Source organism: Stegostoma tigrinum, chromosome 35 (genome assembly GCF_030684315.1).
Source record: "Stegostoma tigrinum isolate sSteTig4 chromosome 35, sSteTig4.hap1, whole genome shotgun sequence".
In the NCBI taxonomy this organism is placed as follows: Eukaryota; Metazoa; Chordata; class Chondrichthyes; order Orectolobiformes; family Stegostomatidae; genus Stegostoma; species Stegostoma tigrinum.
Genome location: NC_081388.1, coordinates 2211917 through 2284005, shown reverse-complemented (window position 1 = coordinate 2284005; position 72089 = coordinate 2211917). Strand labels below are relative to the sequence as shown.

General features: G+C 48.8%; 1 protein-coding gene across 1 annotated transcript; it reads right to left on the bottom strand.

Moving 5' to 3' along the window:
• Positions 1-22765: 22765 nt before the first annotated feature.
• On the bottom strand, positions 22766-50395 carry LOC132206300 (zona pellucida sperm-binding protein 3-like). Its single transcript, XM_059639893.1, has 9 exons — positions 50171-50395; positions 24223-24338; positions 24030-24133; positions 23759-23936; positions 23558-23684; positions 23389-23477; positions 23180-23301; positions 22980-23114; positions 22766-22893 (listed from the first exon to the last, which is right to left on the bottom strand). Exons 1-9 carry the CDS (start codon positions 50393-50395, stop codon positions 22766-22768), a joined length of 1224 nt encoding a protein of 407 aa, XP_059495876.1.
• Positions 50396-72089: the final 21694 nt, after the last annotated feature.

Below are 72089 nucleotides of genomic sequence, written 5' to 3'. Positions count from 1 at the left end.
ATGGACAGCAAGAAGCTTTCTTTCCCCCTTACCCACACCTCCAGAGTGGGGACTCAGTTACTCAGGGTCACGATTTCAAGGTGGAAGGGGAAAAGTTTAAAGGGAGATATACCTTGGAAGTTCTTTACGCAGAGGGTGGTGGGTGCCTGGAACACGTTGCCAGCGGAGGTGGTAGCAGCAGGCACGTTAACGTCATTTAAGATGTATCTAAGCAGATTGATGAATGGGCAGGGAGCAGAGGGATACAGATTCTTGCAAAATGGGGAAGTGGTTTGGATAGAGGACCTGGATCGGCAGAGGCTTCGAAGGCTGAAGGGCCTGTTCCTGTGCTGTAATTTTCTTTGTTATTTTTGAACTGACTTTACTGTTTATTTACCCACTCACTCAATTGGTCCAAATCACAGCAAAGAAAATTATCCTCCACAACAGTGCACCCTCTGGAACTGTGATTCAGAGAAAGTGCAAACTCCCAATGCTGGAGAATCTGAGATAACAAGGTGTACAGCTGGATTAACACAGCACACCAAGCACCATTGGATGTTTTCTGAAGAGGGGGTCGAGAACTGAAACACCAGCTTTCCTGCTCCCCTGCTGCTCACCCTTTAACTGTACCAGGTTTCGGAGTGGTAATGAGGAGATCTAGGGAGCATTGAATTTAAAAAGGGCATTACACCATATCTAACATGTAGTAACTGCTCTTGGAACAGTCATCTGCAGTGCACAGAGAACTTTACCCTGTACCTAACCTTGTAACTTGGCATTGCCTGGGAATGTTTGAATGGCACACTGTAGATGGAGCATTATCATAGAACAGCACAGTACAGGCCATACAGTACATACTGTCATCCATATACCTAACTAATAGCTGCTCAAATGACCCTAATGAGGCCCACTCCACTGCCCTCTCTGGCAATGCATTCCACGCTCCGACCACTGAGTAAAGAGCCTTCCTCTAACGTCTCCCCTCTTTCTACCTCCACTCACTTTAAAACTGCCCTCTCCTAATAGCTACCTCCAACTGAGGAGGGTGTCTTTGGCTATCTATTCTCTCTACCTCTGATCATTTTGTACACCTCTATCAAGTCACTTCTCTTTAGAATGAAGGAGGAGAGAAGCCCTAGCTCCCAACTTTTCCACACAAGTCCTTCCCTCCATTCCAGGCAACATCCTGCTAAATCTCCTCTGTACCTTTTCCAATGCTTGCACATCTTTCCTGTAATGAGGTGACCGGAACAACATTCCAGATGTGGCCAAACCAGGCTTTTGTACAGCTGGGGCTTAACTTCATGGCGATTGAATTCAAACCCTCTGTTAATGAAAGCTAATACCATACACCTCCTTAACAACTCTATCCACCAGGGTGGCAGCTTTCAGGGAATTGTGAACATGAACCCCAAGATCCTTCTGCTCCTCCACACAACCAAGAATCTTTCTGTTAACCCTGTATTCTGCTTTCAAGTTTGCCCTTCCAAAATGAATCACCTCACTTTTCAGGGTTAAACTCCATCTGCCAATTCTCAGCCCACCTCTGCATCCTATCAATGTCCCTTTGCAAACGCGAATATCCCTCCACACTGATCACCACGCAACCCACCTTCGTATCATCCATGAACTTGCTAATCCACCCTTCTACTTCATTGTCAAAATCATTTGCAAAAAATTACAAATAGAAGAAGACCCACAACAGAACCTTGTGGTACACCACCTGTAATTGAGCACCATGTTGAATATTTTCCTTTCACTACCACACTTGGCATTCAGAATGTCTCCCCAGGGTCAGCCCAATCTGCCACATTTCCCCCTATCCCATGCCTCCTTACTTCTGCAGACCCATGGGGAACCTTCTCAAAACGCCTTACTTAAATCCATGCATACAACATCCACTGCTCCATCTTCATCCATGTGTTTGGTCACCGCTTCAAAGAGGTCAATAAAGGTTTGTGAGGCATGATCTACCCCTCAAATCCATGCTGACTACCACAAATCAAACTGCACCTTTCCAAGTGATCATAAAGCCCTTTCCAATAATTTGCCCACCACTGATGTAAGACTAACTAGTCTGTAATTTCCAGGGTTATCCCTATTCCCTTTTTTGAAAAAAGGGAATGACGTTTGCCTCTCTCCAAAGTCCCAGCACTATACTCATGGGCAGTGAGCACGAGAAGATCACCAAAGGCCCAGTGATCTCTTCCCTCACTTCATACTGCAATCCTTGGATAAATCCCTTCAGGCACTGTCCTCCTCTGCAACTGGGTCCCTCAGTTGTGAGCATTGAAGCAAAGTATTCATTAAAAGGGCCTCTCCTATATCTCTAGGCTCCATGCACAAATTCCCTTTACAATCCTTGATCGGCCCTACCCTTTCTCTCGTCATTCTCTTATTCCTCATATCGTGTGTAGAAAACCTTGGAGTTTTCCTTGAACTTGTCTGCCGAGGTTTTCTCATGACCCTTGCAGCTCTCCTAAGCCCTTTCTTCAGCTCCTTTCTGGATAAACTGTATCCCGCTAGAGCCTTTTCCATTCCTGGTTTCTTAAACCTTAGGGAAGCCTCCTCCTTCCTCTTGACCAGTCGATCGACCTCTCGAGAACCGAGGCTCCCTCACTTGACCGCATCTTCCCTTGCCAGGGTAAGGTTTTTTTTGCCAGGGACAAACATATCGAGCACATGCAGTATGCATTCCTTCAACAATCTCCACATTTCAGTAGTGCTCTTTCTTGACAGCATCTGTTCCCAGACAAGGTGTAGAGCTGGATGAACACAGCAGGCCAAGCAGCAACGCTGATGTTTCGGGCCTCGACCTCCAAGCTCAAAACGTCAGCATTCCTGATCCGATGATGCTGCTTGACCAGCTGTGTTCATCCAGCTCTATACCTTATCTCAGAGTCTTCAGCATCTGCAGTTCCTACTACTCTGAAGCATCTGATCCCAGTTTGAGACCCAGTTCTTGCCAAACAGAATTATAATTACCCTTCCCCCGATTATAACCTTACCCTGCTATGGACAGATCCTTTTCCATGACTATTGGAGAAGTAATAGAGTTGTGCTCGCTACCGCCAAAATGCTCTCCGACCAACAGGTCTAACACTTGGCCCAGTTCATTGCCAAGCAGCAGATCCAAAAAGTGATCACTCCTCATGTTGGTCTATCCACGTACTCTGTCAGGAATCCTTCCTGAACGCACTGGACAAAACCCACTCCGTCTAAACTATTAGAACTACAATGTTTACAACCAATATTTGGAAAGTTGAAGCTTCCCATGACTACAATCCTGTGACTTCTGCACCTTTCCAGTATCTGCCTCCCAATCCGCCACTCTAGTTCTCTGCAACTATTAGGGGGTCTGAAAAAAAAAACCTAACTGACTGCTCCTTTCTTGTTTCTGACCTCAACCCAAACTGACTCTGTCGATATACTCTCAAACTACCTTGCAGTAGCCGCTATACTTGCCCTGACTAGCAATGCCATTCCCCTTTCACCACCCTCCCTCTTTCTTTTAAAGCATCTAAACCCCAGAAATTCCAACAGCCATTCCTCTCCGAGATTCCCAAGTTTCTGTAGTGGCCACAATATCATCGTTCCAAGTATTGACCCTTGCTTGAAGTTCATCTGCCGTATTTCTGATACTTCTTGCATTGAAGTATGCACACCTCAAACCATCTGTGGCCACAATTACGCTCCATCAGCCACATGTCTTTATCAACAACCTCACGCCCGGTTGTCTGTTGGAAGGCTGAATACCTCATCCTCAATTACAAATCCAGTTACCTACTCCCTGCCAATTTAGTTTAAACCATCCCATACAGCTCGAGCAAACTTCCCTCCCAGGATATTTGTGCCCTTCTGGTTAAGGTGCAACCCCTCCTGACTGTACAGGTCACACCTTCCCCAAAATATGCTCTAATTATCCACATAATGGAAGTCCTCCGTCCTACACCAGCCCTGTAGTCACGTGTTTAGCTGCACTCTCTCCCTGTTTCTTACAAGATTATCACTTGGCACTGGTAGTAATCCAGAGATAACTACCCTGTTTGTCCTGGGCTTCAGCTTCCAACCTAACTCCCTGTCCTCGTTTTTCACAATCAGTCCTTTTTCTACCTACGTCATTGGTACCGATGTGTACCATGACTGCTGGTTGCTCACCTTCCCCCTTAAGGATCTTGTCTCAGATTGTGCCTTCATCATTGGCCCTGGCAGGCAACATACCATCCACTCATCTCATTCCCATCCATGGAACATCTGTCTGTGCCTCTTACGGACGCATCCCCCACTACAACTGCTCTCCTATTTTCCCCCCTTCCCTTCCGTGCCACAGGCCAGCCTCAGTGCCAGAGACCAGTCCGCTACAGCCTTCCCCTGTTAGGGGATAGCCCCCACCCCCAAACAATATCCAAAACTGTTTACTTATTATTGAAGTAAACAGCCACAGGGGATGCCTGCACTGTCTGCCTATCCCCCTTCCCGACAGTCACCCAGCTACCTTTTCCCTGTACCTTGGGTGTGACCACCTCCTTATAACTCCTCTGTATCACCCCCTCAGACTCCCAAATCATCCAGAGTTCATCCGGCTCCAGAACACTAACACTGGTTATGAGGAGCTGGAGTTGAGTGCACCTCTCGCAGGTGAGGTCAGAGCGGACACGAGCAGACACCCTTACCTCCCACATCCTGCAAGAGGAGTATGCAATTTCCCTAGCTTCCATTCCCTCTACTCTAGATTTCCAGAAGAATTTTAAAAAAGCCTAACCTTACCCACCCTCCACACAGACACTTTTGGTTCGAGGAGGTTGGGTAGGAGACACTACATGTGGTGTTTTGGGTTCAGCCAATGCCCGAATATAATCGCAGATAATGGGAACTGCAGATGCTGGAGAATCCAAGATAATAAGCCCGAATATATCGGTTTGTTCCTGGCTCGCAGTTTCTCCACACACCCACCGCTGAAAACAAGAGGGCTGCTGCTGCACAAGGTAAGTTTTCATACTCCAGAGTGGGGGAAAAACATGCAAAAAAAAAACTTACCTTCCCGTCAGTGCTCTGGCTCACGCTGCTGCTGAAAACTGCTGGGAAGTTAACAATGTAGCTTTACAATCAGTTTGAAGAATTAGAGGGAGGATAACTCTGGAGCTAACAGCGCTGTCTTCGTGCTTACATCATTTTTAGTGTGGTTCTAATTAAAAAGATCCCTGATATCCCATGAACTTCCATCACCCGCTCCATCCCAGGCCTGCTCCCAGCTTATTTCGCCCAAGCCTTGCACCCACTCTCCCTTCATCTTGTGGGCACTAAACAGCTGGCCGCACACCTTCCCTTCCTGGCTTCCGCATTCATTACATTTTCTCTCATCTCAGATATTGTTCTCCAATGTCCCCAACACCATCAAGCCTGAGCCTCCAATTCAACTCGTGATCCTTCCCTCCTAACTACCTTTCCACAGCAGTGAAATGTTTCATCAAGACAATGGAATTGGGAACCTCTTTCCCTGGAATTTGAACTGCTTTGTCAGATTTGTCTCCCTGAACCACGAACTGCACAACCACCGTCAGCAACATGGGACAAACACTTCCCTCCCACATGCCCTGACCACACTCAGCTCGGCCCCTGTCTCAGGCATCAGGCTGTACAGCTGATGTCCTGCACTGATAACACTATTGAGATGATTGCAGACATTTAACTAAAGGGATTGAAGACAAAGCATTATCCAACCCAACAAGTTGTGCAAAAAACAAAAGGGGAATCTGATATGGACAAAACCCGCCAAATGTCAACTCCCTTTTCCAAAGGGAGTATATTGGCACTAAAAAGGTGGCTCAGTCAACACAGTTATATTGAGCAGCATGGCTTTTTGGCCCTTGATTAACTGGATAATTAAGGACCATTTGAGGTGCTAAAGCTAGCACCCAATGTCATGGACACAGGGACACATGGCAAAAACCATTCAGTCACGCAGTGAGGACAAGCTTTCACTCCAGTGACCATACACAGCCCTCAAAATGGGAGGAATATGCATTTGGCCAGAAGGCATTTTCCACTGATGCACCTGTTGGTTTGAAGAGCATCAGATATCTGTATGCTCAATTACACATTACACGATGGCATTCATGAGAACAAACTGACTCTCAGCATTTCCTAATAAAGTTTGGATCACTCATGTCATGGAATTCCAACTCATGTTGGCCAACTCAACTACACCCTTCGTTACCACAAGATGCATTGCAGACAGTTCCAGACAAGCACAACACAGATGTGGCAGGGACCTCTCAACCACATCCCATTTTCAACGTCACGGTGGAATGGAGAAGCAGCAAGGGAGCCGGTCAGGCCCTGCTCAACAAGTCTTGGGATTAGGAAGCCTCATGGCAAACTCACGGTTCACCAAGAATTTCAGGAGTTAACATTGACAGATTGGCATTCCTTATGGAATTGTTTATTCATGTAATTATGGGGGCTAGTGCCATGTGCCCTTCTCATATTTGGGCACACCAGTCACAACGGTTCACACAAGCTTTCCCAAAATACTGAACTGGTGCAAATAACAGGTGGTTTACAAATTTGTTTGCAGTTGGATATAAAACTTGAAGCTTCACACAAAGGTGAAAGAAAGCATGATCACCAGGGGATATATTAGACTGAACTGTGTGAGTCAATACAACGCCACAATCAGAAATTGAAAATCATCCATAATGATAGACACTAATAAATTCCATGAAGATTGAAAGACAAAAACAAAAACCAGGTCTGAACAGACGATTCAAAGCATTAATGCTTGACTGGTCATTTTGTTAGTTGACTGGAGTTTGCTTGTGTTTCCTGTACAGGAACAAGGCCATCAAGGAAGCAGAGATCAGGGAGACAGCCGTCACTGTCAAGGACACCATCAGGACCAGCTCAGACTGCACACCTACACAACGAGGAGAAACCAATGGTTACTGAGAGAAACTGGGACAAAGAGAGAAACTAGCAGTCAGGCAACTCACCGCCTGGAGACATATCCTGCATCCTTTGCTCACCCTCAGTCAGGGGCTCAGTTGCCAGGCTGGTCAGCTCAGGATCCAGAATGAGCAGGGGGCCAAGTGAGGCCTCACCCTCCCACTTCACTCTGTAGGATCAAGCATTCTGGTCAGGGTCCAGAAAAAAAAATACAGCCCCAGCAGATAGGGTCAGTGACCTACCAGCTTCAGGTCCCAGGTCCCTCCTTCCTCTGGAGGGAAAGACGATCTCCCCTGTGTGACCACAGTTCCCCACATGGCAACAGGCACAGGTGTCACTGGTTGATTCCTCCCGAGGGGTCCAGCTAAACAGGAGAAACAGCCCATTAACAACATGGTGCATCACCTGTTCCCCAACAACATTACCAAGGGACAGGGAGTGGAGGTGGAAAAACACGCAGATCTTGTGAAGCTTCTGGAAAGTACAAGCTTTGTTCCTGGAATCTGCTTGATCCACTGCAGCAGGTGACAGGTGATGAAAATCTGAGGGACACATTCAGCACAAGTCAGTGTTTAGTCACTCCCACCCTGTGGGGAGAAGCCAATCAGCAGCTTCCTCTTACCAAGGAACACTCAGCTCCATAGAAGCGGAAGGCATCCAGGTCAAACCTGAGCTTATCCAGCTCCCGCTGGTCTCTCGGCATTACAAAGGTTGAAAAGGAGTCCTCAGCTTTGCTGTCCACGAGGCAACCCCAAGTGAACAAAGAGCCATGAAGTGAATCCATTGAGATGGGAGCAGCTGGAGAAAGCAGAGATCTCCTTACCCATGGTAGTCAATGATGCTGTATCTGGGGCTGGAGTCCTTGTCTGGGCTCAGTGTAGCTACACAGCGGTCAATGCACAGCTTCAGGGGCACGTGGTTGTCCATTGAAACAGATGCCTCAATGTGAATGAGGTCTCCCAGTGAGTAGACAATGGAAGTTAACTCAAACCCAGTCACCTGAAGCACAAGAGGACAAGGGTTGGAGACAGGGGGTGCAACCCCCAGTGAGTGACACCAAGATATCCCTCCCCAGCCAGCCATCACATACCATTCATTCGACGCAGGGAGAATGACAGATGCCCTTCTGCAGACGTGGTGGAGCTGAATGGGATCCAGATCGGCTTGATGGGGTTACTGCTCACATTGCCCTTCCTGGGGAGAGACAGGGCAATCATTTCAGGACAATGTCATAACAGCTGTGGTCAGGGAATAATTTTGACAAAATCAAATGAAGACTCACTTGAAATAACAACACGCAATGGGAATAACAGCTCCATTGGTTCTCAATGACAGACCCAGGATATCTTGGGATGTGCATTAGGTGGGTGGTGTAGATTAGGAAATCTCCAGTTATCGGAAAGACACCATATCAAACAGATGAGGAATTGATCTGAAATTAGAAGGGTCAACAAAGGGCTCACAATAACTTCATCACATTGGACACATTCTTTTGTGACACTGACAGTGTCATAGCCAAGATATTGTTTCCTCCCTGCAATGCTGGGATAACTTAGGTCACAGGTCAAGGGTCACTCACAGAGGATGAATGTAACAAGGAACTCCAACTCATTGGAATGGAGTTGGAAACATTAAACAATGTGGGTCAAACACCAAATGGTTAGAGAGCTCAAGTTGAGAGATAGGAAAGTGTCCATTCAAGAGAGGAATGAGGATAAGAATGAAAGAGATCATGGAGACACGGGCATCGGGTTCCCAGTGACAGTAAGAAATGCAGCAGTGAAAGTGAACAGTGGTAGTTTAGAATAGTGAACGCAAACAGTTTCCATTTCACAAGTAGGGCAGGAATACCCAAAACAGGGACAGTCCACACTATGAAGCAAACCAATAATCAACAAGTTGATCCACTATCAGGTGCTGGAAAGGACGGTTGAGGACCAGAATGAAAGAGAACGCCACATTCAAAAACATCTGAGCAAGGGGAATGAGCTCAAAGCAGACATAACAGGAATCAGAGAAGGCTCTAAAATATTTGGTGTAGACAGCCATAAAACTAAAGCCTCAATCATAATCTAGGACTAGCTCGTGGGTAGGTAAAGCCAGAGAGCATTCCTAATATCAATGATATCTCAGACAGCATTAGATAGAAACAGTGCACAGCCCAAGCTTCCAGCAGTTATGGAGGACTCTATCTGCAGCCTGCTGCCACACTCATACAGCCTACAGTCAAAGAGAACAGTGTAGTTCTCACGGTAGATCCAGGTTGACCGACAACCTGCTGCCCCGAGGGTCGGGTCAGCAGCTTTAATCAGGTGCCTGGTTCCAAATAAATCCAACTGGGCCCCGACCAGCAGCTTGTGCTCTCCACACTGCACCATCACAGTCTGCAGTGGAGACACACTCCCACCCTCAGACATTCTGAAACTGGAACCAATGGGACTCCCATGAGGAGGGACTCTCTCAGGTACAGGGGTGGCTCTCACTATTCTCCATGGATACCTCTGGCTCAGAAACTCCTGCCAAGTTTCAAAGTGACAAACAGCTCCAACTAACACTAGCACAGGAAACAAACCCCTCACTACAAAATCCCCCATGATCACAAACAACACAAGCATCCCTTCCAGCCCCCACCCAGCTCCTTTTATACACACAACCTGCACTCACCTGACACCAATCAGACCAGAAGCAGAAACGTTAAGCCAATGAACCAGACCCAGTCTCTACAATTTTCACCAATAACTGCTCATGGACTTCTTACCAGGAGGGCCTGTTCCATTTGGACCATTAGGAATGGCCGTGAGTTGCTATGCTGTCACCTGACTACATTCAGCTCCACATGTTCTCACAGTGAATGTGCTCCTGAGGACAATCATCAAACATGGATCATTGATTCAGGAGGGTGATTGGTGAGTCTGACAGTGAGCCATACAGAGAGATCGTCTCTGGAAGAGGCTTCGACTGGACAACTGAATCTGATGAAGAGTCTAGGCCCGAAACGTCAGCTTTTGTGCTCCTGAGATGCTGCTGGGCCTGCTGTGTTCATCCAGCCTCACATTTTATTATCGAGGATTGTGCCTGTTCTGGGAATATTTGACAGGGACAGTGAAGCGGGAGCTGTACTGTTAATTTAAAGAAGCGGAGTTGTACTTGTCCTGGGAGTGTTTGGTGAAGATACTGTGGAAGGCACTTTACATTTTATTTAACCCCACGTTGTTCAGGGAGGGTTTGACACAGCACAAGGGAACATTACTCTGTATCTAATCACTCACTGTACATGCCCTAAGACTATTTTCCGTGGAGAGTGTAGAACGAGCATGACTCTGCAGCTAAATCTTAGCTTTCTCTGGGGATTTGATTGGGATAAAATCAAGTGATTTGGCACACTCTTTAGATGTTGTGAATCCTTCAAATGTAGTTTCCTTTTGGTTTCAATTTTGGATGGAATGTGCTCCTCGTCACTCCATTCACTCCCCTCAAAGCTGCACTGTTGTTCTGTTACTTGCCTGTTTAGTTTTATTGGATACGGTGTGGTTATGTGGAGTCCTGGAAAGGCCAACATTTTAATAGCCATCTCCCAGCTTTCCTTGAGAAGGTGGGGATCCTCTTCTTAACACTGTCAGCCAAGGGCAGGAGAGAAAGGGAAGGGTCAAGGGGACAAGCTGCTGACATTGCTGCCTGGGAGATGCTGGCCATAATCTGCAGAAATGTGGAGACGGGGGGGTACCAGTCACTAAGACTAGATTGCTGGTGTTAACACAACGCTGAATGATTGGAATGCTGACAATAAGTTAAGGCAGAGAAGGTAGAGAGGGAAAGATTGTGAGGAGGGGGACTGCCTCAGTGACAGAGTAATCAAGCTGCAGGGACAGAAGAACATGGGACTTGGTCCGGACGAACCACGACCAGGTGCAGTGTGAGAAACTGCTCACAAGAAGAATAAGTGAGAGGGAAAAGGCTCAAACAGTTAAAGCTGAAATGGAAAAATGGAAAGAAAACATAATGATTTAAAAGCTGCAATGAACTTGGTCCAGAGAGATGTTCAGGAAATGAGAAGTGCTGCAGATCACACTAAGTGTCAGAGACAGAGAGAAAGGCTGCAGGGTCAGCTTGCTGCACACAGAGACATAATGTGTGTCTTTGTGTCTGTGAGAAGTGGGGGAGGCAGTGAAGGGGATGTGGGTTGGGATGATTTAACAGACGGAGCTGCTGGACATGGTCATGATGAAGGGGAGCCTCCTCCAGAGCATCCACTGCCAGCTTATGACCCAGTTTGAGAGATTCCATTGGTTCCCGTCGTAATGGGCCACCCCACCGCCCCCCCGACCAGCCCAGAAACCACTAGAAGGGGATTGGAGGACGATGGTCAGGTGGCAGAGGTAGGAGGGCTGTTTATTATACCCCATTGGGGGTGCAGCAGTTGAGGGACATTGTGAACGATATTTGGAAGTGAGCGCCTCGGGCAGTCTTAGGGATCTGTTCCGAACGGTCAGGATAACACTGAGGAAAGGATATCATGAATAATATGCCGGCACCCACATCTACACTCTGTCTTACCATAAGAGCAGAAAGTTAGTCGAGGCACAACTCAGGCTTTAAAAGACCAGGAGTTAAATATCACAGGCACTAACAGAGGGGACCCAGTGGAGACGCTGACAAACAGTTAGCAAAGGAAAGGCGAACAGCCCACTGCATTTACTGCACGCCTTTGGGCAGTGTTTCAGCGGGTATATGGTACAGCCTTGGATAGGAACAATCTCGAGGCAGTGGGTGGGAATCTGAGGGAGTGAATGTTGGTGTTACATGGCACTGAGGAGACCAGGAAGGCATTGGTGCAGTTTGATCCGACTGAGGAACTGCACACAGAGGCCTGGGTCATGAGGAAGATTGTTCGAGCATGGGAAAAAGAAAGGACAGAACTTTTCAAGGCCTTTGGGGTACAGGATGACACCTGTTAAAGATCAGGCAACAATAGACAGTAGACAATAGGTGCAGGAGTAGGCCATTCAGCCCTTCAAGCCAGCACCACCATTCATTATGATCATGGCTGATCATCCACAATCAGTTACCTGTTCCTGCCTTATCCCCGTAACCCTCGGTTCCGCTATCTTTAAGAGCTCGATCTATCTCTTTCTTGAAACTATCCAGAGACTTGGCCTCCACTGCCTTCTGGGGCAGAGCATTCCATATATCCACCACTCTCTGGGTGAAGAGGTTTTTCCTGAACTCTGTTCTAATTGGCCTACCCCTTATTTTTAAACAGTGTCCTCTGGTTCTGGACGCCCCCATCAACGGAAACATGCTTCCTGCCTCCAGAGTGTCCAATCCCTTAATAATCTTGTACGTCTCAATCAGATCCCCTCACATCCTTCTAAACTCAAGTGTATACAAGCCAAGTTGCTCCAATCTTTCATCATATGATAGTCCCGCCATTCCGGGAATTGACCTCGTGAACCTACGCTGCACTCCCTCAATAGCCAGAATGTCCTTCCTCAAATTTGGAGACCAAAACTGCACACAATACTCGAGGTCTCACCAGAGCCCTGTACAGCTGCAGAAGGACCTCTTTGCTCCTACACTCAATTCCTCTTGTTACGAAGGCCAGCATGCCATTAGCTTTCTTCACTGCCTGCTGTACCTGCATGCTTGCTTTCATTGACTGATGTACAAGAACACCTAGATCTCGTTGTGCTTCCCCTTTACCTAACTTGACTCCATTTAGATAGTAATCTGCCTTCCTGTTCTTGCCACCAAAGTGGATAACCACACATTTATCTACATTAAACTGCATCTGCCATGCATCTGTCCACTCACCTAGCCTGTCCAAGTCACCCTGTATTCTCATGACATCTTCCTCACATTTCACCCTGCCACCCAGCTTTGTGTCATCAGCAAATTTGCTAATATTACTGTTAATACCTTTACCTATATCATTAATGTATATTGTAAACAGCTGTGGTCACAGCACCGAAGCTCGTGGAACGCCACTGGTCACTGCCTGCCATTCCAAAAGGGACCCGTTCATCATTACTCTTTGCTTCCTGTCAGCCAGCCAATTTTCATTCCAAGCCAGTATTATTCTGCCAATACCATGTGCCCTAATTTTGCTCACTAATCTCTGACGTGGGACTTTATGAAAGCCTTTCTGAAAGCCCAAGTATACGACATCCACTGGCTCTCCCTTGTCCATCTTCATAGTTACATCCTCAAAAAATTCCAGAACATTAGTCAAGCGCGATTACCCCTTTGTAAATCGATGCTGGCTCTGACCTATCCTGTTACTGCTATCCAAATGATTTGTAATTTCATCTTTTATAATTGACTCCAGCATCTTTCCCACCACTGACGTCAGGCTAACCGGTCTATAATTCCCTGTTTTTTCTCTCCCTCCTTTCTTGAAAAGTGGGACAACATTAGCCACCCTCCAATCCGTAGGAACTGATCCTGAATCTATGGAACATTGGAAAATAATGACCAATGCGTCCACGATTTGTAGAGCCACCTCCTTAAGTACCCTCGGATGCAGACCATCAGCTCCCGGGGACTTATCAGCCTTCAGACCTAACAATCTATCCAACACCATTTCCTGCTTAATATAAATTCCTTTCAGTTCATCCATTACCCTTGGTCCTTCAGCCACTATAACATCTGGGAGATTGCTTGTGTCTTCCCTGGTGAAGACAGATCCAAAGTACATATTCAACTCTTCTGCCATTTCCTTGTTCCCCATCATAAATTCACCCGTTTCTGTCTTCAAGGGCCCAATTTTAGTCTTAACCAGTTTTTTTGCTTTTCACATCCCTAAAAAAGCTTTTATTATCCTCCTTTGTACTTTTTTGGCCAGTGTGCCTTCGTACCTCATTTTTTTCTCTGTGCATTGCCTTTTTAGTTATCCTCTGTTGCTCTTTAAAACTTTCCCAGTCCTCCGGCTTCCCGTTCAGCTTTGCTATGTTATACTTCTTTTCTATCCTTATACAGTCCTTAACTTCCCTCGTCAGCCACGGCCGGCCCTGCCTCCCCTTAGGATCTTTCTTCCTCTTTGGAATGAACTGATCCTGCACCTTCTGCATTATATCCAGAAATAACTGCCATTGTTGTTCCACTGCCATCCCTGCTGGGGTAGTGAGCCATTGAACTTTGGCCAGCTCCTCCCTCATAGCTCCATAGTTCCCTTGATTCAACTGCAATACTGACACTTCTGATTCTCCCTTCTCCCTCTCAAACTGCAGATTAAAACTTATCATATTATGCTCACTACCTCCTAATGGCTCCTTTACTTTCAGGTCCCTGATCAAATCCGGTTCATTGCACAACACCAGATCCAGAATTGCCTCCTCCCTGGTAGCTGTTCCAAGAATCCATCTCTGAGGCACTCCACAAACTCCCTTCCTTGGGGTCCAGTACCATCCTGATTTTCCCAGTGTACCTGCATGTTGAAATCCCCCATTACAACTGTAGTGATACCTTTGAGACAGGCTAATTACAACTCCTGATTCAACTTACACCCTACATCCAGGCTACAGTTTGGGGGCCTGTGGATAACTCCCATTAGGGTCTTTCTACCCTTAGAATTCCTCAGCTCTATCCAACTGACTCTACATCTCCTGATTCTATGTCCCCCCTCGCAAGGGACTGAATATCATTCCTCACCAACAGGGCAACCCCACCCCCTCTGTCCGTCAGTCTGTCCTTTCGAGAGCACGTATCGCCTTGAATATTCATTTCCCAGGCCCTGTCCACTTGAAGCCACGTCTCAGTTATCCCCACAACATCGCACCTGCCAATTTCCAACTGAGCCTCAAGCTCATCCACCTTATTTCTTATGCTTCGTGCATTCAGATGTAATATTTTTAATTTGTTACTCCCCTCACCCTTCTTATCAATCCCAACAACCTGGAGATCGGAAGGGGGAGGATCTATTGGGAGGACTCACCCTCCAGACTATTCAGTGTGGGAAGAGGGAGAGGTGGAGGGAATGTCTCGGGGACTGGGAGAACTGACGGCGGGGTGTCTAGGTGCTACAATTGTGGCCAGGAGGGGCATTTTGTTGGAAAATGCCTGAATATGAGACGTGAAAATGTGGGTTCAGGGTGTTGGTCCCGACCTGTAGACGGACCTAGTGGACCTAACCCTCAATGTGATGTCACGGAGACACTACTGTCTTTGGGGATGGACTCTGAACTGCAAGGAGAGTCACAGGCCTCTCTGTTATGGATGTGATGTGCGGTGGGCCAAAACAGGGAGACCCAGAGTGAACAGAGGGGTCGGAGGCTGCTGTATTACATTCCTTTGGGACACTGAGTGATCCCGAACCACCGTCAATACCATGCAGTTCAATGACCCACGTTGGCAAATTCAAACTTCAACCATTTTAAATAGATTTACGGGACATTTACAAGAGGGACATGTTGGTGCTCAGTGTGGGAGATGTAGCATTCGATCATTCAGTGTTTCTTCTTAATTAGCCCAGTGAACAAGAACATGTTTTGGGGAGCGATTCCATGGTAAAAGCAGGACACTGTTTCGATCCTGCAGTTCCCAGTATCACTGTTTCGATACTGTTTACTGCATGATTTGGTAAATACCTGTCGGTACGAGCAGCGTAAACAGCACACTTATTGCTGATGGGGAATTTCAGCACAGGATTGTACAGAGATAACAAAGTGTGGATAAAGCCAGAAGAGGTGAATGACGATCATGAAGTGTCACTGCTCATTGTCCCGCAATCTGCAGTATGAGCCCGACATAAACATGACTGTGGGAAGATGGCTGGGAGTGCGTGTACACAGGGCCCAGACCCCAATCCACAGGAGCAGTATGGTATTCCAAAACAGGCACAGGAAGAGGTAGGGAAGGTGATACTGAGTCTGACACAAGGGATAGTTTGACCGGGAGCTTCTGCTAATACCTCACCGACTTGGCTGATGATGAAACCGTATGGAAGCTGGTGAGATTACTGAGCATGAAACAACACACCATTAACCACCCCCACGATCGCGATTACCGAGAAGCAGGTGTCAAGGACTGGTTCACGCTTTTGGACATAAGCAACAGGTTTTGGTCCATGCCACTGGAAAAGGGGTAACCATACCAGGTCTCTGATAAGGGTCTAGGCCCGAAACGTCAGCTTTTGTGCTCCTGAGATGCTGCTTGGCCTGCAACGTTCATCCAGCTCCACACTTTGTTATCTTGGAGTCTCTAGCATCTGCAGTTCCCCTCATCTCTGACCCCAGTACCAATACAAATATGTGTTTATTCTCCAAGGCCAGAAATATATATGGACCGCCCTGACACAGGGATTTCATCATTCTTCATTCACATTCCACCAGCATCCAAACGAAGTGGTAAAGGGATTTCAAAACCTCACTGTTTAGTTCAGTCAGTCAGAATAGAATCGCAAGGAGGACATGTTGTTACATGGAAGGGATATCACTGTGAATGGAGTAAAAGCCATTACTGTGTCAGCAGATAACTTAGTGTACCAGGGTGAGAAACAGATGTCAAATGTTGATAGAAATGCAGCTTTGGGAGCATTACCCATCAAAACAAAAAGAAGGGTGTAAGAGAGGATCTGAAAGCAGGCAGGTACAGGAAAGGAAGATTCCCATGTGAAAATTTTGTGGATGGCTCTTCATCAGTACAGGACGAGAAGAGGAGAGCTGGGGTTGGGACATACGTCGAAGATGGGAACAGACAGGAAAGATACAGTGCGGCTCTTCAATTACCTCAGACCATGAGTGCACAGGCAGCAGAGTTCGTGGCCGTAACATATGTGGTTGGTCACCAGGAACTCCTTCCACCCGGATCAGTGATGTACTCTGACAGCCTGTCAGTTTGTAACATCCTCACGGAATATTTGCTCCCATGGAAGATGGCAGGGTCAGTCTCAGCAGATGGGAAGCCCCTTTGCTCAGCTGCACTGTTACAATATATCCTTGAGGAAGCACAAGGGACAGAATGTGGGATCAGGAAGGTAAAAGCTCATTCCCAGGGGCAACCAGAAGGTGATGATTTAGCGAAACAAGGTGCTGTAAATGGGCAGGAACGGTGACCACCAACTGAAGAAATCGGGGACCGGGAAGAGAAACCGGTCGAGGTAATGGGTTTAACAGAGAAACAAAAGAAGCTGCAGGAAGGTTGTTCACCCTTATGTAACAGCCTAATCACAGAGAACATACGCTCAGCAACAAAGAAACACAGAACCTTAGCAAATAGGGGAAGGGACAGTCGTTTTGGACCTTTGAACTTGCTCTGCCATTCACTATGATTGTGGCTGATCATCCAATTCATCCCTGTACCCATTTTCTCTCTGTACTGTTCAACTTAAGGGAATTACAGTGAAATGGGGAGTGATTGAGGAAATTGGAACTTGTCTGACACAACATCAGGAATGACAGTAAGGAAGCAGAGGCAGAGATTTCAGGATGTAATTCATGACCCGCAATAATAATACATCCCAGTAAAGAGGAAGAAATTCTCAGATAACAAGGTGTAGAGCTGGATGAACACAGCAGACCATGCAACATCAGAGGAGGAGGTCTGATGTTTTGGGCCTAGACCCTTCAGAAGAAGGCGGACGGGAAGGGGTTTCTGAAATGTATTGGACGGGGGAGGAAGTTGGATAGAGGAGAAGATCGGTAGAGTGGAGACAGACAGGTCAAAAAGAGGTGGGGATGGAGCCAGTAAAGGTGAGTGCAGGTGGGGAGTGAGGGCAGGGATAAGTGCGGACAGACAGGTCATGGGAGTGGGACGAAGCTGGTACGTAGGAGATGGGGGTGCAGCGTGAGGTGGCAAAGAGAGTTTTGGTGGGTGGAAGGATAGGTGAGGGAGATGGGATGAGCTGGGCTGGTTTTGGGATGCAGTCGTGGGGCGGAGGAGGCTTTGAAGCTTGTGAAATCAACCTTGCTACCATTGGGCTGCACTGTTCCCAAGTGGAATGAGGTGCTGTTCCTGCACCCTTCAGGTGGCATCATTGTGGCACTGCAGGAGGCCCTGAGTGGACATGCAATCTGAGGAATGGGAGTGGGAGTTGAAATGGTTCACAATGGGGAGGTGCAGTTGTTTAGCGTGAACCAAGTGTAGATGTTCTGCAAAGCGGTCCCCAAGCCTCCACTTGGTTTCCCGGATGTAGAGGCCACATCAGGAACAGCGGATGCAATATAGCACATTTGCAGATGGGCAGTGAACATCTGCTTGATGTGGAAAGTCTTATTGGGGCCTGGGATCAGGGTGTGTGGGGAGGGAAAGGGGCAGGTGTTGCACTTCCTGTAACCACAGGAAATGCAGAGGGTGGTGGGGCTGGAGGGAGTGTGGAGTGGACAAGGGTGTCAGAGAGGGTGGTCCCTCTGGAAAGTAGACAAGGGTGGTGACAGAAAAGTGTCTTGGGTGGTAGGGTCAGATTGCAGATGGCCAAAAAGTGTCAGAAGATGATGGGTTGGATTTGGAGGTTGGTGGGGTGGTGTGTGAGGACCAGGGAGATTCTGTTTTAGTTCTTATTGAGGGGTGGGTGTGAGGGGGAAATGTGGGAGACATAGTCAAGGGTGTTCTTGACTGAGCAGGGGGTGGTTGGGGAAGTTGTGGTCCTTAAAACATGGACATCTGAGATTATATAGTGGAATGCCTCATCCTGGGAGCAGATGTGCCACAGGTAAAAGAATTGGGAATAGGGATGGCATTTTTTGCAGGATTTTGGGTGGGACGAGGCGTATTCTAGGTAGCTGTGGGACTCGATGGGCTTGAAATGGATATTGGTTTCTCGCTGGTTGCCAGAGATGGAAACAGAGAGGTATTGGAGATGGCCCAGATGAAGTTAAGGTTGGGGTGGAAGGTGTTGAAGTGGATGAACTGTTTGAGCTAGTCATGGGAGCATGAGGCAGCACCAAAACAGTCAACGTAACAGGAAGAAGTGGGGTTTAGGACCAGCGTAGCTACGGAAGAGGGATTGTTACCTGTAACCTGCAGAGAGACAGGTATATCTTGGGCCCATGCGGGTACCCATGGCCACCCCCTCTTCCGTATCTGCTCCGAGCATGAGACATTCCACTCCCGTACATCTCGATGTCCAATTTTAAAGGACACCAACTCCCAACACCACCCCCCATCCAAGGTGTCAAAAAACCAAACCTGAATAACCCAGGAAAGTTGGTGTCAAGTTTTGCATTTAAAAAAACCATCTTAGGGGTTTAAAAACAGTGATAAATTCAAACTTGAGCAAAGAACAACTAAAAGCATAGTTGAAACAAAGAAAAATAAACTGCCAAGTGTAATTTAGCAAACAAATGGAAAGACCATTCTCTTTGCATGTGATTGTTAAAACATAAAATGAAGATACACCACTGATAACAGACCTGGAAGGTTCATTATGGGGAGCCAGGAGATGGCAAAATCGTTAGAGATACTTTGCATCAGTGTTTTTTTTTGCATCAAGGTACATTGCACATTCCACAAATACCAAGGAATGTGGGAGAGGATTTCAGCCCCTTCAACATCACTATGTATCATTATACAAATTAATGACTGAAATATCCCCTGGAGCTGCTCATTTGCATCTGAGGATCCTAAAAGATTGAGGTACAGAGACAGTGGATGTGAGAGTTGACATTTTTCAAAAATCCTTGACTTCTAGCAAGTCAGCAAAAGATTGGAAAATTAGCAATGTGACACCGCTGTTGAGAAAGGAAAGGGTAGGACGCATTAGGAGAGGCTTGCAAAACTGTTTTAAGAGGGGAAATTGAAAGGCATAGCTAGCTTTGTTTCGAAGATTATTTGAGGAGAACTGCCTCACTTCGGCTGGGGAAATGCATGTAATATCGGGTGAGGTAAATTTCAAATGAGATGTGATGTGCAAGTTTATATGCTCAGAGTGGGAGGAGTCAATGATCTGCGGTGTAGAAAAAGGTGCATTGAAGCAGCTTTTAGACAAACACTAATCTACAATGAATCAATGATTGAACAGAGACCAAATGCAGGCAGAAGGAATTAGTTTAATCTGGCGTCATGTTTGTCACAACATTGGCAAACAGCCTGCTGTGGTTCTGTACTCAGTTCTGCATTGTGTACGTCTAAAAGCAGGTAGTCAGGGGCTAATTAACACAGCACATTGCTGGAAATGCATTGCAATCATTTGACCATTACTGGAAGAACATTTTCAGCATCTTCATCGCAAACAAACAGGCAGCATAGCTTTGTGAGAGCCGATTTTAAGTTTGAGGGAGTCTGAAGCGGGGTAGAAAGGCAGGTGAAACATTACGTGTTGTATTCAAGTGTCCAGAAGGTTCTGGACAACAACTCACAAAAGGTAAAAGTCATAAGACTAAGATGGAGAGAACTTGTTCCCTCAGAGGGTACGATGTCCTTCGATCTCCTTGCCATAGTGAGCTGTGTGGGCAGAGTCCTTGTCTATAGTCCAAGGTTGAACTATATAGATTGTTGGCCAGGAGTGGGAAAGAAGGGTTTGAGGAAGATCTTGGAAAGCGGATGTCACTAACACCAGATCAGCCAGAGTCCTACTTAATGGTGGAGCAAGATTGAGGGCCCTAACAACTTACTCTTGTTACTGTTTCTTACCGTCTGGCAGTCCATGATTCTGAAATCTGGTCCCTTAGTCTGTGATTCCAGTTTCTGGACTCCATGGTCATTGGGAAATATCCTTCCTGCATTTTCTCTGCCTGGTCCTATTACAATATTGCAGGGTTCTATGAGATTGCCCCTTTATTCTTCAAATCTATCTATTTTGACTTGAGAAGTCACATGATACATGACACCAGGTGACAGTCCAACAGGACTGAAAGCTTCACAGTACTCCAGGGGTGGCCATTCAAGCCCTGTATATTTGCAGCAAGGCAGCTCTAATTCCGTCCTTAAACACGGAGGGACAACATACCATTTACTGTCCTCACCACCTGCTGCATCTCCATACAGACTTTCTGCAACTGGTGCCAAAAGACACAGATTCATCACACCCACCCTTGTTCTCCATTCTATTCAGATAGAAACCCATGGTCCTGTTTTTGCTGCGAGTGGATGAGCTTATCTTGATCCACATTGAACTAGCGTTACCATTTGTTTACACACCCATTCAACTTCTCCAAATCACAAACAATGTTATTATCCTCCTCAATATTTCACCTTGTGTAACTGTAGCTGGTTTGGGAAGAAGTTAATAGGGAGGCAGTCAAGGGAGCAGCTTGAAACAGCATCACACCATATCTAACATGTAGTACCTGCTCTTGAACCCTTATCTGAACAGGGCACATGGAACTGCACTCTGTACCTAACCTGGTCATGCGCATTTCTTGGGGATGTTGGAATTTAGTACTGGAGCGCTAGTGTGTGGAGAAAAAAGTACCTTTACATTTAAAGGAATGAGGGAGGATAACTCTGGAGCTAACAGTGCTGTCCTTCTACAGAAGAAGGATTGTTAATTGAGGTTTCCCCTCCACTCAGGCATTGCGCTCCAAGGTTCCCAACACCAAATCTGAAAACCCACCTTGACCCCAGACTCTCTCCTCCTACTGCTGACCTTTCCACAGGAATGAAAGCTTTCATCTCAAACCCAGGCAATTTGGTACCCAGCTTTCTTGGATTGTGGTGAAATACTTGAAAGTCAGATTTGGAAGCTTGTAAGCCTGAGATCACTAACTCCACAACTACCCTCAGCCACATCAGACAAACACTTGCTCACCACATGCCCTGACCACATGTATACTCCAGTCAGACATCAGGCTGCGCAACTGAAATAGAGAACACTATTGAAGCCTGCAGAACTTGTTCCAGTCCCTGCACTAAGAATCAATTCCCAACCCCTCACATCATGCTGCCAAGAGTGAGAAAGCCATCAGGACAAAACCCACCAAGTGTCAAACTTCCTATTCCAAGAGAGGAAGTCAAGGGAGGGTGGGTAGGTCAGTTATTTACACTGAAATGGTGGTGTTGTGGCCACTGATTTAATCTTGTTCATGAATATTTGAGGTACAAAACATAGCACTCCATGTCATGGCTACAGTGACAGGACAAGGCTGCTCAGTCTCCCGCTGAGCATGAGCTATCATTCCATTTAGCATACAGCCCTGAGAAAAGGGGTGTCAGATGCATTTAGCGAGAAGGCTTTTTCCACCAAGGCCCTGACTGGTGTCTGAAGAACATCAGGTAACTGCATTCTCACCTACACATCACGTTGTGTTCTGAGAACTGACCTCCTCAGCATTTCCTACCAAGGTTTGGAATTCAGTGAAATGAATTCCCACTCGTGTTCAGAGTCAGCTACACCCTCCCTCACCATAAGAGGCACAGCAGACAGTTTCAGATGAACACCAGGGAAGAAATGTGGCATAGTCACCCTGCCTTCACACCCACCAGCACTGCCTGAGGACAACGTCAGGTTTGAACTGACAAAAAGCAAGAGAGCAGGTTGGGCTCTGCTCAAGAAATCTTGGGATGAGGATAGGTAGACCCACATGGCAACTTGACAGTTCAGCATATTTCAGGGTGAAATACAGATGTTTGTTTAACAATTGTTTATTTATGTACTCAGGGGGCAAGTGCCATGTGCCTTTCTCAAATTTGGGCAGAAACACAATTAACACAAGCTTTCTTTAAATACTGAAAGGCCCAAATAACACATGGTTTGCAAGTTGGAGGTTGAAGATCAAAACTTCTTCTGAAGCTTAGAAGAGGTGACAGAGAGCTCAGTCTCCAGGCAGTTACAAGAGAGGCCTAACTGTGGGAGTCAATGCCAAATGAGGACTAGAAATCCTCCTTGGAAATACCAGAAAATTCCATGAAGGTGGAAAAATAAAAACTAGGCCGGGACAGGAAATTCAACAAATCACTGCTTTATTGGTCATTTAAAGGAGGTGACAGGAGTTTGCTTGCGTTTCTTGTACAGGAACAAGGCCATCAACGAAGCAGAGATCAGGGAGACAGCCGTCACTGTCAGTGACACCATCACAACCAGCTCAGACTGCAGACCTACACAACAAGGAGAAACCAATGGTTACTGAGGGAGACTGGGACAAAGAAACTAGCACAAAGAAACTAGCAGTCAGACAGCTCACCGCCTGGAGACATATCCTGCATCCTTTGCTCAACCTCAGTCAGGGGCTCAGTTGCCAGGCTGGTCAGCTCAGGATCCAGAACGAGCAGGGGGCCAAGTGAGGCCTCACCCTCCCACTTCAATCCAGCTTCACTCCCTGCAGGAAGCAACAGTACGGTCAGGGAAGGAGGGTATAGTCCCGAGAGTGGGGCCGTTACCTACCAGCTTCAGCTCCAACATCTCTCCTTCCTCTGGACGGGAACACGATCTCCCCTGTGCTACCACAGTTCCTGACATGGCAACAGGCACAAACGTCACTGGTCGACTCTTCCAGTGGGGTCCAGCTAAATAGGAGAAACAGCCCATTCAACCACACGGTGCATCACCTCTCCAACAACATCACTAAGGGGCATGGAGTGGGGGACACTCACATCTTGTGCAGCTTCTGGAAAGTACAAGCTTTGTTCCTGGAATCTCCCTGATCCACTGCAGCAACTTTCAGGTGACAGGTGATGAAAATCTGAGGGACACATTCAGCACATGTCAGTGTTTAGCCACTCCCACCCTGTGGGGAGAAGCCAGTCAGCAGCTTGCTCTTACCAAGGAACGCTCATCTCCATAGAAGCAGAAGGCATCCAGGTCAAACCTGAGCTTGTCCGGCTCCCGCTGGTCTCTCAGCAACACAAAGGTCGAAAAGGAGTCCTCAGCTTGGCTGTCCACGAGGCAACTGCAGGTGAACAAAGGGCCATGAAGTGAAGCCATTGAGATGGAAGCAGCTGGAGAAAGCAGAGAGCTCCTTACCCATTGTAGTCAATGATGCTGTATCTGGGGCTGGAGTCCTTGCCTGGGCTCAGTGTAGCCACACAGCGGTCAATGTACAGCTTCAGGGGCACGTGGTTGTCCATTGAAACAGACGCCTCAATGTGAATGAGTTGTCCCAGGGAGTAGACAGTGGAAGTGCGCTCTGTAAGCCAGTCACCTGAAGTACAAGAGGACAAGGGTTGGAGAGACAGTGGGTGCAACCCCCAGTGAGTGACACCAGGAGATCCCTCCCCAGACAGCCATCACATACCATTCATTAGACGCAGGGAGAACGACAGATGCCCTTCTCTAGACCTGGTGGAGCTGAACGGGATCCAAGTGGGCTCGATGGGGTTACTGCTCACCTTGCCCTTCCTGGGGAGAGACAGGGCAGCCATTTCACAACAAAAAGACAACCACTGTGGCTGAAAATAAATGTTGATCAATCAAATGAAGACTCTCACCTGAAATAACGACACACAATGGGAATGACAGCCCCATTGGTTCGCACAATGACAGACCCAGGATAGTTTGGGATGTGGGTCAGGTGGGTGGTGTAGATCAGGAAATCTCCAGTCATCTGAAAGATACCAGGCTAAGGAATTACGAACTGATCTGAACTGAGAAGGGGCAGCACAGGGCTCACAATGGCTTCATCCCATTGGATGCATTCTTTAAGGACCCAGACAAGCAAAGCTACAAGCAACTCCAAATAACTCGAATTCTCTATGAGAGAGACTAAACAGACTTGTAAAGAACCAAGATTTGTGGGACAGGGGTAGAAAGATCTGAGGCATAAGCATGAGTGTTCAGGGGCAATAAGTCAATGAAAAGTGGCCTAGAAGGGGTTAACACTCGGAAGGTGTTCCTGTTAGGCGGCGAGACTAGGACCTGTGGGCACAGCCTGAAAATTAGAGGGGGTAAAGTTGAAAATGAAACAAGACAACATTTCTTCAGCCAGAAAGTGGTGGGCTTGTGGAATTCATTGCCATGGAGTGCAGTCGAGGCCAGGACATGGCAGATCTCAGAAGGAATCAGGGGCTACAGGGAGAGAGAGCAGGGAAGTGGAGTTGAAGTGCCCACCAGCCATGATTTAAATGGCAGAGTAGACTTGATGGGCCTAATGGCCTCACTTCCACTCCCATGTCTTATGGGACTATGGCTGTCTGGAATACAGAAACAGAAGTTACTACTTTAGAAATATTACACAAATGCTAATCAGTCAACAGTTTGGAGCTCAAATCAATACAGCATCTTGCTGTCAGTAGAGCATGGTTGAGAACTGAATTGAAAATACCACATCCAAACAAATCTGACTGAGAACAAGCTGGAAGTACACAAAGAAACAGAACATTTCAAAACATCTAGAACAGACAGAAATTCAAGCAGAGGCCAAGCACAGCCTAAGACCAGATTGTGGATTAATACAGCTAGAGACCATTCATGTCACCGCAGCCAGGGTTACACAAGTTGAACAACACCCAGACCAAGCTACCAGCAGGTATAACAAAGTGTGGGGCTGAATGGACACAGCAGGCCAAGCAGGATCTTAGGGCCCCAAAAGCTGACCTTTCAGGCCAAGACTCTTCATCAGAAGAGGGGATTGGGAGGCAATTCTGAAATAAGTGGGGAGAAGCAGGGAGACAGACTAAAGATGGATAGAGGAGAAGAGCAGAGTATGGGTGGGGAGGTAGGAAGGGGATAAGTCAGTCTGGGGAGGATGGACAGATCAAGGGGGTGGGATAAGGTTAGGAGGTAGGAAATTAAGAAGGTGCAGCTTGAAGTGGGAAGGTAGGAGAGGGGAAGAACAAGTCAGGCAGGCAAGTACAGAGCACTCATTACCTGCAGTCTGCTGCCACATATGCAGCCCGTAATCGAAGAGGACAGTGTGGTTCTCAGGGTAGATCCTGGTTGGCCGACAACCCACTGTCCCCAGGGTCAGGTCAGCAGCTTGAATTGGGTGCCTGGTTCCAAATAAATCCAACTGGGCCCTGACCAGCAGCTTGTGCTCTCCACACTGCACCATCACAGTCTGCAGTGGAGACACACTCCCACCCTCAGACATTCTGAAACTGGAACCAATGGGACCCCCATGAGGAGGAACTCGCTCAGATGCAGGAGTGGCTCTCACTATTCTCCATGGATACCTCTGGCTCAGAAACTGTTGCCAAGTTTCAGAGCAACAAACAGCTCCAACTAACACCAACAGAAGGAACAAACCCCTCACTACAAAATCCCCCATGATCCCAAACAACACAAGCATCCCTTCCAGCCCCCACCCAGCTCCTTTTATACACACAACCTGCACCCACCTGACACCAATCAGGCCAGAGGCAGCAACATTGAACCAATGAACCAGCCCCAGTCTCTGCAATTTCCACCAATGACTAAACTCTGGCATTGATCACCAAGAGGGCCTGTTCCATTTGGACCAATAGGAATGGCTGGGAGTTGCTGTGCTGTCACCTGACTGCATTCAGCTCCACAATTTCTCATGGTGACGGGGCTCCTGAGGACAATCATCAAACATGGATCATTGGTTCAGGCGGGTGTTGGTGGGTTTAACCTTTCCTGACCTCGAGTGTCTGACAGTGAGCCATACAGAGAGGTGTCCCTGGATGGGGATTGGACTGGACAAAAGAAGTGTTCTTCAGGTTTGTCTCATGTTCCATGCTCTATCCTAACCCAGCGACCACCGCTCCCCCGGTCAACTCCCAACCCACTGCATCCCAGGAATGTTTAATTGAGGCAGTGTAAAGGGAACCTTTCTTTCAGTTTAAAAGAAAGAGTAAGTTTATTCACTATCTTGCTCCATACTATTACCTGTCCTGGTACCGTTTGAAGGTCACCTGTATTCGGTATCGAACCGTGCGCTGTCCCTTTCCTTGGAGTGTCAATGCGGACAGTGTAGATACAGCTTTACTCTTTATCTGCAGCTGTCCAGGGAGAGTTTGATACATCGTAAGGGAACATTACTCTGTATATAATCCCACAATGTACCTGTCCTGGGAGTGTTCTATGTGGAGAGAGCAGAATGCGCTTTACTCTGCAGCTAAACCTCAGCAATCCCTGCCACTGTGGATTCAATTGGGATGAAATCAAATGCGTTGGCATCCACCAGCAGTGGTGAATCCTGTCTTCACTTTCCCTTCAAATATATTTTCCTCTTGGCTTCAATTTTAGATGGAAATTACCCATTGTCGTTCCATTCACTCCCCTCAAGGTTTCTCCCTTGTTTTGTTACTTGCCCGCTTAGTTCTATTGGTAATGGATGTGTCGTCCTGGAAAGGCCAACTTTTTAATAACCGTCTCCCAACTGTCCTTGAGAAGGCAACGTTCAGTCCACATCTTCACACCGTTAGCCAGAGGCTGCAGAGGGGAGAGGGAGAGGGAGAGGGAGGGGGAATAGGAATTGAAAGACAGGAGAAGGGGACAAGCTGCTGACATCGCTGCCTGGGAGATGCTGACAAAAAGCTGCAGGAAGAAAGGTGCAGACGGCGGGTACCAGACACTGAGACTAGATTGCTGATGTTAACACAATGCTGAATGGATGGAAGGCTGACAGCAAGTTAAGGCAGAGAAGGTACAAAGGGAAAGACTAGAGAAAGAGGACAAGAGACTCTGTGAGGAGGGAGCCTGCCTCAGTGACAGAGTAACCAATCTGAAGGGACAGAAGAATATGGGACTTGGTACGGATGAACCAGGACCAGGTGCAGTGTGAGAAACTGCTCACAAGGAGAATAAGTGAGAGGGAAAAGTCCAAACAGTTAAAGCTGAAATGGAAACATGGAAGGAAAACGTAATGATTTAAAAGCTGCAATGAACTTGATCCAGAGAGATGTTCAGGAAATGAGGAGGAGTGCTGCAGATCTCACAAAATGTCAGAGACAGAGAGAAAGGCTGCTGGGTCAGCTCGCTGCACACAGAGACATAATGTGTGTCTTTGTGTCTGTGAGAAGTTGGAGAGGCAGTGAAGGGGATGTGGGTTGGGATGATTTTTTTTTATTTGAAGAAATATACTTTATTCATAAGAGGTACAAAAAATAAAACATATTTAAACACCTAGCCAGTCATGCAAGCCGCTCCGGGTTACCCACGGGGTACATAGACCAACTTAAGGCAAAAAATAAAGAAGGCAAAAAAAACAAAGCAAAGAAAACACCCCGGCAGTCGTCTCCCCGCACAGTCCCCGTTGGCCCCCTGACCAGTTGGGGAAGGCGCCAGCTGGGCCCAGTTACCAGATAGGGTTCTTTTTTTCGATTCTGGACGAGGGGGCTCATACGGTGGTCTTTCCCCACCGCGCCTTGGCGGCGGCTGCCCCAAGTTTCAGCGTGTCCCTCAGCACGTAGCCCTGAACCTTGGAGTGCGCCAGTCTGCAACACTCGGTCGGGGTCAGTTCTTTCAGCTGGCAGACCAGCAAGTTGCGGGCAGACCAAAGAGCGTCTTTCACCGCATTGATGGTCCTCCAGGCGCAGTTGATGTTGGTCTCGGTGTGCGTCCCCGGAAACAGCCCGTAGAGCACGGAGTCCCGCGTCACGGAGCTGCTCGGGGCGAACCTCGACAAATACCACTGCATCCCCCTCCAGACCTCCTGCGCATAGGCACACTCCAGAAGGAGGTGATCGACAGTCTCGTCCCCGCCCCGCAGCCACCTCGAGGGCAGCGTGCGGTGGCGCAGAGATTCCGGGCATGCATAAAGGAGCTCACTAGCAGAGCCCCTCTCACCGCCAGCCAAGCAATGTCCTTGTGCTTGTTTGAAAGTTCTGGCAATGAGGCATTCTGCCAAACGACTTTGGCAGTCTGCGTGGGGAACCACACAACAGGATCCACCCTCTCCTTTTCCCGAAGGGTCCCGAGGATACTACGTGCTGACCACTGCCTGACGGCCTTGTGGTCAAAGGTGTTTCCTTTCAAAAATTTCTCCACGAAGGACAGGTGGTACGGAATGGTCCAACTACTCGGAGCGTTCCGCGGCAACGAGGCCAGGCCCATCCTTCGCAACACCGGGGACAGGTAGAACCTCAGTAAGTAGTGACACTTGGTGTTTGCGTACTGAGGATCTACACACAGCTTGATGCAGCCGCACACAAAGGTAGCCGTCAGGGCGAGGGTGGCGTTCGGTACGCCCTTTCCCCCATTTCCCAGGTCTTTGTACACGGTGTCCCTGCGGACCCGGTCCATCCTCGACCCCCAAATGAAGTGGAAGATGGCCCAGGTGACCGCAGCGGCGCAGGTCCAGTGAATAGGCCAGGCCTGCGCCACATACAACAGTACCGAAAGCCCCTCGCACCTGACAACCAGGTTCTTACCCGCGATGGCGAGGGACCAGAGCGTCCACCTGCCCAGCTTCTGCTTCAATTTGGTGATACGCTCCTCCCAAGTCTTAGTGCATGCCCCAGCTCCACCAAACCAAACACCCAGCACCTTCAGGTAGTCTGTGCTGACGGTGAAGGGGATGAAGGAGCGGTCCTCCCAGTTCCCAAAGAAAATGACCTCGCTCTTACCCCTATTGACTTTGGCACCCGAGGCCAGTTCAAACTGGCTGCAAATGTCCAACAGTCTACTCACCGACCGACGATGGGTGCAGAAGACGGCGACATCGTCCATGTACAGGGAGGTCTTGACCTGCAGGCCTCCACTGCCTGGGATAGTCACGCCCTTCAGGCTCACGTCCTTCCTGATGGAGGCAGCGATGGGCTCCACACACCACACGAACAAGGCAGGAGAGCGCGGGCAGCCCTGCCTGACTCCAGATCTAACAGGAAAACTGTCTGATTCCCACCCGTTGATCGAGACTGCACTAACGATGTTGGCGTAGAGCAGCCGGATCCAATTACAGATGCCCTCCCTGAACCCCAATTCGGAGAGGACGTCCCTCATGTCAGCATCAGAGTCCCTGTCGAAGGCCTTCTCCTGGTCCAGGCTGACGAGGCAGGTGTCCACCCGCCTGTCTTGTACATAGGCGATCGTATCCCTGATGAGCACGAGACTCTCAGCGATCTTCCTGCCCGGCACAGCACAGGTTTGGTCAGGGTGAATCACCGACTCCAGGACAGACCTGACCCTGTTGGCGATGACCTTGGCCAAGATTTTGTAGTCCACATTCAATCGTGAAATGGGACGCCAATTCTTAATTTCTTCCCTCTCCCCCTTCCTCTTGTACATGAGGGTGATGATGCCCTTCCTCATGGACTTGCACATTTCCCCTGCCTGAAGTGCACTATCGTACACCTCCAGCAGGTCCTGGCCGACCAGGTCCCACAGAGCGGAATACAGCTCGACCCATAAGCCGTCGCTTCCGGGAGTCCTATTCCTCTCGAAGGAATTGAGGGCTCTGGTCAGCTCGTCCAGGGATATCGGCCGGTCCAGCCACTCCCTCGTGCCGTCGTCTAAGACCTCCGTGATAGACGACACGAACGACTCGGAGGCCGTACTGTCCGTGGGCTTCGTGTCGTACAGTCCGGCATAGAAGGACCTGCTGATCCTCAAAATGTCGGGCCGAGACGACGTCACCGAGCCGTCGTCCTCCTTCAGCCGGCTAAGCACAGAGCTCTCTTTGTGCACCTTCTGAAAGAAGAAACGCGAGCACGTCTCGTCCTGCTCCACGGAACAGACCCTGGACCGGAAGATTATCCTGGAGGCCTCTGCGGTGAAGAGCGAGGCTTGCTGGCCCCTCACCTCGCGGGGGACCTCCGTGACATCGACCCCCATCAACTGCAGAAGGAACAGGTTCTGCACCCTTTTCTGGAGTCGCGACAGCTTTCCCCGCCTCTCTCTCGCCTTCCGAACACCCTTGAGGACAAAGAACCTCTTGATGTTCTCCTTCACCATCTCCCACCAGTCGCCCGGAGACTCAAAGAGGCGTTTCACGGTTCTCCAACCGGAGTACTCCCTCTTAAGCTCCTCGACGTTCTCTGGGGTCAACAGAGTCGTGTTGAGCTTCCACGTCCCCTTGCTGGCCGGCTGGTCGTCCTGTGAGTGACAGTCGGCCAGCAGGAGGCAGTGGTCAGATAAGAACACCGGCTCGACGCTGGTGGACCTGACCGAGAACGCCCGTGACACAGACAGGAAGTCTATCCTTGAGCAGGTAGACCCGTCTGGCCGCGACCAGGTGTACCTCTGCTGTGCTCCGTCTGCAGGGGTGCTGAAGACGTCGAGCAGCTTGGCCTCCTCCACCGTGCCCATCAGGAATCTGGATGTGACGTCCAGTTGACTCCCCCCACCCGCTGTCCCCGTGCCGGATCTTCCATCTGCATCGATGATGCAATTGAAGTCTTCAATGTGGACACACATCTTGCGGTGGACTTGACACTGTGCACATTTATGCTCGCAACTTGTACCCCCATTGTGGGCAGTGACCGCAGTACCCTCCCCAAGTCCGAGGTCCAGCCCCTCCATCTGTCCCTTCATGCCCATTGCCCGGGCTAACTGCTGGATGCTCTCCGGGCTCAGGAAACCGTCCGTGCTGCCTTCCGGGTGGCATCCCCCCGTCAGGGGTGCGGAGGCAGGAGGCTCCCGCTCTGGGTCAGGCTGGGGACGCGCTGTGTCCTCCTTCCCACCTGGAAGTTCCGGGGGGCCCTCCAGTGCCCCAGCTGCACTTCTCTGGGTGTCGGAGGGAGCCTCAGGACACCTCCCGTCACCTGGAAGCGGGGTGCTGGTTTCTTTCTCCCTCGAGATCTTTAACTTCTGCTTCGGGCGGGCCCTCTCCGAATTCCCCTCGTCAGAGGAACTCTTATGGCCCCCCTGTAGCTGCTTCTTCCTGCCTGATGGTTGCGGTTCCTGGGCCCGTCGACGCACCTTCCTCCTCGCTTTCCGGACCGTCGTCCACTCCTCTGGGTCGCCTGTCGCCGCCTCCATCGACTGCGGGTTGTCGGGGGAGAGCGGAGCCTGCAGGGGCGCTTTGCTCGCCTCGGGCCCATCCTGCGGGTCTGGGCCCTCCTGCACAACCTGGCCCTCCTGCACATCAGTGGGGTCCTTGCTGGGCCCTGGTGCCTTCCTCTCCTCCGGGGGGGCTGGCCCCGCATTGCACCTGTCGGCGACCTGGGCGTAGGTGGTCCCCCGCTGCGGGCATGCCCTATAGAGGTGGCCCGCTTCCCCGCAAAGGTTGCGGCTTTTCTCTCGTGGGCAATCCTTTGCAAGGTGTCCCTCCTCCCTGCAGTTCCTGCAGATGGTGGCTTTGCAGTCGGCCGCCACGTGACCTGACCTACCACAGGCATGGCAAACTTGAGGTTGCCCTGCATAGGTCAGGTAGCCCTTGCTCCCGCCGATCGCGAAGCTGGACGGTGGGTGTACGACATTCCCGGCCGCGCCTGTCCTCAGCGTCACCTTGACCTGCCTCTTACTGGTCCAGATGCCAAAGGGGTCCATGATGTCAGTTAGGTCCCCTTCCACCTTCACATACCTTCCAAGGAAGGTCAGGACATCAACTGCTGGCACATGCGGGTTGTACATGTGTACAGTCACCAGACGGCTCCTCTGCGCTGGCATCACAAACAGCGGGACAGCGGTCAATACAGAGAGGGGGGCCTCCCCTCCTTTCTCCTTGAAAACCTCCAGGAAGCGCTCGCAAAGCTTGGCACTCCTGAAGGTCTCATCGTAAAAACCTCCTCCGGGGAAATCCTGCAGGCAGTAATTGTCCACAGCAGCGAACCCACAACCGTCCAACAGGACCCTCTTCACGAAGAAGGTGCAGTCCACAGGTGCACCTTCATCCACCTTCTTTATGGAAACACGGATGGTGTTCCGGACCCCCTGACCTGGGGCACGAGCACTTACCGCAGCCATCGTTGCTGGTTGGCTGCTCCCCTGAACCAGTGTTCGGCCGAAGCCAGCATTAAGATCCACTGGTTGCAAGGGTGCACAGCCAACCCGACGTCCTCCTTTCACCTCCAAGACAGCACTCTCCTCCTCTCGGTCCACAAGAGAGTGGGTCTTTATTTGGTTCCAGATGTAAGCTGGTTCACTGAGCTTGAAGGTTTGTCCCCAGATGTTTTGTCACCATTCTAGGTAACATCAACAGTGAGCCTCCGAATAAGTGCTGGTGTTATGTCCCACTTTCTATTTATCTGGTTAGGTTTCCTTGGGTCGGTGATGTCATTTCCTGTTCTTGTTCTCAGGGGATGGTAGATTGGCTCCAGCTCAATATGTTTGTTGATGGAGTTCCGGTTGCAATGCCATGCTTCTCGGAATTCTCGTGCGTGTCTATGTTTGGCTTGTCCTCGGATGGATGTGTTGTCCCAATCAAAGCGGTGTACTTCCTCATCTGTATGTAAGGTTACGAGTGATAGTGGGTCATGTGGTTTTGTGGCTAGTTGATGTTCATGTATCCTGGTGGCTAGCTTTCTGCCAGTTTGTCCAATGTAGTGTTTGTCACAGTTCTTGCAAGGTATTTTGTAGATGACGTTCGTTTTGTTTGTTGTCTGTAAAGGGTCTTTTAAGTTCATTAGCACGAACTTCACAGCTAATGAACTTATAAGACCCTATACAGACAACAAACAAAACGAAAGTCATCTACAAAACACCTTGCAAGAACTGTGACAAACACTACATTGGACAAACTGGCAGAAAGCTCTACACCAGGATACATGAACATCAACTGGCCGCAAAACCACATGACCCACTATCACTCGTATCCTAACATACAGATGAGGAAGGACACCGCTTTGATTGGGACAACACATCCATCCTGGGACAAGCCAAACAGAGACACGCACAAGAATTCCTAGAAGCATGGCATTGCAACCGGAACTCCATCAACAAACACATTGAGCTGGAGCCGATCTACCATCCCCTGAGAACAAGAACAGGAAATGACATCTGCGATGCAGGAAATGACATCACCAACCTGAGGAAACCTAACAGATAAATAGAAAGCGGGCAATAACACCAGCGCTTCGTCGGAGGCTCACGGTTGATGTTACCTAGAATGGTGCTGAAACATCTGGGAACAAACCTTCAAGCTCAGTGAACCAGCTTACATCCGGAACAAAATAACAACCCGCTCTCTTGTGGACCGAGAGGAGGAGAGTGCTGTCTTGGAGGTGAAAGGAGGACGTCGGGTTGGCTGTGCACCCTTGTGACCAGTGGATCTTAATGCTGGCTTCGGCCTAACGCTGGTTCAGGGGAGCAGCCAACCTGCAACGATGGCTGTGGCAAGTGCTCGTGCCACAGGTCAGGGGGTCCGGAACACCATCCGTGTTTCTGCAAAGAAGGTGGATGAAGGTGCACCTGTGGACCGCACCTTCTTCGTGAAGAGGGTCCTGTTGGACTGTTGTGGGTTCGCTGCTGCGGACATTTACTGCCTGCAGGATTTCCCCGGAGGAGGTTTTTACGACGTGACCTTCAGGAGGGCAAGCTTTGCGAGTGCTTCCTGGAGGTTTTCAAGGAGAAAGGAGGGGAGGCCCCCCTCTCTGTATTGACCGCTGTCCCACTGTTTGTGATGCCAGCGCAGAGGAGCCGTATGGTGACTTTGCACATGTACAACCCGCATGTGCCAGCAGTTGATGTCCTGACCTTCCTCGGAAGGTACATGAAGGTGGAAGGGGACCTAACTGACATCATGGTCCCCTTTGGCATCTGGACGAGTAAGAGGCAGGTCAAGGTGACGCTGAGGTAGGGCGCAGATGGGAATGTCACACACCCACTGTCCAACTTCGCGTTCAGCGGGAGCAGGGGCTACCTGACCTATGCAGGGCAACCTAAAGTCTGCCATGCCTGTGGTAGGTCAGGTCACATGGCGGCCGACTGCAAAGCCACCATCTGCAGGAACTGCAGGGTGGAGGGACACCTTGCAAAGGATTGCCCACGAGAGAGAAGCTGCAACTTTTGCGGGGAAGCGGGCCACTTCTATAAGGCATGCCCGCAGCGGGGTACCACTTACGCCCAGGTCGCCGGCAGGGGAAATGCGGGGCCAGCCCCCCCGGAGGAGAGGAAGGCACCAGGGCCCAGCAAGGGCCCCACTCATGTGCACTAATGCCCAGCCCTGCAGGATGGGCCCGATGCCAGCGAAGCAGGCTCCGATCCCCCCCGACAACCAGGAGCCAATGGAGGCGGCGACAGGCGACCCAGGGGAGTGGACTACAGTCCGGAAAGCGTGGAGGAAGGTGCGTCGACGGGCCCAGGAGCCGCAACCATCAGGCGGGAAGAGGCAGCTGCAGGGGGGCTATTAGAGCTCCTCTGACGAGGAGGATTCGGAGAGGGCCCACCCGAAGCAGAAGTTAAAGGTCTCGAGGGGGAAGGAAAGCAGCACCCCGGTTCCAGGTGACGGGAGGTGTCCTGAGGCTCCCTCCGACACCCAGTCAAGTGCCGCTGGAGCACCGGAGGGCCCCCCAGAACTTCCAGGCGGGAAGGAGGAAACAGCGCGTCCCCAGCCTGACCCGGAGCCGGAACTTCCAGCCTCCGCACCCCTGACGGGGGGATGCCACCCGGAAGGCAGCACGGGCGGTTTCCTGAGCCCGGAGAGCGTCCAGCAGTTAGCTCGGGCAATGGGCATGAAGGGACAGATGGAGGGGCTGGACCTTGGACTTGGGGAGGGTGCTGCGGTCACTGCCCACAATGGGGGTACGAGTTGCGACCATTAATGTGCGCAGCGTCAAGTCAACCGCGAGATGTGTGTCCACGTTGGCCTACCTGACCACCATCAAGGCAGACCTCCTGTTTCTGCAGGAGTGCGGGATACCACACCTTGGCAGGTACGGGAAATGGTCCGGCGCCTGGACCTGTGGGCCTTCGATCTGGTCCGGTGGGGTAATGACTGTCGCTCCTCGGGCCTGGCTATTCTGCTGCGGGGGCGCGACTTCACCATCTCTCAAGTTCAGGAGGTGGTTGGGGGGCGCCTCCTAGTGGCTGACATCACCTATGGGAACGCTCCCCTGAGGCTGATCAACGTGTACGCCCCAGCGGTAGGGAGTGAGCGGTTGGCCGTCCTACAGCGGCTTCCACCCCTGCTGGCTACGTCCAGGCCGGTCATCCTAGGCGGAGACTTCAACTGCATCATTGATGCAGATGGAAGATCCGGCGTGGGGACAGCGGGTGGGGGGAGTCAACTGGACGTCACATCCAGATTCCTGATGGGCACGGTGAAGGACGCCAAGCTGCTCGACGTCTTCAGCACCCCTGCAGACGGAGCGCAGCGGAGGTACACCTGGTCGCGGCCAGACGGGTCTATCCGCTCAAGGATAGACTTCCTGTTTGTGTCACGGACGTTCTCGGTCGGGTCCACCGGCGTCGAGCCAGTGTTCTTCTCTGACCACTGCCTCCTGCTGGCCGACTGTCACTTACAGGACGACCAGCCGGCCAGCAAGGGGACGTGGAAGCTCAACACGACTCTGTTGACCCCAGAGAACGTCGAGGAGCTTAAGAGGGAGAACGCCGGTTGGAGAACCATGAAACCCCTCTTTGAGTCTCCAGGCGACTGGTGGGAGACGGTGAAGGAGAACATCAAGAGGTCCTTTGTCCTCAAGGGTGTTCAGAAGGCAAGAGAGAGGCAGGGAAAGCTGTTGCGACTCCAGAAAAGGGTGCAGAGCCTGCTCCTTCTGCAGTTGATGGGGGTCGATGTCACGGAGGACCTCTGCGAGGTGAGGGGCCAGCAAGCCTCGCTCTTCGCCACGGAGGCCTCCAGGATAATCTTCCGGTCCAGGGTCTGCTCCGTGGAGCAGGACGAGACGTGCTCGCGTTTCTTCTTTCAGAAGGTGCACAAAGAGAGCTCTGTGCTTAGCCGGCTGAAGGAGGACGACGGCTCGGTGACGTCGTCGCGGCCCGACATTTTGAGGATCAGCAGATCCTTCTATGCCAGACTGTACGACACGAAGCCCACTGACAGCACAGCGTCCGAGTCGTTCGTGTCGTCTATCACGGAGGTCTTAGACGACGGCACGAGGGAGTGGATGGACCGGCCGATATCCCTGGACGAGCTGGCCAGAGCCCTCAAGTTCTTGCAGCGGAATAGGACTCCCAGAAGCGACGGCTTACGGGTCGAGCTGTATTCCGCTCTGTGGGTCCTGGTTGGCCAGGACCTGCTGGAGGTGTACGATAGTGCGCTTCGGGCAGGGGAAATGTGCAAGTCCATGAGGAAGGGCATCATCACCCTCATTTACAAGAGGAAGGGGGAGAGGGAAGAAATTAAGAATTGGCGTCCCATTTCACTTTTGAACGTGGACTACAAAATCCTGGCCAAGGTCATTGCCAACCGGGTCAGGTCTGTCCTGGAGTCAGTGATTCACCCTGACCAAGTCTGTGCTGTGCCGGGCAGGAAGATCGCTGAGAGCCTCGCGCTCATCAGGGATACGATCGCCTACGTACAGGACAGGCGGATGGACACCTGCCTCGTCAGCCTGGACCAGGAGAAGGCCTTTGACAGGGTCTCTCATGCTTACATGAGGGACGTCCTCTCCAAATTGGGGATCGGGGAGGGCATCCGCAATTGAATCCGGCTGCTCTACGCCAACATCGTTAGTGCAGTCTCGATCAACGGGTGGGAATCAGACAGTTTTCCTGTTAGATCTGGAGTCAGGCAGGGCTGCCCACTCTCTCCTGCCTTGTTCGTGTGCTGTGTGGAGCCCTTCGCCGCCTCCATCAGGAAGGACGTGAGCCTGAAGGGCATGATTATCCCAGGCAGCGGAGGCCTTCAGGTCATGACCTCCCTGTACATGGACGATGTCGCCGTCTTCTGCACCCATCGTCGGTCGGTGAGTAGGCTATTGGACATCTGTGACCAGTTTGAACTGGCCTCGGGTGCCAAAGTCAATAGGGGTAAGAGCGAGGCCATGTTCTTCGGGAACTGGGAGGACCGCTCCTTCATCCCCTTCACCGTCAGCACAGACTACCTGAAGGTGCTGGGTGTTTGGTTTGGTGGAGCTGGGGCGTGCACTTAGACTTGGGAGGAGCGTATCGCCAAATTGAAGCAGAAGCTGGGCAGGTGGACGCTCTGGTCCCTCTCCATCGCGGGTAAGAATCTGGTTGTCAGGTGCGAGGGGCTTTCGGTACTGTTGTATGTGGTGCAGGCCTGGCCTATTCCCCGGACCTGCGCCGCTGCGGTCACCCGGGCCATCTTGCACTTCATTTGGGGGTCGAGGATGGACCGGGTCCGCAGAGACACCATGTACAAAGACCTGGGAAATGGGCGAAAGGGCGTACCGAACGCCACCCTCGCCCTGGCGGCTACCTTTGTGTGCGGCTGCATCAAGCTGTCTGTAGATCCTCAGTATGCAAACACCAAGTGTCACTACTTACTGAGGTTCTACCTGTCCCCGGTGTTGCGAAGGATGGGCCTGGCCTCGTTGCCGCGGAACGCTCCGAGTAGTTGGACCGTTCCGTACCACCTGTCCTTCGTGGAGAAATTTTTGAAAGGAAACACCTTTGACCACAAGGCCGTCAGGCAGTGGTCAGCACGTAGTATCCTCGGGACCCTTCGGGAAAAGGAGAGGGTAGATCCCGTCGTGTGGTTCCCCACGCAGACTGCCAAAGTCGTTTGGCAGAATGCCTCATCGCCAGAACTTTCAAACAAGCACAAGGACATTGCTTGGCTGGCGGTGAGAGGGGCTCTGCCAGTGAGATCCTTTATGCATGCCCGGAATCTCTGCGCCACCGCACGCTGCCCTCAAGGCGGCTGCGGGGCGGGGAGGAGACTGTCGATCACCTCCTTCTGGAGTGTGCCTATGCGCAGGAGGTCTGGAGGGGGATGCAGTGGTATTTGTCGAGGTTCATCCCGAGCAGCTCCGTGACGCGGGACTCCGTGCTCTCCGGGCTGTCTCCGGGGACACACACCGAGTCCAACATCAACTGCGCCTGGAGGACCATCAATGCGGTGAAAGACGCTCTTTGGTCTGCCCGCAACTTGCTGGTCTGCCAGCTGAAAGAACTGACCCCGACCGAGTGTTGCAGACTGGCGCACTCCAAGGTCCAGGACTTCGTGCTGAGGGACGCGCTAAAGCTTGGGGCAGCCGCCGCCAAGGCGCAGTGGAGAAAGACCACCGTATGAGCCCCCTCGTCCAGAAAAGGGAAAAGAACCCTATCTGGTAACTGGGCCCAGCTGGCGCCTTCCCCAACTGGTCAGGGGGCCAACTGGGACTGTGCGGGGTGACGACTGCTGGGGCGGTTTCTTCGCTTTGTTTTTTTTTCTCTGTTTTTTTTTTCCTTTAGTTGGAGTACGTACCGCCGGGTAACCCGGAGCGGCTTGCATGACTGGCTAGGTGTATAAATGTTTTATTTTTTGTACATTCTCTGAATAAAGTATATTTCTTCAAATAAAAAAAAGTGACGAAACGTCTGAAAACGTACCTTCCAGCTCAACGAGCAAACTCACATCCAGATGGGAAAGGGCATTGAGAGACGTGGACAGGTGCTTCTGCTCACGGCTGGGGCCCTTCATAATTTTCAGGGCCCGAAGGAAGCCAATGACCCTGTGTCTCCCAGAGATTAAACCACACCAGAACCGAGATGCAGTGAGTAACAGCACAGGATGGAAGGTGTGGGCCCGATACGAGGGGAGACACGAGAATCTGTCACATTGGTACCTGGATATCGACATGCGCAGGCAGTCTTTAATTTGACTGAAACACATACTCCCGAATGGTGCCCACCTCCTGAATGAACAATTGAGCAGGAGTGAGCTTATGATCAACGAGAATAGAAAGGAAAAAAAGACTGTTGGAGTTGGCCAGGGGCAGGATATGCATCAGGAGAGGCAACTGTCAACACCTTGGACGCAGCAGAATTAGAAAGTCAGATACAATCCCTTCAGCAGAAAATGCAGCTCATTACCGGGGAAAGTAACTTCATCCAGATACAGACCAACGAGAGAGGTCAGGATCAGTCACAAGTGACCCTGGACTAGGTTGAATGTCTAAAACTTTTACACCATCGGCCGATGGCGAATACTTTTGAGGAGGCCCACAAGCCCGAGGGGTGTGCCATATACACCAGCTGGACATTGACTAAGCTTGGGGCTGATGTGCTACAACTACATGGTCACAATGTCCCAGACAGATGAACAATTAATAAAATGGGATGGGGAAAGTGAAACTCGGCGTTACCTCAGAAGTTTGGCCCTTACCAATAGGGTGTTGTGTACTTGTGACAGAGATAAAGGGACGTATTATGTTAGGGCAGTGATTCATATGCCCCGACTTGAAAATAAACTGAAATGTCCTTTAAAAAGAGTCCATTATGTCGGAAAGCATCAAAGTACTTGGATAGCTTTAAAATAAACGAACATTTCAAGCCAAGGTAATGGATGGTGTTGAGAAAGTGTGAGACTTCTCAAAATGTCACCAACGAGAGGATCACTGGGCCTGCCCTGACGAGATAAAGAGACAAAGATATACAGAGTGCGCTTGCAGCATCTATGAATATTGTTCATTGTCTATTCTCCTGGTGAATAACCCGTCCTTGTTACAATGTGCCCTTGTGGGGTAAACAGACTGCACAGCCACACCAACAGTGAATCATACCCAGGGATGGAGACAATTCCCTTTGGAAGCGCACAATGTGGCTATTAATAATGTGATCTCTGATTTGAAGACTGGTGAGCAGGTGCTGCCCCAGCCCCTAACTGGTGCAGTGATAAGGGAAAACCTCACGCTCCATCATACAGATACAGAGCAGGACCGACAGAGGGTTGTTCCCCCAGAATTACAACCCATTCCACACCTGACAGCAGATTGGACACGTATAGTGAGGGGAGGCAAGAGAGATAATTCATCAGTGGATGAAACATCTTAAAATAATGAGAACTCATGTGGATAAGGAAATCTGTAACCCAGATTGTAAGACAGCTTCTGGATTGGGGATCCAACGTCCAAATACATCCATGGATCAGAATTCTATTACACATTGCTGTCGTGGTGATCCTAGGTGCGTTAATAATTGCCATATTTAATAAATGCCAGCTTAGAAGGTGGAGAGAGGAAATCAAGCCAAGAGTGGACATGGAGGCTATAATGTTACACAAGAAGTGCTGCAAAACGGCAGTGTGACTAAATTATTTGCTCGTTGTTGCTCCTAAGATTTTGTTTGTTCTGTAACATCATTGTCCAAAATATGTTATTTATATTTTCATATATCAACATTTATATGCACTCTCATTTCTGTACTTTATTATAATGGTATAATAATGTCAATGTGAAAAATCCATGGGGGAGTCACTGGCTGTTCCAGTAGCAATTCATAGAAAGGGGCAGAAAATGATCCTAAGATTAGTATCTGGGGTAAACTGCTCACAATTTATATAAGTAACTGAGATGGAGGGATGATAGGTACAGTCAGCAAATTTGTAGATGACACAAAGGTAAGTCAGTAGGTTGTGAATAATTCATGAGGAGGCGACAGAGGCTCACAAACATGCAGTGGGAGCAAAGATAAGGCGAATAGACGACAATGTGAGAAAGAGTGATATTGTCCTCTTTTGCAAAAAGAATAAAAAATAAACATTTTATCTCAAATGCAGAGAGATTATGATTCACCAGTGACCAGAAAGTGAACTGGGCAAGCCCCTTAAATATTCTGAATACAAGAGCAGGTCAAAGGTCAGGAATACTGCAGCAGGTTACTCGCTTCCTGACTCTTCAAACCCTGCCCACTATCAAAAAGGTACAAGTCAGGGCTGTGGTAAACACGTCATCAGTTACCGAGATCGATGAAGCCTTCTGAGGATCGACACCATCCAGGGCAACGTCACCTGTTTGAATTCATGCAATAGTGAAGGGAGTCAAACACAGCTAACTATAGATCGGTTCGCATAATTTCTACGATGAGAAAAATATTAGAGTCTCTGCCAAAGGGAGTCAATTCAATTCGCGCACTGTCTGAGGTTACCATGAAGTTTCCACGTTCTCATCCTGGGCTCTTAACCTGGAGGTCACCATGCCTCACCAATCACCTCTATTTAATGAGACAGCAGCCATGCAGTTCTTTGGGACAATGACAATGTCACCTTCAATTGGAGAACTTTCAGGAATACATTTTATGGGCAAACAGGGTCAGCCGGGCTGCGTAAAGGGGGCATTGTTCCTGCTCAAATTTATCATATTTTGAGAAGAGGACACAGACAGATTGGATGAAGTGAAATCAGTAGATATAGTATATATTGGGATTTTTAGAAGGTTTTGACAAGCTACGTGTCAGGCACCTTAATAAGAGTCCATACTGTTGGGGATAGCATATCAGCATGGATAGAGGATCGGAGAACTGATAGAAGACGAGGGGTGAACTGAAGGGAAACTGTCAGGATGGAAATCTGTTTCTCGTGTCGTGTCACGTGGGTCACTGCTGGGTTCACAATTATTTAAATTAGACATTATTGACCTGGTTTTGGAAAGTGAAAGTATTTTAGCCCAGTTTGGAGATGACGCAGAAATAAGTGGGAAGGTAATCGGTTGGCATAATGCATGGGAATTGTCGAGCAATATAGATAGGTTAGGTGAGCCATCAAAAGGGGTTATATTTTCAGTGAAGGAATAGACAATCTGAAATTTATTTCAGTGGAGAAAGACTGCAGAAAGTTACTACACCAAGGGATTTGGGAAACCTCCTTCATGAATCACAGAAAGCTTTCATACATCAAGTAACTGGAAAGGCAAAGGAAATGTTATTCTTCGTTTGAACAGAAATAAAAATTTGCAACTCTTGCTGAAAGAGTACAAGGTCACACGTAGAATACCGAACAGTTTTGGTCTCATTACCTGAGGAATGATATGTTGGCTTTGGAAGCTGTCCAGAGAAAGTGCACCAGGCTGATAAATATGAAAGTATTTTCTCATGAAGAGTTGAGTTCAATAGGCTTCCACTCATTTGAATTTAGAGAATGAAGAACTTAATGAAAAATAAGAGACTATTAGGAAAATTATCAAGATAGCTGCGGAAGGTTGTTCACCCTTATGTAATAGCCTCATAGCAGAAAACACTCTCAGCAGCAAAGAAACACAGAAACTTAGCAAATAGGAGAAGTGGTAGTCCTTTTGGACCTTTGAACTTGCTCTGCCATTCACTGATTGTGGCTGATCATCCAATTCATCCCTGTACCCATTTTCTCAATGTACCGTTGAACAGAAACAAAGGGAATTACAGTGAATTGGGGACAGATTGAGGAAATTGAAACTTGTCTGACGGAGTAGCAGGAAAGACAGTAAGGAAGCAGAGGCAGAGATTTCAGAATTTAATTCATGACCCGCAGTAATAATACATCCCAGTAAAGAGGAAAAATTCTGTGATCACAAGGTGTAGAGCTGGATGAATGCAGCAGGCCAAGCAACATCAGAGGAGGAGGAGGAAGGCTGAATTTTCAGGCTTTAGACCCTTCTTCAGAAAAAGGTGGAAGGGAAGGGGATTTCTGAAATATATAGGGAGAGAGGGGATGAATAGAAAATGGACAGAGGAGAAGATAGGTAGATGGAGACAGACGGGTCAAAGAGACAGGAACGGAGCCAGGAAAGGAGAGTGTAGGTGGGGAGTTAGGGCAGGGATAGGTCAGGATAGACAGGTCAAGTGAGTGGGATGAGACTGGTAGGGAGGAGATAGGGGTGCAGCTTGCGATGGGAAGACAGTTTTGGTGGGCGGAAGGATAGGTGAGGGAGACGAGACAAGCTGGGCTGGTTTTGGGATGCAGTAGGGGGATGGGAGATTTTGAAGCTTGTAAAGTCAACATTGATACCATTGGGCTGCACTGTTCCCAAGCGGTATATGAGTTGCTGTTCCTGCAACCTTCAGGTGGCATCATTTTGGCACTGCAGGAGGCCCAAGGTGGACATGTTGTCTGAAGTAATGGGAGGGAGAGTTGAAATGATTCGCGACTTGGAGGGGCAGTTGTTTCGTGCGAACCGAGCGTAGGTGTTCTGCAAAGTGCTCCCCAAGCCGCTGCTTTGTTTCCCCATACAGAGGGGGCCACATCAGGAACAGCGGATGCAATATACCACATTTGCAGATGGGCAGTCAACATCTGCTCAATGTGGAAAGTCTTCTTGGGGCCTGGGATGGGGGTGAGTGGGGAGGTGAAGGGGCTGGTGTAGCACTTTCCCCTGCAGCCGCAGGAAGTGCTGAGGGTGGTGGGGGAAGGGAAGGGAGCACGGAGCCGACAAGGGTTTCGCGGAGAGAGTGGTCCCTCTAGTAAGTAGACGGGGGCGGTGATGGAAAATTGTCTGTCTTCGGTGATGGGGTCGGATAGCGGATGGCAGAAGTGTCAGGGGATGATGTGTTGGATCTGAAGGTTGGTGGGGTGGTATGTGAGGATGAGGGAGATTCCGTTTTGGTTCTTGTTGTGGGGAGGGGGTGTGAGGGAAGTGTGGGAGACACGGTAGAGGGTGTCCTCCACCACTGAGCGGGGGAGGGGGGTCGGCAAAGTTGTGGTCCTTAAACAATGTGGACGTCTGAGATGTCTGGGAGTGGAATGCCTCATCCTGGGAACCAGGTCTCCATACCTGTGCTGCAGGTCCATGAATTGGGAATAGGGAGTAGCATTTTTGCCGGAGGGTGGGCGGGAGGGAGGGAGGGAGGGAGGACGGACATTTATTCTAGGTAGCTGTGGGAGTCGATGCGCTTGAAATTGATATTGGTTTCTTGGTGGTTTGCAGAGATGGAAGCAGAGAGGTACAGGAAGGAGAGAGAGGGATTAGAGATGGTCCAGATGAACTTAAGGTTGGGGTGGAAGGTGTTGGTGGTGAAGTGGGTAAACTGTTCGAGCTCCTCATGGGAGCACGCGACGGTACCGAAACACAGTCCACGTAACGGAGGAAGAAGTGGGGATTTGGGCCAGTTTAGCTACGGAACAGGGATTGTACTACATAACCTACAAAGAGACAGGCATAGCTTGGGCCCATGCTGGTACCCATGGCCACCCCATCTTCCGTATCCGCTCTCAGGTTGAGGCATTCCACTCCCATGCACCTCAGCCATCCTCGATTTTCAAGGATAGCATCTCCCCCCGCCGCAGTAGTCGAATAGCCAAACTTGATTAACCAAGGACGTTGAGGAAGGGTGAGGTATCAAGTTGTGGGAAAAAGCATTTTGGAGATTAAAAATCAGTGATAAATTCAAACGAGTAAAAGGAGGACTAAAAGCACAAATAAAAAACAGCAGAAAAATAACCTGCAAAGGAGGAATTTAGCAAGCAATTGAAAGAGAAAATAAAATTCTCTTTGCACATGAGTTTTTTAAAACAAAGTGAAGATACACCACTGATAACGAACCTTCCAGGTCTGTTACGGGGATCCAGGAGATGGCAGAATAGTTATGCAGATATTTGGCATCAGTGTTTCTAGTGGAAGGTACATTGCACATTCCACAAATACTAAGGAACGTGGGACAGGACTTAAGTCCCATCACCATCACGAAGGTAGTATTAGACAAACTAATGGCTGAATTATCCCCTGGAGCTGCTGATTTGCATATGAAGATCCGAAAAGATTCAGCTACAAGGTCATTGGGAATATCCTTGCTGCATTTACTCTGCCTGGTCCTATTACAATATTGCAGGGTTCTATGAGATTTCCCCTTTATTCTTCACATCTATCTGTATCACTTGAGAAGTCACATGATACATGACACCAGGTTACAGTCCAACAGGACAGAAAGCTTCAGCTGTTGGAGCGCTGCTCCTTTGTCAGGGCAAGTACACTGGAGAACGCAGCACCACAAAGTGGTTCATTGAACAAACTTGATGAACCGTAACCTGGTGCCTAGTGACTTGACTTTGTCAGCCCCACTCCAACACGAGCACCTCAGCACCAATTAATCTAGTTCTAACTGGTTCATTCTCTTTCCTCAACTAGGCAGAGCTACGAATCTTCTGGTAAATCTTTTGGCTGCTTTCCCCGCCCTTGCCAGCACACCTTGACTCAGGAAAGGAGACAACACCTGTGCACAGTACTCCACAGATGACCACGCAGGCCCTGTATATTTGCAACAAAGCAGCTCTAATTCTGTCATTAAACACTGCGGGACCACATACCATTTCTGGTCTTCACCACCTGCTCAATCTTGATGCAGACTTTCAACAACTAGTGTCAAAAGACACAGGATTCATCACGCCCACCCTTGTTCTCCATTCTATTTCTATTCAGATAGAAACCTGCCTTCCTGTTTTTGCTTCCAAAGTGGATAACCTCATCTCTATCCACATTGTACTAGCTTTACTATTTACCCACTTATTCTAGTTGTCCAAATCACAAGGAAGAGTGTTATTATCCTCCTTAATATTTCACCTTGCTAACCAGCTTCCCAAACCAGCAATCTAGTTAATAGGGAGACAGTCAAGGGAGCAGTTTGAAACAGCATTATACCAGATGAACACATGCAGTACCTGCTCTTGAACCCTTGTCTGAACAGGGCATGTGGAACTGCACTCTGTACCTAACCTAGATAGGTGCATTTCCTGGGGATGTTGGAATTCAGTACTGTTGATGGAGCTCTATTTTGTCCAGAAAGGTACCTTCACATTTAAAAAAGTTTAGACAAAGGATAACTCTGGAGCTAACAGTGCAGTCCCTCTACGCAGAAGACTTAGTGTGGTGCAAGTTAAAGAGGTCCTCCCCATTTTATCATCTCCCTCCACACCCGCAACCTTATTTTTTGCCCACATCTTGCATCCATCCTGCCTTCATTAAAACAGCTGGCCACAACTTCCCCTTCCTGATCTCCACGTTCATTGATGTTCCCCTCATCTCAGGAATCGCTCTCCAATGTCCCCCAACAACAGATCTGTGGAGTCACCTTGACCCCAGGCCCTCCCCTCTTACTGAGGACCTTGCCACAGGAATGAAAGCTCTCAGCTCAAACCCATGGAATTTGGTACTCAGCTTTCGTGGAATTTGAAGCGCTTCCCGAAAGGAAACAGATTTGTAACCCTCAAATCACTAACAGCCCTCACCCACATCAGACAGACACTTGCTTACCATATGCCCTGACCACAGCTGGCATACTCCGGTCAGACATCAGGCTGCACAACTGAAATACAAAGACAACAACAGTATTGAGGCCTGTAGACCTTGTTTCAGTGCCTTCCGTAAAATGCACTTTCCCAACCCCTCAGATCATGCTGCCAAGAGTCAGAATGCAACATGGATAAAACCCACCAAGTGTCAAACTTCCTCTTCCAAAAGAGGCTACCAGGTGAGGGCGGTTAGGTCAGTTATATTAACAGAATGGTGTTTTGGCCACAATTTATCTACTTAGTTGCTGAATATTTCAGGTACAAAACGTAGCACTCCATGTCATGGCTACAGTGACACAGGACAACTTGCTCAGTCTCCCACTGACTATGAGCAGTCATTCCATTTAACATCGAGCCCTGAGCAAAAGGGGAGTTAGACGCATTTGGCCAGAAAGCTTTTTCCACTGATGCCCTGACTGGTGTCTGAAGACCATCAGATACCTGTATTCTCAGCTACACATCACATGGCATTCATGAGAACTGACCTCCTCAGCATTTCCTACCGAAGTTGAATTCATTTCTCTGAATGCCAACTCATGTTCACAGTCAGCTACACCCTCCTTTACCACAAGAGGCACAGCAGGCAGTTTCAGATGACCAGGGGAGAAGTGTGGCATAGTCACAAAGCCTTCATACCCACCAGCCCTGCCAGGTGACATCAGGGTTCGATTGAGAATAAGCAAGTGCGAGCAGGTTGTGCTCTGCTCAGGAAATCTTGGAAGAAAGATGGGCCCCTCAGGGCAACCTGACAGTTCAGCCTATTTCAGGGTTAAACACAGATGTTTCCCTCAGACAATTGTTTATTGATGTACTCAAGGGCCAAGTGCCATGTGCCCTCCTCAAATTTGGGCATAGTCATAGTTAACACAAGCTTTCCCTAAATACTGAAAAGGGACCAAATACCAGGTGGTTTACAAGTTATTGTTTGCAGTTACAGTTTGATGCAAGCCTTGAAAATAATTCCTCCAAAGCTGAACACAAGAGGTTAAAAGAAAGCTCAATCTCCAGGGGATACAAGAGAAACCTAACTGTGGGAGTCAATGCCAAAATCAGAACTAGAAATCCTCTGTGAATACTAAAAAATTCCGTGAGGATGGAAAAATAAAAAACGAGGTCTGAACAGACAATTCAAAGAATCACTGCTTTATTGGTCATTTCATGAGGTGAAAGGAGTTTGCTTGTGTTTCCTGTAAATGAACAAGGCCATCAATGAGGCAGAGACCAGGGAGACAGCCGTCACTGTCAGGGACACCATCAGGACCAGCTCAGACTGCAGACCTACACAACAAGGAGAAACCAATGGTTACTGAGGGAAACTGGGACAAAGAGGGAAACTAGCAGTCAGGCAACTCACCGCCTGGAGACATCACCTGGATCCTTGGCTCACCCTCAGTCAGGGGCTCAGTTGCCAGGCGGGTCAGCTCAGGATCCAGAATGAGCAGGGGGCCAAGTGAGGCCTCACCCTCCCACCTCAATCCAGCTTCACTCTCTGCAGGAACAAACAGTACGGTCAGGGTCAGGGAAAATGGGATATAGCCCCCAGTGGGTCAGTGACCTACCAGCTTCAAGTCCAAGGTCTCTCCTGCCTCTGGAGGGAAACGCGATCTCCCTTGTGCTACCACAGTTCCCCACATGGCAACAGGCACAAATGTCACTGGTCGATTCCTCCAGTGGGGTCCAGCTCAACGAGAAACAGCCCATCAACCACATGGTGCATCACATCTCTGCAACATCACGTAGGGACAGGGAGTGGGTGACACACACATCTTGTGCAGCTTCTGCAAAGTACAAGCTTTGTTCCTGGAATCTCCCTGACCCACTGCAGCAACTCTCAGGTGACAGGTGATGAAAATCTGAGGGACACATTCAGCACAAGTCAGTGTTTGGCTTCTGCCCATTGAGTTGAGTGACTAATCAGCAGCTTCCTCTTACCAAGGAACGCTCATCTCCATAGAAGCAGCAGGCATCTAAGTCAAACCTGAGCTTGTCCGGCTCCCGCTGGTCACTCAGCAACACAAAGGTTGAAAGAGAGTCCTCAGCTTTGCTGTCCACGAGGCAACTGCAGGTGAACAAAGGTACGTGAAGTGCATGGAGTGAAGTCATCGAGATGGAAGCAGCTGGAGAAAGCTGACAGCTACTTACCCATGGTAGTCAATGATGCTGTATCTGGGGCTGGAGTCCTTGCCTGGGCTCAGTGTAGCTACACAGCGGTCAATGTACAGCTTCATGGACATGTGGTTGTCCATTGAAACAGATGCCTCAATGTGAATGAGGTCTCCCAGGGAGTAGACAGTGGAAGTGTGCTCTGTCAGCCAGTCACCTGAAGTACAAGAGGACAAGGGTTGGAGAAAGTGGGTGCAACCCCCAGGTGAGTGACACCAGGAGATCCCCCCCCCCAGCCAGCCATCAGATCCCATTCATTCGACACAGGGAGAAGGACAGGTGCCCTTCTGCAGACCTGGTGGAGCTGAATGGGATCCGGGTGGGCTTGATGGAGTTACTGCTCACATTGCCCTTCCTGGGGGAAGGGAGACAAGGTAACCATTTTAGGACAAGGTCAGGTAACAACTGTGCTTGGGAATAATATTGATCAAGCGAGTAAAGATTCTCACCTGAAATACCAACACACAATGGGAACGACAGCTCCGTTAGTTCTCACAATGACAGACCCAGGATAGTTTGGGATGTGTGTCAAGTGGGTGGTGAGGATCAGGAAATCTCCCATCATCTCAAAGACACCAGGTTAAGGAATGAGCAATGATCTGAAACGAGGAGGGTCAACACAGGGCTCACAATGACATCATCTCTTTTGGGAACCAAGTGCCAAGATGTAGTTTCCTCCTAGCACTGCTGGAGTGCTACTCACAGGTCAGGAGTCAGTCATACAGGATCAATGTAACAAGGAACTCCAAATCATTGGAATGCTCTAACAGTGGCTGAACACTGGTCAAAGCACTGATTTATTCTGGAGTGAAATCATGATGAGAGACAGGAACATGGGCATTCAGGATGAATGGGGTGCAGTTAAAAGAGAGATCATGAAGAGACAGGCATTTGGGTCCTACCAAGTTAGGACAGAAAAAAGGAAGTGAAAGCACACATTGGCCGTCTGGAAAAATGGAAGTTGTTCTGTGTCCATATTCCAATCAGTGCATTCATTCCAACATCAGGGACAGTCAACAGTACAGCACTCAATTCCATGATCATTATTTCAACCCATCTTAGACTCAAGAAAGAACTATTGGGAACTGTATTGAAAGAACTCAACATTCACATGTGTCTTACTGAGGGGAATGAGCTAGAAGCAAAGAGGAAACAGAAGATGGCAGAAAACCAAAAATGGGCAGCAGCAAAAACCCAATTCCAATCAGAATATAAGGATAGCTTACAGGTTCTTAAAGTAGGAGACCACTCAAGACCAATTATATCCAAGCAGTGGTTACAGTGAGCATCAGCAACCAGCCCAAACTTTCAAGTATGGGAGGACTCATTACCTGCAGCCTGCTGCCACACTCATGCAGCCCATAGTCAAAGAGGACAGTGTGGTTCTCAGGGTAGATCCTGGTCGGCCGACAACCTGCTGTCCCCAGGGTCAGGTCAGCAGCTTTAATCAGGTGCCTGGTTCCAAATAAATCCAACTGGGCCCTGACCAGCAGCTTGCGCTCTCTCCACTGCACTATCACAGTCTGCAGTGGAGACACACTCCCACCCTCAGACATTCTGAAACTGGAACCAGTGGGACCCCCATGAGGAGAGACTCTCTCAGGTACAGGAGTGGCTCTCACTATTCTCCATGGATACCTCTGGCTCAGAAACTGTTGCCAAGTTTCAGAGCAACAAACAGCTCCAACTAACACCAGCACAGGGAACAAACCCCTCACTACAAAATCCCCCATGATCCCAAACAACTCAAGCATCCCTTCCAGTCCCCACCCAGCTCCTTTTATACACACAACCTGCACTCACCTGACACCAATCAGGCCAGAGGCAGCAACATTGAACCAATGAACCAGCCCCAGTCTCTGCAATTACCACCAATGACGAAACTCATGGATTTCTGACCAGGAGTGCCTGTTCCATTTGGACCAATTGGAATGCCTGGGAGTCGCTGTGCTGTCACCTGACTGCATTCAGCTCCACAAGTTCTCATGGTGTGGCCCCCTGAATAAAATCAAACATGGATCATGTCCGGATGAGGATGTTTTGTGTGTGCACGCTCAACATTTCTCTGATCTCAGGTGTCTGACAGTGAGAAATACAGAAAGATTGTCTCTGGATGGTGTTTGGAAACTGAATTTGGCTTGAACAAAAGGAACAGTCCTTATATTTTCCTCATGCTGTGCACCTCCCTGTGTCTGTTTATTTGAGACTGCACAGAGGAGCTTTACTTTGAATTTAAAGAGAGAGTGGCTATCACACCTCATGCTATTACCTGATAATAAAATGTGAGGCTGGATGAACACAGCAGGCCAAGCAGCATCTCAGGAGCACAAAAGATGACGTTTCGGGCCTAGACCCTTCATCAGATAGGGGGATGGGGAGAGGGAACTGGAATAAATAGGGAGAGAGGGGGAGCGGACCAAAGTTGGAGAGTAAAGAAGACAGGTGGAGAGAGGATAGGTGGGGAGGTAGGGAGGGGATAGGTCAGTCCAGGGAAGGTGGGCAGGTCAAGGAGGTGGGATGAGGTTAGTAGGTAGCTGGGGGTGCGGCTTGGGGTGGGAGAAAGGGATGGGTGAGAGGAAGAGCCGGTGAGGGAGGCAGAGACAGGTTGGACTGGTTTTGGGATGCAGTGGGGGGGGGGAAAAGAGCTGGGCTGGTTGTGTGGTGCAGTGGGGGGAGGGGACGAACTAGGCTGGTTTCGGGATGCAGTAGGGGAAGGGGAGATTTTGAAACTGGTGAAGTCCACATTGATACCATATGGCTGCAGGGTTCCCAGGCGGAATGAGTTGCTGTTCCTGCAACCTTCGGGTGGCATCATTGTGGCAGTGCAGGAGGCCCATGATGGACATGTCATCTAGAGAATGGGAGGGGGAGTGGAAGTGGTTTGCAATTGGGAGGTGCAGTTGTTTGTTGCGAACTGAGCGGAGGTGTTCTGCAAAGCGGTCCCCAAGCCTCCGCTTGGTTTCCCCAATGTAGAGGAAGCCGCACCGGGTACAGTGGATGCAGTATACCACACTATACAACGCATCATCCTCCGACACTTCCGCCATTTACAATCCGACCCCACCACCCAAGACATTTTTCCATCCCCTCCCCTGTCGGCTTTCCGGGGAGACCACTCTCTCTGTGACTCCCTTGTTCGCTCCACACTGCCCTCCAACCCCACCACACCCGGCACCTTCCCCGGCAACCGCAGGAAATGCTACACTTGTCCCCACACCTCCTCCCTCACCCCTATCCCAGGCCCCAAGATGACATTCCACATTAAGCAGAGGTTCACCTGCACATCTGCCAATGTGGTATACTGCATCCACTGTACCCGGTGCGGCTTCCTCTACATTGGGGAAACCAAGCGGAGGCTTGGGGACCGCTTTGCAGAACACCTCCGCTCAGTTCGCAACAAACAACTGCACCTCCCAGTTGCAAACCATTTCCACTCCCCCTCCCATTCTCTAGATGACATGTCCATCATGGGCCTCCTGCACTGCCACAATGATGCCACCCGAAGGTTGCAGGAACAGCAACTCATTCCGCCTGGGAACCCTGCAGCCATATGGTATCAATGTGGACTTCACCAGTTTCAAAATCTCCCCTTCCCCTACTGCATCCCGAAACCAGCCTAGTTCGTCCCCTCCCCCCACTGCACCACACAACCAGCCCAGCTCTTCCCCCCCACCCACTGCATCCCAAAACTAGTCCAACCTGTCTCTGCCTCCCGAACCTGTTCTTCCTCTCACCCATCCCTTCGTCCCACCCCAAGCCGCACCCCCCTCTACCTACTAACCTCATCCCACCTCCTTGACCTGTCCGTCTTCCCTGGACTGACCTATCCCCTCCCTACCTCGCCACCTATCTTCTTAACTCTCCATCTTCGGTCCGCCTCCCCCTCTCTCCCTACTTATTCCAGTTCCCTCTCCCCATCCCCCTCTCTGATGAAGGGTCTAGGCCCGAAACGTCAGCTTTTGTGCTCCTGAGATGCTGCTTGGCCTGCTGTGTTCATCCAGCCTCACATTTTATTATCTTGGAATTCTCCAGCATCTGCAGTTCCCATTATCTCTCATGCTATTACCTGCCTTGGTAGATTTGGATGCTGACAGTGTAGAGGTAGTTTTAATCTGTATCTAACCCTGTGCTGTCCTCTTCCTTGGAGTGTCAGAGAGGACAGTGTAGAGACAGCTTTACTCTGGATCTTATCCCGCATTGTTCCTGACAATCTGTAACAGACCATGTTTTGAAGGAGCATTGTTTTCTGTTTGACACAGTAGAGGGAGCATTTTCTGTATCTAACTCTGGGTGGTACACGTCCTGGGAATGTTTGATCATTACAGTGTGGTGGCAGCTGCGCTTTCAGATTAAAGGAGCAGACAAACTTTCACTTTCAGTTTATAGGTGTAGAAGGAGCTGCAATCTTTAACTAATCATGTGCAGTCCCTGTCCAAGAACTGTTTCTCAGGACCGTGTACTGTAGCTTTCCTTCCAGTTTAAAAAGTTAGAGGGAGATTTACTTCCAGCCTGCTAGAACAGGGCACTGTGGAAGGAACTTTACTCTGTATCAAGCCCTGAGTTGTACCCGCCTCTTAAATGCCCCTCATGAGACCGGCTCCACTACCGTCTCCGGCAATGCACTCCACGTCTCTAACACTCCCTGAGACAAGGACCTCCCTCTGACGTCTCCTCTATCTACCTCCACGCACTTTAAAACTATGCCCCATCATAGTCGCTACTCTGTCTGTCCACTCCATCTAAACCTCTGATAATTTTGTACACTTCTATCAAGTCACCTCTCATCCTTTGTCGTTCAAAAGAAAAACCCTACCTCTCTCATCCTTTTGTTGAGAGACCTTCCCTCCATTCCAGGCAACATCCTGGTAATTCTCCTCTGCACCTTTTCCAACACCCCCATTCTTCCTTGTCATGACGTGACCAGAACTGGACACAATACTCCAGATGTGGGCAAACCAGGCTTTTGTATAGCTGGAGCATAACTTCACGGCTCTTGAACCCAGTCCCTCCATTAATGAAAGCTAACACAACATAGGTCCTCTCAACAACTCTATCCAACTGGGTGGCAGCTTTCAGGGAACTGTGGACATGAATCCCAAGATCTCTCAGCTCCTCTACACTGCCAAGAATCTTCCTGTTTACCCTGTATTCTGCTTCCAAATTTCTCCTTCCAAAATGAATTACCCAACACTTTTCAGGGAAAATCTCCATCTACCACTTCTCCGCCCAGCTCTGCATCCTATCAATGTCCCTTTGTCACCTACAACAGCCCACTGCACTATCCACAACTTGACCGATCTTCATATCATCCCGCAAACTTACTAATCCACACTTGCACTCCTACATCCAAATCATTTACAAAAAAAAAAAAAAAATCACAAATAGAAGAGGATCCAGAACAGACCCTTGTGGTACGCCACTTGGAACTGAGCACCATTTTGAATATTTTCCGTCCACTACCATCTTTTCTCTTCTCAGGTTCAGCCAGTTCTGAATCCAATCTTCCAAATTTCCCCCATCCCATGCCTCCTTTTTGCAAGCGCCTACCACAGGCAACCTTATCAAATGCCTTACTTAAATCCATGTACACCACATCCACTGCTCTGCCTTCTCTACACGTTTGGTCACCTCTTCAAAGATTTGAGTAAGGTTTGTGAGGCATGCTCAATATCATAAATCAATCTGTGTCTATAGAAGTGGTTATAAATCCTATCTCTCAGAGCCCTTTCCAATAGGTTGCCCACCACTGAAGTCAGACTAACTGGCCTGTAAATTCTGGGGGTTACCTCTATTCCCTTTTTTGAACTAGGAAATGGCATTTGCCTCTCTCCAATCTGCCAGCACTATTCCCATGGACAGTGAGGACAAAAAGATTATCACCAAGGGGTCTGTGATCTCTTCCCTCACTTCCCATAGAAGTCATCTTCCTTACGAACATCCACCTCCTCTCGCCTTCCAGCCTGTTTCACACTGTCCTCTCCTACAAATAGTTCCCTCTCAGTTGTGAGCACCAAAGAAAAGTATTCATTAAGAACCTCTCCTACTTATGGGGACACAAAGGGTAGACAGTACACTGGATGAGGTGTAGGAAGTGTCCAGGTGTCCTGGAATGAAAGGTGATGGCGAACACTATGTTAGGAACTGAATGATCTGCACACAGCATAACATTATGAAAGGGGCTCACTGACAGTGGACCAATAGAAGGGCCAAGGAGTAATCTACAAATAGACTATACAGGACCCCGAAACCCAAACTCCAGGAGGATACAAATATGCCCTGGTCATTGTGGACACCTTCACTAAATGGGTTGAAATTTTCCCGACAACAAAAAACACAGCGTTGAATGCAGTGAATATTTTGTTGCAATGTCTATTTACTCATTTGGGTATACCCCAAAATATAGAATCAGACCAGGGACAAATTTTACACCCAAGTCATGCAAAATGTAACAACTCTTTACTTTTGGATCAAACAGAGATTCCGCACACCCTGTAGACCACAGTCGAGTGGAATTGTGGTCAAGACTGAATCGGACACTGAAAACCATCATCGCCAAAATAGTGCAGCAGCAGCAGCAGCAGCACAAGACACCCTGGCAGGTTGTTCTGCCTCATGTGTTAATGATACTGAGGAACAGTGTGGCTTCATCTACATCCTTCACTCCTTACAAGCTAATGACAGGAAGGGACATGAGAGGAATGGAGATGTTGGTCGGTTTGGACTTTATTGAACTCAAGGTAGACAATATTTTTCAGACAAATAGGTACAACAGTTGGTAGAAATGGTAAAAGAAGCAAATGATGTAGCAGCCCACCAGCAAGGGAAGAAGAAGCAGCAAAGTAAGGCCTAGTTTGACACAAAAGCCAGCGTGATAGAATTGAGGCTTGGATAAAGAGTCATGATAAGAGTATACCAGCCCAGTGCATTCTTCAGCCCAAAGCTCACTAGTCCTTGTGAGCAAACAGATAGAGCTATCACATCCATATGCAAGGCATTAGCAGTGCCAGGTTAGTGCTGAAGCCACTAGGTGGGGGTAACAGGATGGCCATACTTGGCACGTGGTGCTCGATGTTAACGATGTTTTGAGTTCCCAAGGTCAGGGAGAGCAGGAACAAGATCAGTTACAGATTCCCAGGGAGATGGGGAGGGCAGAGGAAAACAACAAAAGGAAATGAAAAAGGGTGGAAAAGGTCAGCGGGCAATACAATACGTACAATTAGAATCCAAAACAGTGCCAGGGAGGGATGATCTGGTACAGAGTAAAGAAAACATGGGCTTCTCATTAGAAAGAAGAAAACAATTGTCACCAAGAACAGAAATTATACTTGTACGTTACAGCTTTAACCTCAGATGAGGGGAGTGACACATTCCTATCGGAATGATCATGTTTGGGACGATGTTTGAGCAGGTATAAGAGTCATCGTGACGAGTGAATTTGCCTCAAGGAGTGTCAAGGCTCGAAGAATATTCAGTGATCAAGAATGACTCTGGTCTGCAGCACAAGATAATATGAACTAAGTCAGGAAGCAGAGGGGACTAAAATTTGTATTATAAAGGAGCAGATAGGCTGGCATGGAATGGATGGGAAAGACACTGGGTATACGTGAAGGAACGTGTGTGTGTGTGTGTGTGTGTTCACCAGGACGTTGACTGGTATGGAGGGCACTAGCTATGCAGAACGGTTGAGTAGGATTATTTTCATTAGCAATATGGAGATTGAGTTGGGGGAACCTCATTGGAGGTCCACAAAATCATGAGGTATGGACAGGGTGGACAGCAAGAAGCTTTCTTTCCCCCTTACCCACACCTCCAGAGTGGGGACTCAGTTACTCAGGGTCACGATTTCAAGGTGAAAGGGGAAAAGTTTAAAGGGAGATATATGTCGGAAGTTCTTTACGCAGAGGGTGGTGGGTGCCTGGAACACGTTGCCAGCAGAGGTGGTAGCAGCAGGCATGTTCGCGTCATTTAAGATGTATCTAAGCAGATTAATGAATGGGCAGGGAGCAGATTCTTGCAAAATGGGGAAGAGGTTTGGATAGAGGACTGGATCGGCAGAGGCTGCGAAGGCTGAAGGGCCTGTTCCTGTGCTGTAATTTTCTTTGTTCTTTTTGAACTGCCCTTACTGTTTATTTACCCACTCACTCAATTGGTCCAAATCACAACAAAGAAAATTATCCTCCACAACAGTGCACCCTCTAACTGTGATTCAGAGAAAGTGCAAACTCCCAATGCTGGAGAATCTGAGATAACAAGGTGTACAGCTGGATTAACACAGCACACCAAGCACCATTGGATCTTTTCTGAAGAGAGGATCGAGAACTGAAACACCAGCTTTCCTGCTCCCCTGCTGCTCACCCTTGAACTGTACCAGGTTTAGGAGTGGTAATGAGGAGATCTCGGGAGCATTGAATTCAAAAAGAGCATTACACCATATCTAACATGTAGTAACTGCTCTTGGAACAGTCGTCTGCAGTGCACAGAAAACTTTACCCCGTACCTAACCTTGTAACTTGGCATTGCCTGGGAATGTTTGAATGGCACACTGTAGATGGAGCATTATCATAGATCAGAACAGTACAGGCCACACAGTACATACTGTCCTCCATATACCTCTCTAATAGCTGCTCAAATGACCCTAATGAGGCCCACTCCACTGCCCTCTCTGGCAATGCATTCCACGCTCCGACCACTGAGTAAAGAGCCTTCCTCTAACGTCTCCCCTCTTTCTACCTCCACTCACTTTAAAACTGTCCCCTCCTAATAGCTACCTCCAACTGAGGAGGGTGTCTTTGGCTATCTACTCTCTCTACCTCTGATCATTTTGTACACCTCGATCAAGTCACTTCTCTTTAGAGAGAAGGAGAAGAGAAGCCCTAGCTCAAATTTTCCACACAAGACCTTCCCTCCATTCCAAGCAACATCCTGCTAAATCTCCTCTGTACCTTTTCCAATGCTTCCACATCTTTCCTGTAATGAGGTGGCCGGAACTGTACAACATTCTAGATGTGGCCAAACGAGGCTTTTGTACAGCTGGAGTGTAACTTCATGGCGATGGAATTCAAACCCTCTATTAATGAAAGCTAATACCATACACCTCCTTAACAACTCTATCCACCAGGGTGGCAGCTTTCAGGGAACTGTGAACATGAACCCCAAGGTCCTTCTGCTCCTCCACACAGCCAAGAAACTCTTAACCCTGTATTCTGCTTTCAAGTTCGCCCTTCCAAAATGAATCACCTCACTTTTCAGGGTTAAACTCCATGTGCCAATTCTCAGCCCACCTCTGCATCCTATCAATGTCCCTCCACACTGATCACCATGCAACCCACCTTCATATCATCCATGAACTTGCTCATCCACCCTTCTACTTCATTATCAAAATCATTTACAAAAAATTACAAATAGAAGACCACCCACAACAGAACCTTGTGGTACACCACCTGTAATTGAGCACCATGTTGAATATTTTCCTTTCACTACCACACTTGGCATTCAGAATGTCTCCCCAGGGTCAGCCCAATCTGCCACATTTCCCCCTATCCCATGCCTCCTTACTTCTGCAGACCCTACCATGGGGAACCTTATCAAAACGCCTTACTTAAATCCATGCATACAACATCCACTGCTCCATCTTCATCCATGTGTTTGGTCTCCACTTCAAAGAGGTCAATAAAGGTTTTGAGGCATGATCTACCCCTCAAATCCATGCTGACTACCACAAATCAAACGGCACCTTTCCAAGTGATCATAAAGCTTATCTCTCAGAGCCCTTACCAATAATTTGCCCACCACTGATCTAAGACTAACTGGTCTGTAATTTCCAGGGTTATCCCAATTCCCTTTTTTGAAAAAAGGGAATGACATTTGCCTCTCTCCAAAGTCCCAGCACGATACTCATGGGCAGTGAGCATGAGAAGACAACCAAAGGCCCAGTGATCTCTTCCCTCACTTCATACTGGAATCCTTGGATAAATCCCATCAGGCACTGTCATCCTCTGCAACTGGGTCCCTCAGTTGTGAGCATTGAAGCACAGTCGGCATTAAGCAAGGACCTCTCCTATATCTTTAGGCTCCATGCACAAATTCCCTTTACAATCCTTGGTCAGCCCTACCCTTTCTCTGGTGTTTCTCTAATTCAAGATATCATGTGTAGAAAGCCTTGGAGTTTTCCTTGAACTTGTCTGCTGAGGTTTTCTCATGCCCCCTTGCAGATCTCCCAAGCCCTTTCTTCAGCTCCTTTCTGGATAACCTGTATCCCGCTAGAGCCTTTTCCATTCCTGGAATCTTAAACCAGAGGGAAGCCTCCTCCTTCCTCTTGACCAGTCGATCGACCTCGAGAACCAAGGCTCCCTCACTCGACCGCATCTTCCCTGCTTGCCAGGGACAAACAAACATCGAGCACATGCAGTATGCATTCCTTAAACCATCTCCACATTTCAGTCGTGCTCTTTCCTGACAGCATCTGTTCCCAGACAAGTTGCAGAGCCGGATGAACACAGCAGGCCAAGCAGCATCATCGGATCAGGAATGCTCATGTTTTGGGCCTCGACCTCCAAGCTCAAAACGTCAGCATTCCTGATCCGATGATGCTGCTTGACCAGCAGTGTTCATCCAGCTCTATACCTTATCTCAGATTCTTCAGCATCTGCAGTTCCTACTACTCTGAAGCATCTGATCCCAGTTTGAAACCCAGTTCTTGCCAAACAGAATTATAATTACCCTTCCCCCAATTATAACCTTACCCTGCTATGGACAGATCCTTTTCCATGACCATTGGAGAAGTAAGAGTTGTTCTCGCTACTGCCAAAATGCTCTCCTACCAACAGGTCGAACACTTGGCCCAGTTCATTGCCAAGCAGCAGATCCAAAAAAGGATCTCTCCTCATGTTTGTCTATCCACGTACTCTGTCAGGAATCCTTCCTGAACGCACTGGACAAAACCCACTCTGTCTAAACTATTGGAACTACAATGTTTAGAACCAATATTTGGAAAGTTGGAGCTTCCCATGACTACAATCCTGTGACTTCTGCACCTTTCCAGTATCTGCCTCCCAATCCGCCACTCTAGTTCTCTGAAACTCTTCGGGGGTCTGAAAAATAAAAAACACCCAACTGACTGCTCCTTTCTTATTTCTGACCTCAACCCAAACTGACTGTCGATATATTCTCAAACTGCCTTTCAGTAGCTGCTATACTCGCCCTGACTAGCAGTGCCATTCCCCTTTTACCACCCTCCCTCTTTCTTTTAAAGCATCTCAACCCCAGAAGTTCCAACAACCGTTCCTCTCAGAGATTCCCAAGTTTCTGTAATGGCCACATCATAGTTCCAAGTAGTGACCCTTGCTTGAAGTTCATCTGCCGTATTTCTGATACTTCTTGCATTGAAGTACGCACACCTCAAACCATCTGTGGCCACAATTATGCTCCATCAACCACATGTCTTTATCAACAACCTCACACCTGGTTGTGTCTGTTGGAAGGCTGAATACCTCACCCTCAATTACAATCCAGTTACCCACTCCCTGCCAATTTAGTTTAAACGATCCCATACAGCTCAAGCAAACTTCCCTCCCAGGATATTTATGCCCTTCTGCTTCAGGTGCAACCCCTCCTTACTGTACAGGAGTCAGTTTCCCCAGAATATGCCCTAATTATCCACATAATGGCAGTCCTCCATGCTACCCCAGCCCTGTAGTCACATGTTTAGCTGCACTCTCCCTGTTTCTTACATCATTATCACTTGGCACTGGTCGTAATCCAGAGATAACTTCTTGTTTGTCCTGGACTTCAGCTTCCAACCTAACTCCCTGTCCTCGTTTTTCACAATCAATCCATCCTTTTGCTACTTCAGTCATTGGTACCGATGTGTACCATGACTGCTGGTTGCTCACCCTCCCCCTTAAGGATTTGTCTCAGATTGTGCCTTCATTGACCCTGGTAGGCACATACCATCCACTCATCTTATTCCCATCCATGGAACACCTGTCTGTGCCTCTTACTGTCACATCCCCCTCTACAACTGCTCTCCTGTTCTCCCCCCTTGCCTTCCGAGCAACAGGCCAGGCTCAGTGCCAGAGACCAGTCCGCTACAGCCTTCCCCAGTTAAGGGTATAGCCCCCACCCCCAAACAGTATCCAAAACTGTTTACTTATTATTGAAGTGAACAGCCACAGGGGATGCCTGCACTGTCTGCCTATCCCCCTTCTGACAGTCACCCAGCTACCTTTTCCCTGTACCTTGGGTGTGACCAGCTCCTTATAACTCCTCTGTATCACTGCCTCAGCCTCCCAAATCATCCAGAGTTCATCCAGCTCCAGAACACTAACACTGGTTAATAGGAGCTGGAGTTGGGTGCACCTCTTGCAGGGGAGGTCAGAGCGGACATGAGCAGTGACCCTTACCTCCCACATCCTGCAAGAGGAGTATGCAATTTCCCCAGCTTCCATTCCCTCTACTCTAGATTTCCAGAAGAATTTTAAAAAGCCTAACTTTACCCACCCTCCACAGTCACTTTTTGTTCAAGGAGTTTGGGTAGGAGACACTACATGTGGTCTTTTGAGTTTAGCCAATGCCCAAATATAATCACAGATAATGCAAACTGCAGATGCTGGAGAATGCAAGATATTAAGCCCGAATATGACGGTTTGTTCCTGGCTCGCAGTCTCTCTACACACCCACCACTGAAAACAAGAGGGCTGTTGCTGCACAAGGTAAGTTTTCATACTCCAGAGTGGGGGAAAAACATGCAAAAACAAAACTTACCTTCCCATCAGTGCTCTGGCTCACGCTGCTGCTGAAAACTGCTGGGAAGTTAACAATGTAGCTTTACAATCAGTTTGAAGAATTAGAGGGAGGATAACTCTGGAGCTAACAGCGCTGTCTTCGTGCTTACATCATTTTTAGTGTGGTTCTAATTAAAAAGATCCCTGATATCCCATGAACTTCTATCACCCCCTCCATCCCAGGCCTGCTCCCAGCTTATTTCGCCCAAGCCTTGCACCCACTCTCCCTTCATCTTGTGGGCACTAAACAGCTGGCCGCACACCTTCCCTTCCTGGCTTCCACATTCATTACATTTTCTCTCATCTCAGATATTGTTCTCCAATGTCCCCAACACCATCAAACCTGAGCCTCCAATTCAACTCGTGATCCTTCCCTCCTAACTACCTTTCCACAGCAGTGAAATGTTTCATCAAGACAATGGAATTGGGAACCTCTTTCCCTGGAATTTGAACTGCTTTGTCAGATTTGTCTCCCTGAACCACGAACTGCACAACCACCGTCAGCAACATGGGACAAACACTTCCCTCCCACATGCCCTGACCACACTCAGCTCGGCCCCTGTCTCAGGCATCAGGCTGTACAGCTGATGTCCTGCACTGATAACACTATTGAGATGATTGCAGACATTTAACTCAAGGGATTGAAGACAAAGCATTATCCAACCCAACAAGTTGTGCAAAAAACAAAAGGGGAATCTGATATGGACAAAACCCACCAAATGTCAACTCCCTTTTCCAAAGGGAGTATATTGGCACTAAAAAGGTGGCTCAGTCAACACAGTTATATTGAGCAGCATGGCTTTTTGACCCTTGATTAACTGGATAATTGAGGACCATTTGAGATACTACAGTTAGCACACAATGTCATGGATACAGGGACACATGCAAAAACCAGTCACCCAGTGAGGACAAGCTTTCATTCCAGTGACCATACACAGCCCTCAAAATGGGAGGAATGTGCATTTGGCCAGAAGGCATTTTCCACTGATGCACCTATTGGTTTGAAGAGCATCAGATATCTGTATGCTCAATTACACATTACACGATGGCATTCATGAGAACTAACTGACTCTCAGCATTTCCTAATAAAGTTAGGATCATTCATGTCATGGAATTCCAACTCATGTTGGCCAAGTCAACTACACCCTTCGTTACCACAAGAGGCATTGCAGACAGTTCCAGACAAGCACAACACAGATGTGGCAGGGGCCTCTCAACCACACCCCATTTTCAACGTCACGGTGGAATGGAGAAGCAGCAAGGGAGCCGGTCATGCCCTGCTCAAGAAGCATTGGGATTGGGAAGCCTCATGGCAAGCTCACGGTTCACCAAGTATTTCAGGAGTTAACATTGACAGACTGGCATTCCTTATTGATGTAATTATGGGGGCTAGTGCCATGTGCCTTCTCCTATTTGGGCACACCAGTCACAATGGTCAACACAAGCTTTCCCAAAATACTGAACTGGTGCAAATAACAGGTGGTTTACAAATTTGTTTGCAGTTGGATATAAAACTTGAAGCTTCACACAAAAGGTGAAAGAAAGAATGATCACCAGGGGATAGATTATACTTAACTGTGGGAGTCAACACAAAGCCAAAATCAGAAATTGAAATCGTTCAGAATGATAGACACTAAAATTCCATGAAGACAGAAAGACAAAAACAAAAACCAGGTCTGAACAGACGATTCAAAGCATTAATGCTTGACTGGTCATTTTGTTAGTTGACTGGAGTTTGCTTGTGTTTCCTGCACAGGAACAAGGCCATCAAGGAAGCAGAGATCAGGGAGACAGCCGTCACTGTCAGGGACACCATCAGGACCAGCTCAGACTGCAGACCTACACAACAAGGAGAAACCAATGGTTACTGAGGGAAACTGGGACAAAGAGGGAAACTAGCAGTCAGGCAACTCACCGCCTGGAGACATATCCTGCATCCTTTGCTCAACCTCAGTCAGGGGCTCAGTTGCCAGGCTGGTCAGCTCAGGATCCAGAATGAGCAGGGGGCCAAGTGAGGCCTCACCCTTGCACTTCCCTCTCAGTCGGAAGAAGCATTCTGGTCAGAGAACCAAAAAAAAAAATACAGCCTGAGCGGATAGGGTCAGTAACCTACCAGCTTCAGGTCCCAGGTCTCTCCTTCCTCTGGAAGGAAACACTATCTCTTGCGCTACCACAGTTCCCCACATGGGAACAGGCACAAATGTCACTGGTTGATTCCTCCAGTGGGGCCCAGCTAAACAGGAGAAACAGCCCATCAACCACATGGTGCATCACATCTCCCCCAACAACATCACTAAGGGGCAGGAGTGGGGGACACTCACATCTTGTGCTGCTTCTGGAAAGTACAAGCTTTGTTCCTGGAATCTCCTTGATCCACTGCAGCAACTTTCAGGTGACAGGTGATGAAAATGTGAGGGACACATTCAGCACAAGTCAGTGTTTAGTCACTCCCACCCAGTGGGGACAAGCCAATCAGTAGCTTGCTCTTACCAAGGAACGCTCATCTCCACAGAAGCGGAAGGCATCCAGGTCAAACCTGAGCTTGTCCAGCTCCCGCTGGTCTCTCAGCAACACAAAGGTCGAAAAGGAGTCCTCAGCTTTGCTGTCCACGAGGCAACTGCAGGTGAACAGAGGGCCATGAAGTGAAAGGAGTGAAGCCATTGAGATGGGAGCAGCTGGAGAAAGCAGAGAGCTCCTTACCCATTGTAGTCAATGATGCTGTATCTGGGGCTGGAGTCCTTGTCTGGGCTCAGTGTAGCTACACAGCAGTCAATGTACAGCTTCAGGGGCATGTGGTTGTCCATTGAAACAGATGCCTCAATGTGAATGAAGTCTCCCAGTGAGTAGACAGTGCAAGTGCGCTCTGTAAGCCAGTTACCTGAAGTACAAGAGGACAAGGGTTGGAGACAGGGGGGTGCAACCCCCTGGGAGTGACACCAGGAAATCCCTGCCCAGCCAGCCATCACATACCATTCATCAGACACAGGGAGAGCGACAGATGCCCTTCTGCAGACCTGGTGGAGTTGAATGGGATCCACGTGGGCTTGAAGGAGTTACTGGTCATATTACCCTGTCTCTCCCCAGGAACGGTAATCATTTCAGGACAATGTCATAACAGCTGTAGTCAAGAAATAATTTTGACAAAAGTAAAATGAAGACTCACCTGAAATAACAATGCAACGGGAATAACAGCTCTATTGGTTCTCACAATGACAGACCCAAGATAGCTTGGGACGTGCGTTGGGTGGGTGGTGTTGATTAGGAAGTCTCCAGTCATCTGAAAGACACCATATAAAACAAAATGAGGAATCAATCTGGAATTAGAAGGGTCAACAAAGGGCTCACAATAACTTCATCACATTGGACACATTCTTTTGTGACGCTGACAGTGTCATAGCCAAGATATTGTTTCCTCCCTGCAATGCTGGGATAACTTAGTCACAGGTCAAGGGTCACTCACATAGGATCAATGTAACAAGTAACTCCAACTCATTGGAATGGAGTTGGAAACACTAAACACAATGGGTCAAACACCAAATGGTTAGAGAGCTCAATCTGAGAGATAGGAAAGGGTCCATTCAGGAGAGGAATGATGATAAGAATGAAAGAGATCATGGAGACACAGATATTGGGTTCCCAGGGACAATAAGAAATGCAACACAGTGAAAGTGAACAGCAGTAGTTTGGAATAGTGAACCCAAACACTTTCCATTTCACAAGTCAGGCAGGAATACCCAAAAGAGGGACAGTCCACACTACAAAGCAAACCAATAAGCAACTAGGTGATCCACTATCACGTGCTGGAAAGGATGGTTGAGGACCAGACTCGAAGAATTCCACATTCAAACACATCTGAGCAAGTGAAATGAGCTCAAAGCAGACATAATAGGAATCAGAGAAGGCTCTAAAACATTTGGTATAGACAGCAGTAAAACCAAAGCCTAAATCATAATCTAGGATGAGCTCATGGGTTGGTAAAGCCAAAAAACATTCCTAATATCAATGATATCTCAGCCAGCATTAGATAGAAACAGTGCACAGCCAAAGCTTCCAGCAATTATGGAGGACTCTACCTGCAGTCTGCTGCCACACTCATACTGCCCATAGTCAAGGAGAACAGTGTGGTTCTCAGGGTAGATCCTGGTTGGCCGACAACCTGCTGTCCCCAAGGTCAGGTCAGCAGCTTTAATTAGGTTAATAAAATGTGAGGCTGGATGAACACAGCAGGCCAAGCAGCATCTCAGGAGCACAAAAGCTGACGTTTCGGGCCTAGACCCTTCATCAGAGTGCCTGGTTCCAAATAAATCCAACTGGGCCCTAACCAGCAGCTTGCTCTCTCCACACTGCACAATCACAGCCTGCAAAGGAGACACACTCCCACCTTCAGACATGCTGAAACTGGGACCAATGGGACCCCCACGAGGAGGAACTATCTCAGGCACAGGAGTGGTGCTCACTATTCTCCCTGGAAACCTCTGGCTCAGAAACTGTTGCCAAGTTTCAAAGCAACAAACAGCACCAACTAACACCAGCACAGAAAACAAACGTGTCACTACAAAATCCCCCATGATCCCAAAGACCTCAGCCAGCCCCCACCCAGCTCCTTTTATACACACAGCCTGCACTCACCTAACACCAATCAGGCCAGAAGCAGCAAAATTGAATCAATTAACCAGACCCAGTCTCTACAATTTCCACCAATGACTGAGCTCGTGCATTTATAACCCGGCGTGCCTGTTCAATCTGGACCAGGAGAAATGGTTGGCAGATGCTGTGCTGTCACCTGACTGAATTCAGCTTAGGACATTCTCATGGTGAGGTCCCCATCACTACAATGATCAAACGTGGTTCATTAGTCCAGGAGGGTGACTGTTGTGTGCTATATTCTCTGACATGAGGTATCTGACAATGAGCAGTGCAGAATGATTGTCTTGCATGAGGTTTGAGCAGAACAAAGGCAGCATTTGTTATATTTTCCTCATGCTGTACCTCCCTCTGGGAATGTTTGATTGGAACAGTTTAAAGGGAGCTTTACTTTCAGTTTAAAATCGAGAGAGTTTACTCACGAGATAACAAAGTGTGGAGCTGGATGAACACAGCAGACAAAGCAGCATCTTAGGAGCACAACAGCTGACATTTCGGGCCGAGACCCTTCATCAGAAAAAGGGAATGGGGAGTGGGTGCTCAAATAAATAGGGAGAGAGGGGGAGGCGGACCAAAGAGGGATAGAGGAGAAAATGGTTGGAGAAGAGAGTATGGGTGGGGAGTTCGGGAGGGGATAGGTCAGTCGGGGGAGGACGGACAGGTCAAGGGGGCGGGATGAGGTTAGAAGATAGGAAATTTAGGTGCAGCTTGATGTGGGAGGAGGGGAGAGGTGAGAGGAAGAACAGGTTAGGGAGGCGGAGACAAGCTGGGCTAGTTTTGGGATGCAGTGGGTGGAGGGGAGATTTTGAAGTTTGTGAAATCCACATTGATACCACTGGGCTGCAGGGTTCCCAAGCAAAATATGAGTTGCTGTTCCTGCAACCTTCGGGTGGCATCATTATGGCACTGCATGAGGCCCAGGATGGACATGTCATCTGAGGAATGGGAGGGGGAGTTAAAATGGTTCGCGACTGGGAGGTGCAGTTGTTTGATGCGAACCGAGCGGAGGTGTTCTGCAAAGCGGTCCCCAAGCCTCCGCTTGGTTTCCCCAGTGTGGACGGAGACACAACAGGCACAGCGTACTCACTATCTTGCTCCATGCTATACCTGTCATGATAATGTTTGATGGTTACAATTTAGAGGAAATTTTATTTTGTATCTGATCCCGTGCTGTCCCTTTTCTTGGAGCGTCACTGGGGATCGTGTGGAGACGCTCTGGGTCTAATCCCCTACGTTCAATTCGCACAACCGTTTCTGACAATCTTTAATGGAGAATGTTTGGAAGGAGCATAGTTTTCAATTTAAAACAATAGAGGAAGCGTTTTTTTTTCCCCGATATCTAACTCTGGGCTGTACCTGTCCTGGCAATGTTTGATAGGAACAGTGTAGTGGGAGCTGCACTTTTAGTTTAAAGGAGCAGAGAATGCTTTACTTGCAGTTTATCAGAGTTGAGGGAGCTGTCGTATTTAACTAATCATCTGCTGTCCCAGTCCTGGGACTGTTTCTCAGGACAGTGTCTTGGTAGCTTTCCTTCCAGTTTCAAAAGTGAGCGGGAGATTTACTTCCAGCTTGCTAAAACAGTGCAGTGTGGAAGGAACTTTACTCTGTATCAGACCCTGTATTGTACCTGTCCTGGGAGAGTTTGGTGAACATCCTGTGGAAGGCACTTTTCTCTTTATCTGCAGCTGTCCAGGGAGAGATTGATACAGTGTAAGGGAACATTACTCTGTATATAATCTCACAGTGTACCTGTCCTGGAACTATTTAATGTGTGGTGTTGAACGTGCTTGATTCTGTAGCTGAACCTCAGCAATCCCTGCCACTGTGGATTTGATTGGGATAAAATCGAGTGAGTTGGCACCTCTTGAGCGATGGTGAATGTTACGCTAAATTTTCCTTCAAATGCATTTTCCTTTTGATTTCAACGTTGGATGGGGGAATGCTTGTTGACCTTCCATTCACAGCCCTCAAAGCCGCTCTGTTGTTCTGTTACTTGCCCATTTAGTATTATGGGCGACAGTGCGGTTATGTTTAGTCGTGGCAAGGCCAACATTTTAATGATGGTCTACCAACTCTCCTTGAGAAGACAAGTTGTTAAGATGAACTCTTAACACTACGCCAGGGGCAGCAGAGAGTAAGAGGGAGGGGGGCGAAATGGGGAGAAGGGGACAAGCTGTTGACATCACTGCCCAGGAGATGCTGACCAGAAGCTGCAGGAAGAAAGGTGCAGACGGGCGGGTACCAGTCACGCAGACTAGATTGCTGATATTAACCCAATGCTGAATGGATGGAATGCTGACAGCAAGTTAAGGCAGAGAAGGTACAGAGGGAAAGACTGGAGAAAGAGGACAAGAGACTTTGTGAGGAGGGGTCCCTGCCTCAGTGACAGAGTAACCAATCTGCAGGGACAGACGAATATGGGACTTGGTACGGATGAACCAGGACGAGGTGCAGTGTGAGAAACTGCTCATAAGGAGAATAAGTGAGAGGGAAAAGGCCAAACAGTTAAAGCTGAAATAGAAACATGGAAGGAAAACGTAATGATTTAAAAACTGCAGTGACCTTGGCCAGAGAGATGCTCAGGAAATGAGGAGGAGTGCTGCAGATCTCACAAAATGTCAGAGACAGAGAGAAAGGCTGCAGGGTCAGCTCGCTGCACACAGAGACATAATGTGTGTCTTTGTGTCTGTGAGAAGTGGGGGAGGCAGTGAAGGGGATGTGGGTTGGGATGATTTAACAGACGGAGCTGCTGGATATGGTCACGATGATGGAGAGCCTCCTCCAGAGGATCCACTGCCAGCTTATGACCCAGGTTCAGAGATTCCATTGGTTCCCGTCGTTATGGGCCACCCCCCGACCAGCCCAGAAACCACTAGAAGGGGATTGGAGGACGATGGTCAGGTGGCAGAGGTAGGAGGGCTGTTTATTATACCCCATTGGGGGTGCAGCAGTTGAGGGACATTGTGAACGATATTTGGAAGTGAGCGCCTCGGGCAGTCTTAGGGATCTGTTCCGAACCGTCAGGATAACACTGAGGAAAGGATGTCATGAATAATATGCCGGCACCCACATGTACACTCTGTCTTACCATAAGAGCAGAAAGTTAGTCGAGGCACAACTCAGGCTTTAAAAGACCAGGAGTTAAATATCACAGGCACTAACAGAGGGGACCCATTGGAGACGCCGACAAACAGTTACCAAAGGAAACGCGAACAGCCCACTGCATTTACTGCACGCCTTTGGGCAGTGTTTCAAGGGGTATATGGTACAGCCTTGGATAGGAACAATCTCAAGGCAGCGGGTGGGAATCTGAGGGAGTGAATGTTAGTGTTACATGGCACTGAGGAGACCAGGAAGGCATTGGTGCAGTTTGCTCCCACTGAGGAAATGCAGATAGAGGCCTGGCTAATGGGGAGGATTGTTAGAGCATGGGAAAAAGGACAAAACTTCCCAAGGCCTCGGGTACAGGATGACACCTGTTCAAGATCGGGCAACAATCTGGAGAACTGAAGGGGGAAGATCTATTAGGAGGACTCACCTTCCAGACTATTCAGCATGGGAAGAGGGAATGTCTCGGGAACTGGGAGAACTGAGGGCGGGGTGTCTAGGTGCCACAATTGTGGACAGAAGGGGCATTTTGTTGGAAAATGCGGAATATGAGATGTGAAAATGCGGGTCAGCGGTGTTGGTCCCGACCTGAAGACGGACCGAGTGGACCTAACCCTCAATGTGAATTCACAGAGGCACTACCGTCTGCGGGGAAGGACTCTGAACTGCAAGGAGAGTCACAGGCCTCTCTGTTATGGGTGTGATGTGCGGTGGGACAAAACAGGGAGACCCCCGAATGAACGGTGGGGTCAGAGACTGCTCTGTTACATTTCTTTGGGACACTGAGTGATCCCGAACCACCGTCAATACCATCCAGTTCAATGACCCACGTTGGCAAATTCAAACTTAAACCATTTTAAATAGATTTACGGGACATTTACAAGAGGGACATGGTGGTGCTCAGTGTGGGAGATGTAGCATTAGATCATTCAGTATTTCTTCTTAATTAGCCCAGTGAACAAGAACATGTTTTGGGGAGCGATTCCATGCTAAAAGCAGGACACTGTTTCGATCCTGCAGTTCCCAGTATCACTGTTTCCATACTGTTTACTGCATGATTTGGTAAATACCTGTCGGTACGAGCAGCGTAAACAGCACACTCATTGCTGATGGGGAATTTCAGCACAGGATTGTACAGAGATAACAAAGTGTGGATAAAGCCAGAAGAGGTGAATGACGATCATGAAGTGTCACTGCTCATTGTCCGGCAATCTGCAGTGTGAGCCCGACATAAACATGACTGTGGGAAGATGGCTGGGAGTGCGTGTACACAGGGCCCAGGCCCCAATCCACAGGAGCAGTATGGTATTCCGAAACAGGCACAGGAAGAGGTAGGGAAGGTGATACTGAGTCTGACACAAGGGACAGTTAGACCGGGAGCTGCCGCTAATAACTCACCGAATTGGCTGGTGAGGAAACCGAATGGAAGCTTACTGAGCATGAAACAACACCCCATTAACCACCCCCACGATCGCGATTACCCAGAAGCAGGTGTCAAGGACCGGTTCACGCTTTTGGACATAAGCAACAGGTTTTGGTCTATGCCACTGGAAAAGGGGTAACCATACCAGCTCTCCGATAAGGGTCTATGCCCGAAACGTCAGCTTTTGTGCTCCTGAGATGCTGTTTGGCCTGCAACGTTCATCCAGCTCCACACTTTGTTATCTTGGAGTCTCTAGCATCTGCAGTTTCCATCATCTCTGACCCCAGTACCAATACAAGTATGTGTTTATTCTCCAAGGCCAGAAATATATATGGACTGCCCTGCCACAGGGATTTCATCATTCTTCATTCACATTCCACCAGCATCCAAACGAAGTGGTAAAGGGATTTCAAAACCTCACTGTTTAGTTCAGTCAGTCAGAATAGAATCGCAAGGAGGACATGTTGTTACATGGAAGGGATATCACTGTGAATGGAGTAAAAGCCATTACTGTGTCAGCAGATAACTTAGTGTACCAGGGACAAACAGGTGTCAAATGTTGATAGAAATGCACCTTTGGGACCATTACCCATCAAAACAAAAAAGAAGGGTGTAAGAGGATCTGAAAGCAGGCAGGTACAGGAAAGGAAGATTCCCATGTGAAAATTTTGTGGATGGCTCTTCATCAGTACAAGACGAGGAGAGGAGAGCTGGGGTTGGGACATACGTCGAGGATGGGAACAGACAGGAAAGATACAGTGCGGCTCTTCAATTACCTCAGACCATGAGTGCACAGGCAGCAGAGTTCGTGGCCGTAACATATGTGGTTGGTCACCAGGAACTCCTTCCACCCGGATCAGTGATGTACTCTGACAGCCTGTCAGTTTGTAACATCCTCACGGAATATTTGCTCCCATGGAAGATGGCAGGGTCAGTCTCAGCAGATGGGAAGCCCCTTTGATCAGCTGCACTGTTACAATATATCCTTGAGGAAGCACAAGGGACAGAATGTGGGATCAGGAAGGTAAAAGCTCATTCCCAGGGGCAACCAGAAGGTGATGATTTAGCAAAACAAGGTGCTGTAAATGGGCAGGAACGGTGACCACCAACTGAAGAAATCGGGGACCGGGAAGAGAAACCGGTCGAGGTAATGGATTTAACAGAGAAACAAAAGAAAGACAGGAAATTGAAAACACAAACTGATGGAATAGAATCAGACACATATAAAGCAGACAAGGACATTTATGTTCAGGATAGAGCAGTTTTACATAAGAAAAATTTGTGGTTCTGGTG

Coding starts and splice junctions, on each gene's coding strand:
- LOC132206300 (XM_059639893.1), bottom strand. CDS start 50,395: ATGTCTGAGGGTGGGAGTGTGTCTCCACTGCAGACTGTGATAGTGCAG. Junction 23,937..24,029: donor CTCCCTGCGTCTAATGAATG/GTATGTGATGGC, acceptor CTTGTACTTCAG/GTGACTGGCTTACAGAGCGC. Junction 22,894..22,979: donor GCAGGATATGTCTCCAGGCG/GTGAGCTGTCTG, acceptor CTTGTTGTGTAG/GTCTGCAGTCTGAGCTGGTT.